This window comes from Notamacropus eugenii, chromosome 5, assembly GCF_028372415.1.
Source record: "Notamacropus eugenii isolate mMacEug1 chromosome 5, mMacEug1.pri_v2, whole genome shotgun sequence".
In the NCBI taxonomy this organism is placed as follows: Eukaryota; Metazoa; Chordata; class Mammalia; order Diprotodontia; family Macropodidae; genus Notamacropus; species Notamacropus eugenii.
Window position 1 is genome coordinate 289,443,437 of NC_092876.1, and position 72,089 is coordinate 289,515,525.

Genomic DNA, 72,089 nt, shown 5'->3' on the forward strand with positions numbered 1-72,089 from the left:
TACAGTTCCTGGCACATAGTAAACACTAAATTAATACTAGCTACTATTATCATTAATAGTTGTGTGACTTTAGTCAAGTTACTTGGCTTCCTTGTGCCTCATTTTTTTCATTTGAGTAATAACTAGTATTTCTGTAACACTTTGGGGTTTTTCAAAGCACTAAACATATTATTTCATCTGATTCTCATGCCAGTCATGTAAGGTAGATATTTTCAGCACAAATGATTAACTATATTGCACCTAAGAGAAGTTTCCTGGGTCACACAGCTAATAAGTTTGTAAGCATGGACTTTAATGCAGGTCTTCTCGACTATAAACCCAGCTCTTTATTCACACCAAGCTGGAAAAAGAGGGAGATGGATTATATGAGCCTTGAGGTCCATTTCAGTACAAATCAATGATTCTATGAGTCTGGTTTAAGAAAAAAATCTTGGTGGGGGAGGAGCCAAGATGGTGGAGTAGACATATGCTAGCTCCCAACCCACAGCCCATAAATACCTGTAAAAAAGAACTCCCAACAAAATCTGGAGCAACAGAAGCCACAGAACAACAGAGCAGAGGAGATTTCTGTTCCAGAGAGACCTGAAAAACTGATGCTGAAGGTCTGTCACGCACTGGACCCGGACCAGAGCCCAGCCCTCCCTTGGCCATGTGGCCCTGAGAGGAGCAGATCCAAGCAGTCTTCAGGGACAGACTCTCCAGCCACAGCACAGGTCCCTCCACCCACAGGCACCAAAGGTCAGTAAGAGGGTCTTTTTGGCTCACTGAGAGAGGAGCAGGGTATCCCCATGATTCAGGCCCCCTCAGGAGGCAGCAGCGGAGGTGGCAACAGACAAGGGCTCCCAAAGCAGGCAGGAGCTCAGATCAATTGTTGAAGGTCTCCACATAAACCCCCTGAGGGAACTGAGCCCATGTGGCAGCCCTGCCCCAACCTGAGCACCTGAACTTAATCTCACACTGAATAGCAGCCCTGCCCCCACCCAAAGCCCTAAGGCTGGGAAGCAGCATTTGAATCTCAGCCCACAAGCACTAGCTGGGTGGATCTGGAAGCCAGGTGGGTGTGGAGAGGAAACTCAGAAGTCAAGTAACTGGCTGGGAAAATGCCCAGAAAAGGGAAAAAAAATAGGACTATAGAAGCTTACTTTCTTGGTGAACAGGCATCTCCTCCCATCCTTTTGGATGAGGAAGAACAATGCTTACCAACAGGGAAAGATATAGAATTGAAGGCTTCTGTATCCCAAACATTCAAAATAAATATTCAATGGGCTCAGGCCATGGAAGAGCTCAAAAAGGATTTTGAAAATCAAGTTAGAGAGGTGGAGGAAAAACTGGGAAGAGCAATGAGAAATATGCAAGCAAAGCATGAAAAACAAGTAAACACCCTGCTAAAGGCGACCCAAAAAAATGTTGAAGAAAAGAACACCTTGAAAAATAGGTTAACTCAATTGGCAAAAGAGGTTCAAAAAGCCAATGAGGAGAAGAATGCTTTCAAAAGCAGAATTAGCCAAATGGAAAAGGAGGTTCAAAAGCTCACTGAAGAAAGTAGTTCTTTAAAAATTAGAATGGAACAGGTGGAGGCTAATGACTTTATGAGAAACCAAGAAATCACAAAACAAAACCAAAAGAATGAAAAAAATGGAAGGTAATGTGAAATATCTCATTGGAAAAACAACTGACCTGGAAAATAGATCCAGGAGAGACAATTTAAAAATTATGGGACTACCTGAAAGCCATGATCAAAAAAAGAGCCTAGAAATCATCTTTCATGAAATTATCAAGGAAAACTGCCCTGATATTCTAGAACCAGAGGGCAAAATAAGTATTCAAGGAATCTACCAATCACCTCCTGAAAGAGATCCAAAACGAGAAACTCCTAGGAACATTGTGGCCAAATTCCAGAGTTCCCTGGTTAAAGAGAAAATATTGCAAGCAGCTAGAAAGAAACAATTCAAGTACTGTGGAAATACAATGAGGATAACACAAGATCTAGCAGCTTCTACCTTAAGGGATCGAAGGGCATGGAATATGATATTCCAGAAGTCAAAGGAACTAGGACTAAAACCAAGAATCACCTGCCCAGCAAAACTGAGTATAATACTTCAGGGGGAAAATGGTCATTTAATGAAATTGAGGAATTTCAAGCGTTCTTGATGAAAAGACCAGAGCTGAAAAGAAAATTTGACTTTCAAACACAAGAATGAAGAGAAGCATGAAAAGGTAAACAGGAAAGAGAAGTCATAAGGGACTTACTAAAGTTGAACTGTTTACATTCCTACATGGAAAGACAATATTTGTTACTCTTGAAACTTTTCAGTATGTTGGTGGGATTACATACACACACACACATGCACACACATGCACACACACAGACAGAGAGCAAAGAGTGAATTGAATAGGATGGGATCATATCTTAAAAAATGAAATTAAGCAGTGAGAGAGAAATACATTGGGAGGAGAAAGGGAGAAATGGAATGGGGCAAATTATATCTCTTAAAAGAGGCAAGCAAAAGACTTTTTAGTGGAGGGAAAAGAGGGGAGGTGAGAGAAAAATATGAAGTTTAATCATCACATTTGACTAAAGGAAGGAATAAAATGCACACTCATTTTGGTATGAAAACCTATCTTACAATACAGGAAAGTGGGGGAGAAGGGGATAAGCAGGGTGGGGGGGGATGATGGAAGGGAGGGCAATGGGAGGAGGTAGCAATTTGAAGTCAACACTCTTGGGGAGGGACAGCATCAAAAGAGAGAATAGAAGCAATGGGGGGCAGGATAGGATGGAGGGAAATATAGTTAGTCTTACACAACATGACTATTATGGAAGTGATTTGCAGAACTACACAGATATGGCCTATATTGAATTGCTTACCTTCCCAAAGGGAATGGGTGGTGAGGGAGGGATGAAGAGAAGTTGGAACTCAAAGTTTTAAGAACAACTGTTGAATGCTGTTCTTGCTACTAGGAAATAAGAAATACAGGTAAGGGAGTGTAGAAAGTTATCTGGCCCTACAGGACAAAAGAGAAGATGGGGACAAGGGAAGGGAGGGATGATAGAAGAGAGGGGAGATTGGTGATAGGGGTAATTAGATGCTCATTGTTTTGGGGTGAGGGGAGGGAACAAATGGGGAGAAAATTTGGAACCCAAAATTTTGTGAAAATGAATGTTAAAAGTTAAGTAAATAAATTTAGAAAGAAAAAAATCTTTACATATATGGTGGCATATGTTCTTTACAAATATGTAAGTCCTATCTTCCCAGATGGATTGTAAATAGCACCTGGAAGGTAGTCATCATATATCTTTCTCTAATACTGTGTACAATATAATTTACAGAGAGAGAGAGAGAGAGAGAGAGAGATACAGAAATTTATTTTCATCAGTCAATGTTTGTTTGTATTTCTTTTTATGTGTTAATCAACATTTGTTAAACTGCATGAAGCAATGTTGTAGTATGTTGGAAAGAGAACTGTGTTTTCTGAGGATCTGAGTTAGAATCAGAGAATCTGAGTTAGAAACCCTACTCTATTGACTGTGTGTGTGTGTATGTATTATATATGAAATACATATATGCCTACATATATATGTTTTATCCCTCTCTTAAACCCATTACAGATGAAAATAGGTTTTCAGAGCTAATAGTCCCCCTCCTCCATTTAATTTCTCTGTATTGGTTCTTCCTCTTGCACCTCATTTGAATAGGATATTTACTCTTTCAGCTGTTCTTGATTGGTTTTGCTTTTTATAGTCATATCATACTCAAGTCTACCCCAATTTTTCTTATAAAGCTACCTAAGTACTAGTAACAACCTTAGACATGGGCTTTCAATTCTTATTGAGTCTCTTGTAGCTGGTCATTTGTATGTACCTTATATTTCTCTTGACTCTTGTATGTCAAATCTTCTATTGAGTTCAGCTTTTTTTTTTTTTTTAAGCAGAGTCCTGAAAATGTGACAGTTGATCAAATGTCCATTTTCTTCCCTTTCATAATTATACTTAGCTTTGCTGGGTATGATATTTTCGACTGAAGGCCCCAGTTCTTTTGCTCTTCAATATATAGTGTTCCAAGAGTTGCAATCTTTTAGTATCACCATTGCTAGATCTTGGGTGATTCTAGTTGTGCTACCATCATATGTAAATTGTTTCTTTTTTTCTTGATGTTCACAATATTTTGTTCTTGATTTTGGGGTTTTGGAATTTAGCTATAATATTCCTGTGAGGTTTGCTTGTAGGCTCTCTTTTAGGTGGTGATTGGTGGAGTTTTTACTATTCCTACTTTCCTTTCTTGTTCTAATGCTTCAGAACAGTTTTGTTTAATTATTTCTTGTATTATGGTTTTCAGATTCTTTTCTTTTATCAGAACTTTCAGGTTGTCCAATTACTCTTATGTTTTCTCCTCTTGATCTGTTCTCTAGATATGTTGTTTTCTTATGAGATGTTTCATGTTCTCTTCTATCTTTTCATTATATACATATATTTTTATTTTTTCATTTCTTATAACTTTGCTGACTTCCCCTTGCACAGTTTTGATTTTCAACGAGTCATTTTCTTCCTTAAGATTCTGTATCTCCTTTTCTAATTGGTTGACTTTCTTGTCATAGTCTTCTTGTTTTTCTTGTATTATTCTTATTTTTCTTTTAAATTTTCCTTCATTGTCTCTCATTTGGTTTTAAAAGTATTTTTAAAGTTCTTTCATGAATTTTTTTGGGGCAAGTAACCATTTGATGTCATTCTTTGGAGTAGAAGAGGATTTCTTTGTTTTAGTATCCTCCATTAAAGATGAACCCATCTTCTCTATTCCCATAGTAACTCTCTGTGGTTGGATTCTTTCTCCTTTACAAGTGCATTTTTTATTGTAATAACTATATTATAATAATAATTTTATTGTAGGTAATAATGATTACAATTGTAATAATATTGTAATAAAATAACTACTATTACAACATTGTAATAATTAATAATAATTTTTTATTATAATAATTTTTATAATCACCTCTAGTCCTGGGGTATGGGGATGGTGCCTCTGGTCCTGATTCTCTTCAGTTCTTCCCTCTGACCAAGACCTCCAGCCTCCTGTAAGTGACCACAGCCAGCTGAGTCCCTGACCCCCTGCATCTGCACTCACTGGGGATGGGGTGCTGGATCCTTCTTGTCCCTGCTACTCTCCACAGCACAGCTGGATCTGGCATTCCTTGTCAGCAGAGATTCCCCAAATCTTCAACAAGTCAGATTCTCAACTCCCCTCACTCTCTCTGGGGAAAAAGTTCTTATGGCAGGGCAAGACAACCTTGAAACCCAACTAACCCCAAGGTTTAACAGGGAGGAAATATAGTCCTGGGATTTTTCTTCAGGTGTTCTCTAAGTGTCCCAAGAGATCCCTGTTCTGTCCCTACTCTTATTTGTTTTCATGGCTTTATGTTTTCCCAAAGGTGCTATTTTATCTCTTTTGTGAAGGAAAATATGGAGAGCTTGAAATTTTTCACCTATTCTATCATCTTCCCAGAATCCTCTCCGTTTTGCTTTATTTTTGTATGATATAGAGATGATTGAAATTACTTATGTTCTCTTATCTAAGCCTTATTTAAATTGCTTATTCAAACATTCTAAATGAATACATATGTATTCTATAAGTATATAAAATATGTATATATACGTACATGAACATCAACACACACATGCATACATATATAAGTACAAACATACACATGTATGCACATATGTGTGTGTGTATTTTTTTCTCCCTCTTCATGTTTCTTTGGCAAAAATCTTTGGGGCTGGGGGTGGTGATGGGCATGAGGGAGGGGTGTTCCTGACAATGCTGATTACCTACATAACTCATTCTAAGTCCTGGTTCTGATTCTCTGACATTGATTCCTGTGAATACATTTTTACTTTAGGTTGATGCCAGTTCCACTTTAATCAGTACAAGTTACTGTCTAACAAGCAGTTTAAAAGGGTAAGTTTTTCTAAGGAAAATTTTTATTCCAATATTTAAGTGAAAAAGAGATTGGGCAAACATTTCTGTCATCAGTTGTCTTGATGAAATTACAAAGTATAGATCCATCTCACGTGGAAGTGGTCGCACATGGCACTTTCTTGGGTAGACACAAGGAATTTGTCTAATGAATTTCTAGTGATTGAAATTGGTCCCAAAATGATTGACAACTGAGACTTGAAGCTGAAATTTTAGACAATACATCTTCTTGAAGGAGAAGATCTCTTGGGAAACATATTATTTGAAGAGAAAAGTCAGAGAATTAATCCATACAGCACAGGGCTAATGATAAAGGTTTACCTCTTCAATAAGAATATCTAGTATAAAGACACACAATGATACTATCACTGTTGTGGGAACTCTATAGGACTCTCTGAGGAGCGGTTATCAACTCTGAGCTCAGTTCCTAGTGGAGAGTCACATTTTACTGTGGGCTTAGGGGGAGGAAACTGGAAATAAGCATATTCATTTCAATGTGATCCTCACAGTCTTCATTAAAGTGCTACATTGATTATTCCTGGCGTTATGAAGGCTCTCACCAAAGCTGGAAAGGCCTTGAGTGAAGGCCCAGGAAGGGACTTTGCTGTATGTTATCTCTTAGAATCCTTACTTTTCTTCAAAGTTTAGCATAAGTTCCATGCCATTCACTTGATGATTCCTTTTCTCATAGTGTCTAGTGAGACACCATGATCCAGGCCTTTAGGCTTACTTCCCTCTGAGGCCATGTGGCTCTGAGAAATGGGCCTTGGTCCTTGGCCTTTGAATTTGGTTTTCTCTGTTTTAGGCCTAGGGAGTGTAGCCTTTAAACTTCAAAATTTAAAATGTCCAAAGGACACTAAAATGACTTGACGTTCTGGTGTCAGAAACAAATACTCCAACCCAATATCTTACATTCTTATTATGTATACTTCCATATATGTGTATATATATATTACTTCTGTTGTAGAGTAGAAGCTTTTGAAGGTCAAGAACTATTGAGTTTCTGTCTTTATATTGCCCGGTGCCTCATACAGTGTCTGGCAGCAGTTAATAAGTCATGTAGATTATTACTCCATGTTTGTTATATCTATATCCTACATATGTACCCCATACTTTTTCACCTTAATGCTTTTGTCTGTGCTACTTTCTCTTCTTGGTATGTCATTACTCATTTCCACCTAATGAATTTATTCATTAAAGACCATCTTCAATGCTACTTTACCTTTTTTATACATATATTGTGAATACGTTTATAAGAAGTTTGTATTATAGTTATCTGTAAAGCAGTTGTATCTCCCCACTAGACTGACAGGTCTATGAGGTCCATAAATCCCACTGTAAGTGATGTTTGTATTCTTAGAGGGGTCTGTGCAGAAGCTACAATATAGGCTTGTTGAGTTCAGAAATGTGGATGGGAGTGCTAGCTAGGACAAAATTATGGATCCGAAATCAGCCTCTTTCATCTTGTAATAAGCTCATCCTCTTTTTTTGACCTCTTTATTCATAGATCAGGAAAGAAAATGATGAAATTTGAAATCTGTCCATGAATGCAATATTGTTTTGTGCCAAAAGGCTAATATCTTGCAAATGGAGAGGGGAAGAAAGAATTGTATCTGAGAGTTAGTACACAAAGATAGCTGAAATGACATCTTAAGAACAGATGATTTATGTGCTTTGAAGTGAATTTGAAAACACTCAACTTAAAGAACACTAGTAAAATTAAGAAGAAAAATCCTCCAATAATTAAAATATGCAATTCATCAAAGTGAAGGAAGACTTAAGATTTTCTTTCTTTCTTTTTCTGAGTATTCTGAATGATAAAATCTTCTTCAGTTTGACTAGAGGTGGGATTATTTGGATGGAAATTATTATAGAGTAGTCACTGCTTAAGATTTTCTCTCTTGCTATCAGGCTGTCACATTTCACTTCTTGATGCTGTCAAGGTCTAGAGCAGCCTTCTTCTTCTGGGTGGACTTGGTGAAATCTATTTTGTCAGTTCAGGGGTCTCATTTTTATTATTTTGCTTTTTACTTATTCCTGAGTTGTCAGCTGTGTTTGAGATTAGACTTACAACTTTATAAAGTACTGATAAAATATCAGAAATAAATGTTGATGTATTTTGACAAATAGAGTTGAAGTGCAAGTATAATTCCTCACTAATACAATCACTGACACATACACTATTCCATATTTGTGAAATGTGCTTTTGTAATGTAAAATGTCCCTATTCTCCTGTACATTTCTGCTAATAAATTACTGACATCTTTAGTAGTTTTTGGTTTGTATATTAGTAAAGCGGGAGTTAGCAAAAGATTGCTACATTATTTAGGTAACAATTTAGGTTACTGATAGCTATTTTAGGAAATAATAGCTTTCTAAGTTCTCTGAGTAATATTTTGACGTGATTCATTACATCTCATTTTTCTATTGAATTTAGAGATACAGAATAACTGATATCTATCAGCAAATATATTATTGAAACAGTAAAAGCATTCAAAATACAAAATAATGTTGAGGTGAGTAGAGATTATTTCTATTTTTCTATTCTATTTCTATTATCAAAATCATTATTCTATAATTATTTTGCCTGACTTGAAAGCCAGTGTTTCACAGTGGATAGAGGATCTTGGAGTCAAAAAGACCTTGATTTAAATTACACTTATAGAATTTACTATTTATGTGACCCTGACCAAGTCATTTCGACTTAAACAGATCTGTTGAGTAGAGGCAACATTTCTACATCTGAAGTTCCATACTTTGATAAAAATAATTGGTATTTTGAATATACTATCAGAAAAAACTGAAAAAAGGTTAAATCAAAATGAGGATATTTTTCCTTACATTCTCTAATACATATATATGTTAAATAGTTTTCAAATTAGTGAATGAATACTTACAGCAAGCAAATAAATATACATGCACATAATTACAGCGAGTAAATATCCCTCTCTTAAAAGTATTTATCTCCTTCATGGTGGTATGGAAATAGACCTGCACTCATTCTCTAAGACTATGATTGTGGGATGTAAACTGGAATAAAAGGCTTTAGATATAGTCCATCTATCCTTTAGATAGATCATGACTCCTGTCAAAGATCAATATACAGAAATATAGAGATTGAGCAGCAGCAGGCTGGTCACATAGCAAGGAATTCTGTGCCCATGAGGACCCAGTAAGAATTCTAAATATCTTTCTAAGGTCTTGTGCATCTGTCCCCCAGATTTAAAGTGATAGAATGACTGAGGGTGCTATGAATCATATAATCTTATGGCTAACTACAGAAATTAATTTAAAATTGAGTATAATAATTGTGAGAATCTCATTCAGTAACAAAAAGTTGATATGCTTGAAGGATTGAATCATATTCATAATGACACATAAAGGAACCAGGATGCATAAAGGGAAAGACGGCTTCTGTGTTTTCCTCAAAGACATTAATAAGGGGATTAGTTTCCTTATGTACCCAGAGATAACAAGAAGTATTTAATAAGATCCTTAGTCAGGTTGTATTTCAATTTTCATGATAAGCATATGTAAAGGGACAAGAAAGACCAGAGTCACAGTTGATACACCATCTGTCTTAGATGATCAGGAAAAATTCTAAGACTTTTACAAAATCTCCAAACCAAGTCAGCATATACCTTGATACTGAGTGACCTCAAGTGAACTTGCACATGGAGGAATACACTGAAAAACATACAGGAAAATGTGACTCTGGGTTTAGAAATGAAAGAAGTTAAAAGATAATTGTTTGTCATTCAGAAGCTTCTTATCTACAGAGATGCATAAAATGTTGGGGACAACAAGCACATAATGAAAAACATAAAAAATGAACTTGACGTAATAGATTTGCTGTTTCATGTACAATTATCTTTTTTATTATACTCTATCATGGAAAATCTTATTTTATTCCATAAACTAAAAATAAAATAAATTTTCAAATGAACATGACTATATATTGTTATATAGGAAACAATTGTTTATAGTTGGAATTATCTTAGAATCAGTTTTTGTGTATAGTGAACTTACCTGGTAAAGACAAATATAAAAATGAATACCAAATTAAAAGAAAGAATTAAGATGAGAAAAAGACATGGCTTGTACATGCAATATGTCCTCTCTGACCTATTAAACAAATTATTGACTCTGAAAAATTGTAATTGAATAAAAAGTAAAGATGTTGGCTGATTATCACCATGTCATAATGCAATTTAACAAGTATAAAACAATTGCTTCAACAAAGAACATCAAAAGAGCCCATGAAACTGCATCAAAACACATGCAGTTAATTGAAATATAAGCTTCAACTTCAAGATCATCCACAAAATATTCTGCAGCAGGATAAAGGAACATTGCCATGGCAGCTTCTCATAGAATAGTAAAAAAGCAGTAGAGAGGAAAACATAATTACAGAATGTCTGCCATGAGACCCAGCTAAGCCAGATCATCTTGAAGATGAAGTGGAAGGAGAACAAGCAGAAGTGAAATGAGATAGATTTTTCAATTTTACACCAACCCATGATGACAGTGAATAGAGCACCTTTGATCTCTAATGTACCAATAATATAGTATATTGCATAAGGAAATGGAAATGGCACTCAAAAACTGAGACTGGAAAGAGACTGGACCTGACTAAATGCATAGAGAAGTAGTCTATGTCAGAGCCAAGATAATATCAGAGGCACTTAAGGGTCAATTTTCCATATGTTAAAAAAATAGAAAAATTCTAAAAAGTGAAGGGTAAAAATTACAGAGTAGTATTAGCAGAAAAAAGGGGACTGAAAAGCCATCTGACCTGTATATTTATAGACCCCATCTCTATAGCATCTGCATGAGAGTGAATTCCTCAAGGGTTATGCTTGGTAAGAACTTATAAAATGTGAAGAGGCAGACTATCTCTCCCACTTCCAACTGAAGAAAAAAACTTTGATATTATTGATAGAAAAACTATTCATTTCAAATCAGGTTGTATTTACTTGCTCTGAAAAAAAAACTATTCTTATTAATTCCACAATAACATTTGCAATATTATTTCTTTTTTTCTTTTTTTTTCAGTCTCAGGTAGTCAGCTGTGGATGCATTAGCTCTATACCTTTAACTTCTGTATTTCTTGAAGGCTTCTTTCTCTTCATTCTCTTTTTCCTCATTTGAAGTTTGTATGTTTTCTTGACTTTTGAAACTAGTTCACCTTAAACTTTGAATTTCTAAGTAGCAGATAACAGTGTCTGTTGAGACAGACTTTCCATCTCAATTTTCCTACATCTTTCCAAAAACAATTATGCACTTTTCTGTTTTGTCAAATAGAATTTAAATGAAATTTAACTTTTCTTGATGACTCTGGGTAATCATTAGGAAAATGCATTATTGGATTGTCCTCTGATGTAGGGATGTCTTTAGGGAGTAAGGAAATGTGTAAGGCTATTTGTTCCTTTACCAAATGGCTCCATCTAATTCTCTCTAGATTTCTTACATTTGCTCTGTTACTATCAGGATGCAGCATGTTGCTTCTTCATTTCAGGGTCTCTAGCCACTTTCTGCAGTGAATAGAATGAATCAGAGATCTATAATGAAATGCACCTCAGAGACCTTTTAGTCCAACCCCTTCATTTTGCAGATGAGGACAGTGAGCATCAGGAGATAAGTGCCTTGCCCAAGGCTACATGTAAACACCAGGGTCAGGATTTGAACCCTGGTCCTGTGACTCCAGAGTCAATGGTCTTTTCCTTGTATAAGGCTACATCCTATGAAGGAGAGGGACTGTCTTTGTTTTGCTCAGCACTTGTCACAGTGACTGGCATGCAGTACTACTGACTTATCCTGTGTTATTGAATTGAATGACATCTGCTATAGCTACTGGGGATTTTCCTCTCTACTTCTTTATTTTCTACAGCGTTGTACATAATAGGGCTTGCTTCTCAAGGACTTTTACAGTAAAGCAGACATTTGGGTAGCCTATATTATTTTATGTAGAATTTTCCCAGGTAGGTGGTGTAGTAGATGGAGCTCCAGGACTGGAATCAGGGAGACTGGAGTTCAGATTTAGTCTCAAACATTACCAGCTGTGTGATCCTGGCAAGCCGCTTCACCTGTTTGCCTTAAAATGGGGATAATAATAGCACCTACCTTGCAAGGTCGTTGTGAGGATCAAATGAGGTCACAATTATAAGATACTTAGCACAGTCTGGAACACAGTAAGTGCTATATAATTGCTAGCTATTATTATTCCACAAAACTAAGTTCTAGTTACCAGCCCGAAAGCCTTAGATACAAATGTTTCTGTTATTACCTCAGAGAAGCCATGAAGGCAGTGAATGACCAACACAAATTTTTGAGATTAAGAGTTAAGACAACATATTTGTAAAAAGACATTTTTGGAGAAAGTGATATTCCCTTTCTATGGGGAAAAATAATCTCATTCAATTTATTTATGCAAATCACGACCCTTTCATAGTTTCTTGTCTCATTCCTAGGAAAATAACATACAACATAGAAAACCTAGAATTGCCTGCGTGGGATGTAAAGGGGTACAGCAGAAAACAACACTGACTCTAGAAACGAAAGACCTGCCACTGAAGCTCCTACATTCAACTGGCACAAGTCCTTGAACTCCCTGGGGCTAGTTTTTTTCATTTGTAAAATGGGAGGAAGTGGAGGAATCTATTAGGTTTCTTATGAGACAAGTGAGCCTGTGAATGATGATAATGAGGAAACTCTCTTCCTTTCTGGAATATTGGAGAGATGGTCAGAGTCAGATGATAAAGATTCATATCTCTATTTTGCTGTTTGGGGCCTCTATCACCTCAGGAAACTTTCATTTTTCTATATGTAGAATAAATATCTCCAGGGAAAGGGGCATCCATCTTTACAGCTTTGGATGCTGAAGCAATGTCAGAGAAATGGAAACAGTCATGTGTAGAATGCCTCTGAAAGTGTGCTCCAAGATGGGAAAGGTTGGGGACCCCCTTCTAGGACAGTCATGGTGACATGTATTGGGAGAATCTTGGAGCAATATTGAAGAGTATAGCAAGGGACTACTGGAGTCAGCTAAGATTCCCTATGTGGAGAATGCTGGGGGAGCTGCTTCTGGGAGGGCCAAGGGAATGTGTAATAGAAGTAGCTTGGAGAAATATTGGAATAGGAACATGGAGCTGGTCAGCTCCATGAAGTCTGCTAACCATACTTTGAATGGCTGTCTCTTGGAAGGGCTCTGGAGCTAGAACTCAGGGCAGCTAGGTAGTGCAGTGGATAGAACACACCAAGCTTGGAGTCAGGAAAATCAAATCTGGCTTCAGATACTGTGTAACCCTGAGCACACACTTAACCTCTATTTGCCTCAGTTCCTCATCTGTAAAATGGGAACACACCGGAGAAGGAAATGACAAACCACTCAAGTGTCTTTGCCAAGAAAACCTTATGGTCTTTTAGGGTCACGGGAAGACAAACGCAATTGAAAAACAACAACCAAGAAGCTAGAATTGGAGGCACCTTCAAAATGCCTTTGTCAGCCTCAAACTCTGCCTGCTCTCTTTGGTTGAGATGCCCTGGTTAGTGGGGGCTGATGAGAGAAAATGCTGTGATAGTTCTTCTCCCCTCTGAGGAAAAGGAAAATAAGCCTTGGTCTTTGGCCTCTTTTTGGTCTTTTCCATTTTAGGTAAAGGAATTGATTGGAGGTTCTGGACTTAGGATGTTTGAAAATGCAGCAGAGTGAATGTGTGGGAAGTTAGGAGTCTGAGGCCATACCCGATTTTGCAACCATCAAGTTACTGATGCCCTGAGGCATGACCTTTGGAAATGGTATTCTCGACCTACTCCAGTGGTAGCCTGGGCAAGAATTTACCCAGTTGGAATGTCACATTTGAAAATGAAGTTTGTAGGATCAATGCTGTTTAGAAACTGTTAACTTGAGCTCACTTTACTCAGAAACAGCTGGTATAGGGGAGAGTATGCCCTTGAGATACGGGGGGGCTGGTATTTATATTTTCATTCTTGTTATATCTTTGAAGCAATAATCTCTGTAAAAGCTAATTATATTCAGTGTTTAAGTGGAACTCAGGGTTAGTCACTGGTCAGAACACAACCACTGGGAGTTCTAAATAATGGCATTAGACATAACAAGTCTCACAGTACCATCCTTAACAAGGAAAAGCTGCTTGACTTTAGGATAATGGGCCAAACCACACCACCAGAAAAAGTGGAGAGAAAGATTCAGGATGTACAGAAAGAGAATGAGTGAAGACTAGCATGGTAAAACAAGTAATGTTAGTGAAATTTGTATTACAATAACATTTTAATCGCAGCCACAGAAAATTGGTAAAAGGGGTTTATTGCTATTGTGCAGTCGTGTCTGACTCCTCCTAACCACCTTTGGTTTTCTTGGCAAATATACTAGAGTTTTTTACCTTTCTTTCTCCAGCTCATTTTACAGATGAGGAATTGAGGCAAACAGGGTAGGACAACTTTCCCTGGGTTACATAGTTAACAAGTATCTGAGGTCGTATTTCACTCAGGTCTTCCTGACTCCAGGCCTGGCACTCTATCCATTATGCCGCAGTGGCTAAGGTAAATTAGAGGCATCATGTAGTTTATTTATTCTTGTTCTTACTGTTCGGGTTATCACATCAAATCTAGAGTTCACTATTTGAAAGTTTTTGTTATTAAAAAAATACTACAAGGATCACGTTACTTTCTAACAAGGAAATCACCACAATTAACTTGCTTAAGCTAAATTTTTTGAAACAAAACTATCATGAGTTTTCTTCCTTATTGCATTCAGACTAGTTGAATCAAAGACCTAGAGGAAACTCATGTGCTTGGAGAATAGAAGGAAGTAAATTATGCAAGAAGTAAAACGAGTTAGAAGCAGCCAAAGCTATGCTGGAGAGGAAGTTGGTGATTTTTTTTTTAACAAGATTCCAATTTTAGTCTAGTTATTATTTGAAATTCACATAGGACTTTTGCAAAGAGGTTAGCCTACACAAGTCTTGGCATGGGTTTTCTGAATGGAAATCTATTGTTCCCTTCACTGCACCAAATCTTCTCATCAAGCAATAACTTGGTAGTAGAGGTAGTAGAGACCAAGCAATGAAAACCCATTTAACCCTTAATTTACCTAATCTAAGGTGCTGACAAGACCTAACTATACTGCATAACAGCATTTCTAGGGGCAAAGGAACTCAGAGTTTCTAGTTGCTGTGACAGGAACATATCTTCTCTCTACTGCAATATCTCACTCCCAGACTTCAGAAGCCAGGCAATAGGGATTTTCTCAGTTTTGAGATCCTACAGGTCTCTTTTATTGCATGGGGGCAGAGCCTCTCAAAACCTGAGAATAGAAAAGTGAGAAGGGAAGTTGGGATGTTGGATCATCCGTAGATCTGAACAGGAAAAATCAAGGCAGATTCTTAGGTGGGGTAGGGGGACAAGAGTCAAAAAATTTTGAGTAACAAAACTGGATTAAATCTGGAAGGAAGGAGGTTAACTTATATGGTCCAGGGTATGAAGGTCCCAACTACCTATTTGTATATATGTCTTTGGATGTTTTCACCTTGAAAGTCTCTTGATTTTCTAGACACTGGCTGTCTTTCCATTCTGTAACATAAGTAGGTTGACATGCTTGCCTTTTCTTTCTTTCTTTTTTTAGTAGTATTGCAATTTTTCTAATTACATGTAAAGATAATTTTTAACATTCATCAAAAAAATTAAGTTCCAAATTTTCTCCCTCTTTCCCCTCCTCTGTCTTTGAGAAGACAAGCAATTTAATATAGGTTATATATGCTACTTCCCTTTTCAATGCCACAATCTATTGTTTATAGCCACAATTTGTCTCTTGTATAGCCCTATTGGAGAACAGATACAATCTTCATGTGTTCCTCTTTTATTCTATACAAATTCCTCCCCTCTCCTCTTAAACTAAGCACATAGCTGTTCTATGCTTTTCTAGTACCCTTCTGCCCCAGCAATAATGGGGAACCAGACTGTAAATCTAAAGGATCCTTTCTGTTTGCTTCTCTAGCTTTCTCTTTCTTCCCTTAAACCCGGAGAAATGCATAAGCACTAATGAAGAGTCTGCATTTTATCTACATTTCAGCAGCAAATTCTTAATCATGCTGTTTTGGACATTTTATCCCACATACCAAAATGAAAGCTTGCATTCTAGGTAGAAAAGCAAAATAGAGGCAGGGAGATTGAATAGAAACTGTAAATATTAATTACATCAGGAAAGAAGAGTGGATGCATTGGCTTCCACTCTCATCCTTTCTCTTCAATGCCAGTGCTGTCAATAGAGACACCAACAAGCCAAAATCCTGGGACAGGGTAAAAAAAATGAACACTGGAATGGCAAATGCCACAGGAAACAATGCTACATGCACTGTATGCTTAGCACAACCTGCTGAAGCAGGAGATAAACACACACATCCCTTTCTGTGTGCCCTTTCAATTCCCAGAGACAACTAGGTCTGGAATAAGGAAGACTTGTCCTCAAATCTGGCCTCAGACACTTGCTAGCTGTGTGACTCTACATAAGTCAGTAAAGCAACTGCTACCTCAGTTTCCTCAATTGTTAAATAAGATTAATAATAAAATTAGCATAATAATAAAACTGACCTCCCAGGGTTGTAGTGAGGATCAATTAAGATATTTACACAGTGCTTAGTACCATGCCTGGTACTCAATAAATGCTTCCTTTCTTCCCCTCATCCTTCCATAGATAGCTAATGTATGTAATGGAAATTGCATTGAAGCTTAATAAGTATTATAAGGGAGAGATGAGAACTGAAGAAAGAGAAAGTGGCAAAAGGCATTTGAGTGATAGGGAATGAGGAAGAAGGGAGAAGAGGGAATTCAGTGTGAATGGCCTCAGTTTCCTCTGTAAAATAGAGCTAAGGACCTGAGCTCAGAGGATGGCCTTGGGAGATGTGAAAGGATTTGGAGGAGGCACTGTGCAGAGTGGGAAAGTGATTTGATAAAGGAAGTATTGTAGGATTACCTAGAAGCAGTGAAGTCCCAGGTAAGATAGTAGAACATAAATTTCTAGTGGATGCAGTCAGAACAGTTATGTGGTTCTTTCTACTTCATTCTGTAGCTTGTGAGTAGACCAGAAGGTGAAGGTGGGAGTTATTTAAGCTTGAGACTTGACTTGGCTAATCTGCAATATGTTAAGGGCAAGTCAAGGAAATGACCTTCTCTATCACTTAGAATGCCATTTTAACATCTAACATAGTTCTTTTAAACTTAGTATTTTGCTGCATTTACATTGCAAACCAGAGAGAACTCCCTATTTGAGATCAACTAAAGCAATGTGTCTTACTACTGATTAGCAGGTACAAAATTCAGGTCCTAGAACTAATAAATATAGAAGTAAAAAGGTAGATTCTGGAAGCATATTTGAAAACCTCACTTTTAGTAAAACAGAAAAGATTAAGAAGGAATATTTTCTCTAGACTAAAACGTTTTCCATATTTTTCTCCTTAGGAAAATACGTGGAACAAAAGCTAAGGTCTTTCTTATGGAAATGTGTTAAGGGTAATAAACAAATTTAACTCTTCTAGGTAAAACAGATTATCTCTCTACCCACCTAAAATGCTTGACCACCAAGATTCACCCATTCTTTTGCATTCAAGGTTAAGATTTTGATTTGAGAGAGAAAACCCTTTCCGATTCTTATGGGGAGTGTTCTAGGAACTGAGTAGTTACTTTTCAGGAACATTAATCCCAAATTGTATTTTACTCAAACACTTACTGTATAACTTTGGGCTAGTCACTTATCTTCTGTTTGCCTCAACTGTACAATGAGGATACTAATAGCACGTAACCTCTCAGGATTTGATGATCAGATCATATAATATTTCTAAAGTGCTTAGCACAGTTCCCAACATAGTAGGTACTATATAAATGTTAACCATCATCATCATCATCATCATCATCATCATCATCATCATCATCATCATCATCATCAAGAAAAGTTAAGTAACTTGCCCATGATCACACAGATCATAAGTTTCAAGGCAGGGTCAAGCCTAGTTTTCCTGACTCCAAGCTTAGCACGCTTTCCATTACATCATACTGCCTTTGTATGTTTATTAGTTTTGTTCTCTGAACTAGACTATAAGTTTTTGGAAGGCAAGCCCTCTGTTTTGCACAATTATAGCACCACTAATGAAAAAAAAGATGCATTCCAACAACAAGCTTCTTCAAGACTTTATTAGTTGAGACAGAATTAAAATAGGAACTTGGCAATGTGTTTTAGCTTGCCATTGGAAAAAGAGTATTATAATATATAATGTATATATATATACATATATACATATCTTGAATATATTTTTGAAATACAAAGTAAAATAATGTTTAATGTTCCAGAAACTATTAAATATGCACCTTGGAGTACAGGGTGAAGAGGAGTACTAGGATCCTATAGTAATTTTGACATTCTGTCTTTTAGTACATTTATTTGTTTATATAACATTTCTCCCACTACGGTAGACTATGAATTTCCTGATTAGTATACTTTGTCTTGTCTTGTATCAGCAAGTACCCCAAAATATACTGGAGGACCTGCTCTCACAAGTTCTTAGATTTGTATTCATAAAAGAAAAGGCAACTTTTGAGGGGTTAACAATCACAGTAATCAAGCACATGTATCAATCCTTTAACAAAGTACGTATATCATTCACTTAATAAAGGGGAGGGAACACCCTGAACCCCAAAGTAATCAACAGACATGACTTCTTCTGTCTGATCATAATTCAACAGAGACAGCTGTCTGATCCTAATGACCAGAGAGAGAAGCACTACATCTAGATTCTCAAAGCCAGGGGGCTCCTTAGTGGTTTCCCAGTGTCCTCATCTGGCCCAACAAACACTCTTACAAAAACTGAGCCCCAATGTAAACTTCTTACCCTCAGAGTCTTTATACACTTTTTAGAGCCAGAGGGCATCACATTCTTAGAGATCCAGAGTCTTATTAACTAAAGAGTATCTTTTTTTAAAGGACCTGACAATGGGTGGGAAAGATCCTCCCCAGTCACATTCAAATAATGGCATTTTACTTCTTGATTATACTAAAACAAAAACAGCAAAAGATCCTATTTTACTTGCCAGTACACTTATCTATCTCTTTTTATCCTCCATAGCCTTGACTACGTGCCAAAAATAGCCAGAGATACAAAGATGAGCCAGAGTCTCTGCCCTCAAGAAGGGCATACTCCAGCACACAATCTAAAATATCAAAATAGTGAACTGATAAAAGCAATGAATGCTAACACATATAGGTGACCACTTTGGGTAAGTTTTAAGGATTTTTTGGTAGGTAATCCATCCAGTTCTTTAAAAAGTGCTTCCTTTCCTTTATTGTATATGCTTTCTACCCCCTACATAAAGGCAGTGTGTTGTAATGACTGTAGTTCTGATCTGGGAGTCAGGAAGAGCTGGGTTCAAATTCCACCCCTTAGGTTTATGGGTTGTGTAAACCTGGGAAGGTTACTTAACCTCTATAGGTTACAGACATCTGCCTAAAATTTATCTCTTGTCAGACTGTGATATTGTAGATGTCTCAGATATATATCCCACATTTTCTAGTATAGTGCTGTATACACTGTAGGAACTTAATAAAATATTCATTAAATGGAATGAAAGCTATTCTGAGTCTTAAGCCAAAGCCAGGAGGTTGGAAGTGGGGAAAGAAGAGGAGTAGAAAAGGAAGAGGAGAAATGGATGCTGGCTGATATTGAGACCACCTACTAACTCCCTCATTTTCATCCCTCTAGGTCTCAAAATCTTTTCTTCAGTGTCATGGCCTTTTACCTTGCCAGAGGTTTCACTTCTATATATGTCTTTTATCCAGTCCCTTACCAGGGTAGCTACTACTAAACTCACTGGAGTCCCAATCTCTCGTATTTTTTCACAGAGCTACCAAAACAACATGCCAAAGGCACAGATCTGATCATGTCATATGTGTTGAAGACAGATATGGGAAAGCTGGTTCAAAATGTGAATGAATTCACTTAAACCTTCTCTGTAGCCATTGGGAGATTTATTGACCCAAAAGAAGAGGGTCTGAGATTTAGCAAGGAGCTAAGCAAAGGTAATGATATAGAGAAAGGATCAAACTTATATAGGGTGATTTTAAGGTTTCCTTTTGGGAGCTGGAGATGTAGGGTAAGTCTTGCAAGATAAAGAAGTCTTGCAAGGTAAAGGTACTGGGTGAGGACTATGAATGACACAAGATAAGGAAATCCCATTCCCCAGGATGAGGGATGGGGAGAAGGATATAGTCCAGGATAAGGGGTTTTGTGGTAAGGGGAGACTTTCAGGCACCAAGGACTTCCCAAAGTCAAACAATATTATTTTTAACTCTTATGGCACTATTTCTATCCACATCAATACACCTGCTCAAAAATCTTTAGTGACTTTCTAATAACTCTGCAAGTAAACCTCCAATATTCCAGTATTCAGATATCCCCAGTCTATCTCATATCTCTTTTCCCAACCTCATTTAACATGATTTGCATTCAGCCAAACCAGAGCAATGATCTCATCCTATGCTCTCTGGCCTCTGCCCTAGTACAGGCTATCTTCCATGCCCACAATGAACTCCCTCTTCATTTCTTTGTATTGAAATCCTTCTTTTCTTTTGTAGAATCAGCTAGGTGGTGCAATGAATAGAGCACCAGTGCATGAGTCAGGAGGACCTGAGTTCAAGTCTCACCTCAGACATTTGACACTCACTAGCTATGTGACCTTGGGCAAGTCACTTAACCCCAATTGCCTCATCCTGGGTCATCTCCAGTCATCCTGATGAACATCTGGTCATTGGATTCAGATGGCTCTGGTGGAGAAGTGAGGCTGGTGACCTGCACAGCCCTCCCTCACTCAAAACAAAGTCAGGTGCAAGTCATATCATTATTTCTCTGATGGCATGGTCTTCTTTGGCAATGAAGGACAAACACACACAAAATCAGTCTTATTTTCCTGTGCTTCTAAAGAAGTTGATCTTATTACAACAGCCTGTGAACTGACTACTTATTGCCAACCTTTCTCATAGGAAAGAATTCTGTCTCTAGGAAGGAAAATGGAAAGCCCCTGCTTAAATTGTAGGACTTTTTCCTAAAATCTTCTAATCACAACTTGGTATCTCTACCTTAACAACTGTTCCTTCATCAGTTTCCTAACTGTTTCCCCTCTCCTAAGCCCCACTTGTTTTTCAACTCTGTACTGCTCCCAATTTTGTAAAAGTATGCATTGCGCAACTAAGCTGTAGGTGCTGAAGAACATGGCTGTAAGTCTTGCTTGGATATCCAAGGTCCTGTTCTCCCTTTGTGTACACAAGTAATACAATTGTCTACACTAAGCCAGAAACATGCAGAATAATAAGTTAATTTCCCAGCATCTTCAAGAACCAGATAAGGGCCTACTTCCCTTAGAAAGCTTCCCCAATTTCCACAGCTGAGACTGTCCATTACATCTTCAAATTTTCCTACAACTCTTTATCTCCATTTCTCCTTAGTTCCCATCAAATTTTACTTGTATCATATTTATTTATGTCCATGATATACCTCTTTTAGTCAATTGTAAGATCTTTAGGTCAGTAACTGAGTTATTTTTGATCTTTGTAATCTCAGTATCTAACAGTGCTTTGCATGTATTTGGCACTTAATTTCATTTCATTCTATAAATATTAATTATGCACCTAAAAATCAATGTCTTACTGATATGGATAGAAACAGTGCCCTAAGAGTTAAAAAAATATTGACTGGCTTCGTGAAACCCTTGGTGCCCTAAAGTCTCCCCTGCCACAAAACTTCCCCTTATGCTGGACCATATAATTCCCTGTCACTACTCCTTATCCTGGGGAATGGGATTTCCTTATCTTATGACATTCCTAGTCCTCACCCTGTGCCTTTATCCTACAAGACTTCTTTATCTTGCAAGATTTACCCTAGACCTCCAACCCCATAAAGGAACCCTAAAATCATCCTATATAAACCTGGTTCTCTTCCTATATCACTGCCTTTGTTTAGATCTTTGCTAAATCTCAGACGCTCTGCTTTTGGGTCAATAAAGCTTCCAGTGGTCACAGAGAAGGTCTAAGTGAATTCATTCACATTTTGAACCAGCTCTCCCATCTCTCTCTTCAACATTACTGTTCCCTAAACTCAAGCCTGTCTCTAATCTTCTTTCATCAAATAATCTAAGCCCAAACTGGTAAGATACAAATTGCACTAGAAATAAAAATAAAGCAATCATTTGTCTTGCATTTTCCAAGAGAGTTGGGCTTTCAAGAAAAAATAAATATGTCTTTTATTGGATCAAGCCTTTTTGTTTTGAGGCCGGAAAATATATTTACTATATTTAGCACTGATTTCTGTTTGCTTTCTTCTTGGTGAAATGAAAAGGATTCTGGGAAGTGAGTCATTCATTTAACCCTGCCACTGAGATTGAAGTAATTAATTTGTATGGCCAATAGCTAATACAATTTACATTTTTGAAGGTTAAAACGAAGTGATCGTTCTAGGATCATGGTCTTTTTCCAGTTAATTGAGCTAGTTCAATGCATTTTCCTGTGATAATTACTATTTTGGCTTCTATGATAGTAAGTAAATTCAATCATCTAAATGCCTCCAAATTCTCTTCTTCTAATTTACACCAGTGAAAATGGTTTTGTTACTAAGCAAAGCAATGGAATTAAATTAGATGTGTAAAGAAGAAAATGAAGTAGAAGGTAAATGTATTATTTAAATGATATGTCAGTGTTCTCAAAGCTTTTCATCTTGGATATAATGGATTTTTATTTGTAAAAAATGTGGAATGATAGGGGAAAAGAAATTATTTTCCTTTAGTATAAAGCAAATAAAATGCAGCGTTTAAAATGCACATATAATATGTATACTGGAGAAATAAATATTAATGAGCTAAAAGATGAATCAGAATTTTAGAGCTAAACTAAAAAAGAATTGAAAATCATCATTTAACTTTTAAAAACATTTCTTCCCATACTATTCTATTTTTACAGGACTCTATGTACTGCTGATCTTATCTTGTCTATAATGAAATACATTTAGTTAAATGTCATGTTTGGTTTGGGGAGGAAATTAAAGAATGCCCTAATTTCTTATTAACTAAGGCATTAATCAGTGGTTAATTGTAATTATTTAGCCTGTAGAAAAAATGAGAGTTGAATCAGAATCTGACTACAAGTCAAATAAACTTTGCCTCTTCTATTGATTTAAACATTTTGAAGACAGATACTCGATAACGTTTGCTTAGCAAATGTTTTGGTGGTGCCTGGTCAATGTGTTGAATAACAATTGAGCTAGGCTTCCATACCAAACTCTGTATCACATTTAGGTTACCTTGTAATCATCAATATTCTTAATAATAGAAGACAGCATTTGAATTACTTTTCCAATAATTCAGTAGAGAGTCACAAGGTAAGTTTGTTTTATGCCCATGGTGAATGTTGTGCTGTTTATCCTTTCTAGTAGGCAAACCATTCAAGTGAGATTTTTGCAAGATGCACTTTGAGGCTCTGCTTAGAAGTCAGTGAAAATTTATTATGAGTTTCATTTCTTCAAGAGATTTTTCATAGCAATCTCCTGGACTCTTAGATTATTCAAATTAATGGCTCTGTTTACTTGCAAGTTGATAGACAAAGTTTAAATTTGTTAGGTTTCCTACAACAGGTGTACTATTTTTGTATTATAATAGGAAGCTTTCACCTTTTTCTTTTTCCTCTTAGACTGGAGGTATCTCCTCCTTGGTAACACTCTGCAGTATGACGCTAGGCAAACAGCATTGGGTTTATATGCAAAAGGTTTGGCTTCAAATCTAAGTTCTGGCACCTACTAGCAGTGTGCTCTTTGGACCAGTAACCTCTACTCCTCAAGCCCCAATGTCTTCACTTGACAGATGAGCTTACTGAATTTCATGAGCTCTAAGGTCCCATCAAACTCTAAAAATGTGACCAGGTGATACATGGCATTAATCTAATCCATGTTACCTATGCTGGATTTTTAAAAAAACTGATAGATTAATTCCGTATTTTATCAACTTCACAATTTTTAAATACACTTTCAGAGGTGGGAATTTTACCTCTTCTTTTTGGCATAGAACTGGGACTACTTCTTCATTAAGAGAGATGGATTTAAAGTCAGAAAACCTAAATTCAAAGCCTTATTTCCTATATGGGAATTGGGCAGACAATTTAACCTCTCAGGCTTTGCTTTCCTCATATCTAAAGTGAGGAAAAGGTCTCTAGCACCTTTCCAGTTTCAAATTAACCATCCAATATCCTCCAGGGGAGGGAACTGATTCAGACCATCAACTGCTTTGCAATTTGTAGTCTTATTTGCATGAAGTTAAGTTAACAAGAAGGTTAAATGACTTCAGGACAAACTGTGTATTTTGTCGATATAACTTGAACTCACATTTTCCAAACTCTGAAGCCAGTTCATATCTGCTGAGCCAAGCTAACTTTTTTGCACACAGAACTGAAATGAAATCTACAAATAAATAATGGAGATATAATTGATGTCTACATAGCACTTCATAATATGCAAAGTTATTTGTTATATTAACCCATTCAAGCCTCACAACAGCTCTGTGAGGTAGGTAAAGTTGACCCTCCCTGTCTCAGTCCTTTTCTCCCTTATCCTGTACTCATCTATCAAAGTGATCTTTTTAAACCCCAGGTCTGACCATGGAACCACCTCCCCCACATCCTTTCTACATTTGCAATCTTCTAATATGTATTTTACTGTCTAGGAACACTGGCCTGCTTGTCCAAATTTAAATACTGTGTGTGTGCTTGTCCTTCGTTGCCAAAGAAGACCATGCCATCAGCGAAATTAATGATATGACTTGCACTTGACTTTGTTTTGAGTGAGGGAGGGCTGTGCAGGTCACCAACCTCACTTTTTTTTCTCCAGAGCCATCTGAATCCAGTGACCAGATATTCATCAGGATGACTGGAGATGACCCAGGATGAGGCAATTGGGATTAAGTGACTTGCCCAAGGTCATGCAGCTAGTGAGTGTCAAGCATCTGAGGTGAGATTTGAACTCAGATCCTCCTGACTCCTGCACTGGTGCTTTATCCACTGCACCACCTAGCTGTCTTTACCCAAATTTAAATACTAATCATACCTCAAAAGGTAGCATCTGAACCCAGGTCCTCTGATTTTAAACTTGTTCATTCCCTTATACCATGCTACCCCTTTATAATATAATATGCCTAGCCTTTTGCACCAGGACAAATCCAAGAATCTCATGCTTCTAATCAGTAGTCATAAAGAGTCACATAACTTCACTCTAGCAGGTATTGTTTATTTTTTAAACAAATACTGCCTGGATTTGGTATTCTATCTTACTTGTCATAGTCTAAATTATCTATATGTTTTCTAGCTCTTGTGCTAATAGACATCACCAGCCAAATGCTAAATGGGATTAACCTCTTACAAATTGGATTTCTGATGAATATATGTTCTGTTTAGAAACAGTGTCAATAAGTAATCACAGTACTACTCCCAAACCTTTTCTCATTATTCTCTGATTTGACCAGTCCACATGGTCTTTGTAATTGATGGCTTCAATGTTGTCCTTTGGTGGTTTATGGAAAAAAAAATACAAAACAAAACAAAAAACTACACCCATGCAAAGGTGATATAATATATATTCCAATTAGGCACAATAAATGGGAAGAACTGGTACTAGATTCTGTGGGAGCCACAAAGGAAATGCACAAGAAAATTGACATCTGGGACAGTTGACATCTAATTTATTTGGGATTCTTGAAAAATGAGTTTTTCTATGTAAGTAACATTTCTAAGCACCTGTCTTCAAGCCCCAAACCATTTTTGTTCTAACCATTTTGATGTAGACTTCTAACATATAATAATAATGATAATAATAATCTCTCTAATAACTAGTTTAACAGATTTAGGGCATCCAGAATTCATTCTCAGTTTCCTTTTTCCATGATCTATTATAGTTCTTCTTTTCTATCCCGGTCCTCTTTTAATATATTTTTTTAAAAGTCCTTTACCTCTTTTACAAAATAAGGAGCTTTTGTATTTTGTTATTGTACCCTGGGTTTTAATCTGTCAGCAGCCTCTTGAGACACCTAGGCTGCACAGTGGATAGAGAGCCCATCCTAAAGTCAGGAGAAATGAGGGGACATCTGTCTCAGACACTTACTAGCTATGTGACTCTGGCCAGGTCATTTAACCTCTGCCCATTTCAGTTTCCTTTTCTGTAAATATGGGATAATATCAGCACCTACATCCCAAGGTGGTTACAAATCAAATGAAATATTTGTAAAGTGCTTTGTTAACCTTAAATTGCTATATAAATACTAGCTATTAATATTCATATACTACAATTTACTTCTTAGATTCCTTTGGCACAAAAGTCACTTAGAACTTTCGAAATACCCCAAGACTTAGAACGAGACAGGATCCAGTAGTTCCTTCATTAAGATCTAGAAGGGGCCCAAAGGTTTTTTTTTTCTTTTTAAAACTTTAGAAAGAGAATTGTAGATTACCACAATGTAGAATTTGCACTCGTGGTACATATGTTGTTAGAGCTAGATAAATATGAAAATGACACCTTGTATAAGTGAATTGTGAACCCTTTCAAATAACTCAGCATCCTCTTGGTCTGCCCTCCTGTCCTCCTCCTCCAGCCAAAGCTTCAGTAACCTAGGGTTCAAGCCATTGAACTAGTCTTGTAGAATGCAGAACCCCCAAATTGGAAGCTATCTTAAAGCTTTTCTTATCCAAACAAATTTATTTGAGGAAACTAAGGCCTACAAAGCTTAAATATCTTGCATGAGATTATAGGATAAAAGTTAATGATTAATGCCAGGATGTATCTTGATGCCTGGTTTCATGTTCATTCTGTAATATTATGAAACATATCTATTACAACCCCTATATTTTATAGATGGACAAAGTGAGGTTCCTAAAAATTAAGTAACTTGTCTAAAGTCACGAAGTTGGCTAATAATAGAACCAATTTGAGGCCAATTGTACACCACGATTCTTTTTAATTTCAGTTGGGATATGGAAGATAGCAGAATTATTTCAGGAGTCGGTGTGATGGGAAAATAAGAGGAGAACAGGGAAAATAAGAGGTGAGGGGGGAATATAGTATTAGTTAAGGGCAAGGGTACTTAGATGTGGGCAATGGAGGGGGCAAGATAAAAGGAAAGACCAGAACATAAGAAGCAAGATCCTGGATATTGTTTTAAACAAGTTTGGGTATCAGTGTGCATTTGTGTTATGAGAATTAAATTGTGCTAGGTGTCTTAATCAAAATTTTTAAATTTGATATTACTTGTAGATACTGGAGAACTAAGAAGGAAAAGGAAAAACCAGTATCAACTTGGTTGACTTCGTGAAAGTAATACTAACTCGATCCTAAAAGCTCCGTGAATCCTCTAACTTAGACTATTATAGATGAATCAGTCCCCAAAAAGAAGTGTATAACCTTCCTTCAGGGTTCTAGACAAACCTTTGTGGGGTTAGGGTGATAGAAAGGAGTATGTTGAAACCAGATTATACTTGTTCTTAAGAGCCAATTGTTAAATTTTCAATGTGAGCATTTATTCCTTAGAATTGGCAAAAGCTACAAATCAGCACTTGATTGTCTAAACCTAAAAAATCATGGAGAAATGTGAATAGTGTAGATTAAACTTAGAAATGTTTTGCATATGTATTGTTTGAGAGCCAGTTGTTAAACGTTTACTAACACATAGCTCCCATTTAGGCAGGTTCTCCTCAATATCAGTCACCAGTTAGAGTTATCTTCTTTATATTATCAGTGTTCTCCAGTGATTCTTACCCCCAAGATCATTTAATCAATTAATATCAGTTAGTTTTTGCAAAGCAATATTTACTAAAAAGATAAAGCAGGAACAGAAATTACATTTTCCAATACTTGGGGGGCATCCTTTTCTTTGTATCATCCTTGTCCATGGAGGAGATTGGGTACAAACTTAAAAATGGCTGTGCTATGAACATTCATCCCACCAAATTCCCTGCAGAATTCTGCATCACCATTGGATGAATCAGTCTCTTGTGGAAGGACAAGGCACAATGTTTCAAAAGGATCCAGTCATAGTGTTGGTGCTAGAAATTACTCTTTAGGTGACTTTGCTGGTGCTTTATCAGATTTGACTGTCCACAAGACCTAGCATGTTCTCCAACTCTTCAACCTCTAGAGGTTCTCTCTCCTGACCTTTCAATGCTCGCAAACTAACAGCTTTGTCTGATACTCAGAAAAGAGGAGAGACAGAAAACAGCTGCAATGTCCTCTCTGCCATGTGTCCAAAGCAGTTTTTCCCATCTGGAAGCCTACAGTAGGCTTCACTTAAAGGCAGTCAGGAAACAGAGAAGGCTGAATCATCTAGTTAGTTGCTTTTGTCCAACTTAGTAACCAATCAAAAGGTTCTTCTTCACACAATTAGCAGGACACAATTCCTGCACATACTGTGTGCAAGTCCATATGAAGATTGTATCAGCAGATCATGTTGCCCATGTTTATAAGGACTGGGCTTATTGACCACTGTGGCTTCTCTTTCTGATATACCACTAAGGGAAATTAAGTGAATAGTTTATGTTTTAACTAATTATGATCCATCATAATAGCTTCTATATATGATTCAGTATATTAAAGGGCAATGGCACATGTGCTTCAAACGTACAAGGAAAATACTTTATAAAGACACTAAAGAGGTGTTTATAGAGGTACTCAGTATAATAAATCCACAAAAGTCCTTCAGGGTGACTGTCTCAGCCCTGAGCAACCAGGTAGAATGTGTGGACAGGAAGGAGAAATACATGTGCCAGAGTATCTTTCAGTCCCTCTGCACATGTGTAGAGAGGACCTGTTTCATCTCTGAATCTCTCTAGCTTTTCCGTTTAATGCCATCTTAAAATTTTATCTCAGAGTATGATTATTTCCATCATAATTTATAAATCATATGGCTCATTTTCACCCCTGTTTTACAGGATCCTAATCTCTTTCTCAACTTTGGTGTAACTCTGAAAGAGTATACTACTTACATATTATAAACTAAAGTACATTTACTGAAAGTAGATTGGAAGTAAAAGAGATAGCATTAAAATCCAGTAAGGCCTGATGAACTCACAGTCATTTGTGTTGGGGAGTTCAGATCCCAACTTTTCCTTTCCACTTAGTCTCTTCTTCCCTGGTTGTTCCTTCACTTGGTAAAATAGCTACTTTATTTGGGGCTGTTCAGTGTAGCATCCTGGTGCTCTTCTTGTAGGCTTCTTCTGGTATTGCTTTTGGGATCCCAAGATGCTCCCAGGCAAATCCAAGAATGATTACTCTCTAAACAGATCAAGATGGGAACAGGAGAGAAAAAGACAGTGAGAGAGAGAGAGAGAGAGAGAGACACAGAGAGAGAGAGAGAGAGAGAGAGAGAGAGAGAGAGAGAGAGAGAGAGAGAGAGAAAGAGAGAGAGACAGACAGACAGAGAGACAGACAGACAGACAGACACAGACACAGACAGAGAGAGAGATGCTATCTTCTGTTGTCATTCAGCAATTTGTGATCTATCAAAACTTTGACAGCTGCACTTTATAACATCTATTCTGTCTACCTAGTTGTGACTTACTATCTATGTGACCTTGAGCAAATCACTTAAAATTTCTCCAAGCCTCATCTTCTTCTTGGTAAAAATGAGAGGTTGTTTATTTATATAATGTTATTTATTGTAGCTACATTCTGCAAGCAATTAATCAGTAAATGTCTCTCCTAAAAAGAAGAGAAATAAAAAGAAATGAGGCATGCCTACAAGGTATAGAGAGGAAGACTTCTGGTGAGGTGAGTTAGAGAGGTGTAGAGAGGAAGGCTCCTTCCCTCAAAGTAGCAATAAAGGAGTCAGATAAAGTAAAAGAATGAAAACAAGTAATGGGAAAAGACAGCAGGTTGAAGATTTCCCCAGAAGAAAATTGCCACATTAAAAACAACAGACATAGTGAAGAAATGAGTGGGCAAAAATAACTTTTAATACAATAAAGAAATTTTACAAGACAATAGAAGAGAACAGTGTTACAATAACAAGAACTTGAGAAAATGGAATAGATGGGTTTCATGAACCCTGTGGTTGTTGAAGTGTGCTACACTCGTTAAATAATAGTGTATAAAGTGAGGGATGCTACAGTCTCGGTGTATTTTGGTCTAACCAATTCTAGAATGTTGCGCTGAGTTCTAGGGACTACATTAGAGAACACTGATGCATCAAGGTAGGCTCAGAGAGGAGTGACTAGGATGGCCTGAATACCTGAAGATTTATCAGGCATATGATAGCTAGTTAAAAATATGTGTAGGGTTGTCACAAAGCTGAGCATCATAGTTATTTTACTTGGCTCCAGAAAGTAAAACATTGAGACTGATACCAGGAAAGATGTCAAAAACTGGTCTTTTCCCAAAGTAGAAAGGACTACGTTAATAGGTCATATGTTTCCCATCATTGTGGCTCTTTGAATACGAGCTGGATGGCAATTTGTCAGGAGTGCTTTTGAGAAGATCTCTGCTCAGAGATGAATAAGAATAGATGATTTTGATGTCCTTTCCGATTCTGGGATTATTCTGGGATTCTTGGCAGGGGTCTTTTTAAAATTCTTTCCCTATGAATTTGATATTACTATTATTTCTTCCATTTCATGAATATAACCTTTGTCTCAATGTATTATGGAAGAATCATCAACACAGAAGAGGTTTTTAGTCCTTGTTCCAAATTTAACATTAATTTCATGTAAATCTATTTCTTTTTTCATAAGAGAGAAAATTATCTGTAGACCTATTGAAATTTTCTAGTTTCTTACCACACTTAGCTCAAGCATCTCCTTCTGTGTGAGACCTTTTCTGATTCCTCTAGGTTACAGGAATCTTCTGCTTTCTTTCCCTCGGGGGCTAACTTCCATCTCCTTTATTTCTTATTTACATATATATGTATATATATACGTATATGTATATATACATATACGTATACATATACATATATATATGTATATATATCTATAGGTACTCAATTAAAATGTAAATTCTTTGAGGACTGGTGCTGTTTCAATTTTACTTTCTTAATCTCTTAACCTGGGGTTTGCATAGTGCTTCACCCATTCTAGGAATATAAACAGCGATTGAGTGAATCCAAATGTCCTAGAGCAAGATAGGGTTGGCATTTCCCCAGCATCCTGTGGGGATATTATGTGCCTTTTCATGCTTTTCCAGCTGGCAGAAGGGAACAGTAAGGATTTGCCAGCTCTAGAAATGACCTAGTTGCCTGGCGTCAGGAAGATTTTTCCACTGTACTACTGTAGGTTTTCAAACATTTATGTAGATCCCAATCATGCTATTAACTTTACTAGGTGGGCAATTTCTCTGTGACTTTGAGATTAGCATTCAGAAAACTGAAGCAGTTAAAGAACAAAGTGCTCATTTACCATATCTACTTTGTGGCAAAAGATAAACTATCTGAAAATATATGTGAAAATGTATCCATCTCAAGGAGAAACAGTGTTTGTTTGTGATGAATATTGGCCCAGATTGGTTATCTACATTGATCAAATGGCTAAATATTTACTTAGTGTATTATATCAATATGGGTAGTCTTTTGTAAAAGGTAAGCACAATAATATTTTATTCTTACTTTGATCTTCCAGACTTCCTTCCTTCTTGGCAGGAGAAATTCAAATCTTTAGAGTGTTTTCAGAATAGTTCTGAGACAGAATGGAAGGAAAACCATTCTACAGTTAGAAAATAAGACATTCTTCAGAATTCCATACAAAATAGCAATGTGATATAAATTACTTTTGATTTTTCACATTATTTTATTTTTTGTCTTTTACAGTCTCAAAAATCATGTGAGGTAGATGGGGTAGGTATTCCTTCTTTCTTACCCCAATTTGTGCATGAAGAAACTGGTAAGTTAATTTCTTTATATACATTGTCTCTTTGGAATCTTTCAATTTTTTTATTCTCATCTTATAGACAAGTAAACTGAGACTCAGTATGATTAAAACAAGTTGGTGTAGACTTAAAACCAAACCTTTTATTTCAGATCCAGGACTTTTTTCATTCTACTACTCTTGCTACAGAATTCTCTAAGATTACCAGGTTAATCAACTAGATTGATCTGGTCACATATGAAATGTTCTTAAATTTAACTCATGCAAAAGAGGGATGAGACCTATGATGCCATTGTTTCATTGGATCTATAGTTTTCTAAGAGTTTTAAGCATAGCTAAAACTTCCTTGATGACCATAACTGTGCAATGACCTTGGTTCATTCTTTTGGTCACCAAAAATAACTGCTATGCAACCTGTAGACTTCAAGAGGATCATAGGATTTAGATCCGCAAATTACTACCTAGATCAGGACTTTCTATAGATGAGGAACCAGAAGTCCAAGGTTAAATGTGGCCCAATATCACACATCAAGTGGTAAAGTGAGAAATATTGGCATTGCCATAATTAAAAAATTAGGAAATTATTACAGTAATGTAGCCCAAACTCCCAGTCTTCAAAACTTCTAGAACCAGCCTAAATGTAATTGAGAAATGTGTAGCAAAATAAATTAAAATACCATACAACATAAACAATGGTAATTTGTGGTTTTCTCAGTCTCTATTCAGTCCACAAGAGTCTGATTTTCAATTAATTGGACACCACTGACCTATGAATATGTAGTGAAAAAATATGCCCACAGCATTTTCTTCAGTTTTGTCCCATTTTACCAATTATAATTTTTTTCTGATCCTTAGTTCTGTTTTGATTGAAGCCCTATCTGGGTTCCATGGTTCTAGGCCTATGAAGCTGTACAATGTTAGGCATCTCATTTATGTAAGTAAAGCATTTTGGTTTGTAAAGTATTTTGAGCTTCTCAAAGAAATATGCTATCAAAATCTGTGATATTTGTAAAATCTATTATATAAAGGCTAATTATCACTTATTATTAAGATTTCTTACATCAGTTGTGCATAAAGGCAGGCACTCCTCACAGCAGGCATCACTTTCATTAACCTTTTCATATAGGCAGGATCTAATTCAGTGACCTTCTAGCTGAATTATGTGCTCATACCACACACTGATTCCTTTCTACCTGAAGGAAAAATAGGGCCATCTGCATCTGGAGATGATTGTTTATTTTGGAGAGAAAGGAGGTAAAGGGAAGAATTTAGGAAAAGGGAAAATTTTCACTTTTATGCCATTTGCTGTTTTCTTCCTCTTTTTGGAAATCATTTTGCTCAACTTTTAAAAATTTTTCTTTCTTTTCCAAACAGGAATCAGCTACGAGCATTCATAAAAATCTTACTATATGCCAGGTACTATGCTAAATGCTGGAGATATGTAGAAAGGGGGAAAAACAAACAGCAAAAAACATAGCCTCTGCCTTCAAGGAGCTTCCATTTTAATAGGAAATGCTGATATACATGATACATAGAGTAGAAATATGAGGTAATGAGAGAGAGAGAGACAGAGAGAGAGAGAGACAGAGAGAGAGAGAGAGAGAGACAGAGAGAGACAGAGAGAGAAACAGAGAGAGAGAGAGAGAGAGGGAGAGAGGGTAAGCCAGGAGCATATAAAGGCCTCTCATAGAAGGTAGGAGTTGAGCTGAGTCTTGACTCAGCCAGGGAAAGGAGGCACAGGGAACAAAGGATAGGATTCCAGGAACATGGGGAATAGCTGTGACAAATGTACAGTTGTTGTTCAGTCATTTAATCATGTGACCCCATTTGGGGTTTTCTTGGCAAAGACAGTGGAGTAATTTGCCATTTTCTTTCAGAATTTTACAGATGAGGAAACTGAGGCAAACAGGGCTAATTAAATGACTTGCCCAGGATCACACAACTAGTGAGGCCAGATTTGAACTCAGGTCTTTCTGACTCTGGACCCAATGCTCTAATTACTGCTTTCCCAGCTGCCCTGCAACGATACAGACTACAGAAAAAAGCGTGCTGTGTGAGAAACAACATGTAGGGCAATTTCTATTATAGAAGGTTGTTGTTGTTGGTGTTGTGTTTGTCCTTCATTCTCAAAGAGGACCATAACATCCAAATTATGACATGACTTGCAGTTGACTTTGATTTGAGTGAGGGAGGGTTGTGCAAGGCCACCAACCTCACTTGTTTCTCCTGAGCCATCTGGGTTCCAGTGGCCTGATATTCACCAGGACAGCTGGAGATGGCCCAAGATGCAATGGACTCTTAAGGGAATGAAAGGGAGAATGGAATGGTAGAAAAGTTTTAGATTATGGTGCTCAGTGGTGCAGGGGATAAAGCACAAGCCTGGAGTCAGGAAAATTCATCTTCCTGAGTTCAAATGAGGAATTATAATTGCCAAAGACACAAATTTGTTTGGTTCTGGATGCAATAGGGAGGCGCTAGAGAATTTTTTCAGGGAGACAGAGGGCAAGGGAATTAGATGAGGAGGGTGACATAGTCAGACCTGTCCTTTTGGAAAATTGCTTTGGCAGCTGAGTAGATGATAGACTGATATAGGGAGAGATCTGAAAAAAGAAAGAGTGATTGTTTAAATTAAATATGTGACAGAGAACTAAGGAAGCCGTGACACATGCATCTTTCTAATATAACTTCCCCCTCTATTCCTCCTGTGACATTCCAGATTCTCCTCTTACCACTCTGATTATTCATTTTTTGTCTTTTCTTCCTCTTTTCCCACAATTGTGGGCATGCTCCAAGGTGGTGTTTTCAACCTCTCCCTTTTCTTATGTTCTTCCTAAGAGCTGTGACATTTTGGTACAGGTCCCTATAAGCCACTTAGTGGCTCCTAATTTCTCTCTCCTATGTCTTAAGCACCCTCATAGATCTGTAATATAAACAGGTCCTCTATGTATGGGACAGATACTTAAGACAGGAATGTAAAGGAATGAAAAGTATAAAATGATCTGCTTGGCTTTTATGTCTCGTATCCCTTTAATCTTTACCTTAGCTCATAAGCTTTGTCATGCCCCACTGTCTAGAACCAGCTCTGTTTCTGTATGGTAGTGGTTTCTTATCAGGTGAGCACAGCACAGTTTGTGGTCCTGCGTCTGGCATTCATTCCTCTCCAGGTTACACTGCTGACTCATCTCCACAGATTTTCTCTACGATATTATGGAAACCTCCTCTCACATTGAAGGTCTCCTCCAATCTTGTGGCCTTTTTTTGATTGGTTGAGTCCTCCTAGAACCTTCCCCCATCACAAACACACACACACACACACACACACACACACACACACACACACACACACACACACACCACCCTTAAACTACCTTTTATATATTGTCTTCTCCCCTTAGAATGTAAGCAATTTGAGGTCAGGGACTATCTTTAGGCTTAATGTTTCCCTCATGCTACTAGGCACAAAGTATGTGCTTAATAATTCCTTTTTACCCTAATTTGACTTGCCTTGATGCTGTATCCTGGTTCTCGTAACTGGACCCTAGTTCTATTAACTAGGTCCTTTGCTTGGCATTCCAACTGATGTGCTATTTACTTTGGCACTATGATCTTACCTGAATCCTTTCCCCTGAAGTTTTACCCCTGAACCTCAACCTTTATGGCTTGGTCTTCCCACCACCTAGCCCCAGAGCCTCTGATTTTTCCTGATCACCTACCTTATCCTACTTTTTTTTATCTTTCAGATATCTTGCATCTTGTCATCCTAGACTGGACCTGACTAACTAAGGAATAAGCCTCAGTTACGATAATGGGCAAAATCAAGGTTCTGTACCTGTGTCATTGTCTACAACCTCTTGGAATCCCAGCTTATGAGTTCTTAAGCTTTTTGAAAACAAGATACAGCTCTTTGGTAAATAGAGATACAGATTTTGGATAACATAGCCATCAATGAGTAATGTACATTTTAATATTCTTACATATAGCTGGCTATTTCAAAACAATTTTTCAAAAAGTATACATTCTTGGAAAAATCTGAATTCTGTCCCTTAAGCACACAAGTGCCCTTGCTTAATAAATCATGGAGGGAATCAATGAGGCTTGCAATGAATGCCCAAAGGAAAGCTGTAATCATTCATGGGGAGTAACTTCACACGATTACTAAGTTCTCCAAAGTAGTTGATGCTGCAGAAAACCATAAATGCTTTGTCCAACAATTATCCCTACCCTATGGACCAATGGAGCCATTTTGGGGGTATTTCCAATAAATCCTCAAATGCCTTAAATGGAACTGATGGTGGCTCTTTTTTGCAGAGCTCCATTGTAACTCTGAGTTAAAAAGGTTGCTATCTGAATAAAATTGTAATACTCTCTTGTCAAGATGATAAATATGTTTGTAATTCTATCTCTTGTTAAAAGGGTTGTCATTCAAGAGAAAAATCCCCACAAAAACCAATTTGGATTACTGGTAAAATGCCACTACATAGGTGGAAATGTAACATACATAGTGACAAGATAGAGACATTTCAAGTTTGGGACAAATACCATAAATTGATATTCTAATGACATAGTCTGTGGGTATTTATGTTGTGCCTTTTTCAATTCATATTTGGATTGCTTTCTGTTTTTTTAACATCTGGAGTTATGTGAACAATATGTCTTCTTGGATATGTAGAGAGAAGGAGTCATTTCCTACCACCATCCCTGATTGACAAGTTAGTGATGACTGTGCATAATGTACTCCTTCAGCATTGATATCATTTCTGAGTTACCATGCCAAATAGTTCTAGAAAAGTGTTTATTGAAGGGATATCTGGGTGTTTCATGAGGCTCAATGTATTCTGTAACACTTTACCTGCCAAGGATTGTACAAAAGTATCACTGTAAATCATCAGAGATACACATACTGAAGAAAGAAAAGATCACAGAGATATGGCCCATATTATCTATGGGTTCTGGTGTCAGAGAGCTAGAATTAGAGTTCCAGAAAATTGGGTGGGATCTTGTCTGATGAGGAGGAGGAGGATATTGACAAGAGTCACACAGGATGAGAAAAGATGGTTGCATTGTTTATCTGAATAAATCTCAGCTGAATGTCTCCAGCGCCTATGGAAGTTAATCCACTCATTTAAAAAATCTTCCCAGAGACTTAGACGTCTTGAATGGTGACTGTACTAACTTAACTAACTCACTATGTTTAGCTACTTTAACTGCAGAGTACAACAAATCCCAGTGGTACATTTAAATATATTTTTTTAAAAATTAGTAATATATTTTTTATGTGATCTAAATTTCCCCTTGTGTGCCATCCTCCTAGAGGGCCATATCATGTAACAATTTTTTTTTAAAGAAAAAGAGAGAAGAAAAAAAAGCAGCAAAATGAATGAAAACACATTAAAAAAAACTGACGGTACCTGCAATATTCCACATTTGTCACCCTCAAACTCCATACCTTTGCAAAGGAGTGGGTGGAAGTGTCTTTATTTTGCAGCATTGATTTTCTCTTGTTTTGTGATGGTTGTTCTTTCTACTTCCATTATTGTCTGTATAATGTTCTTAACTCTACTTACTGCACTTTGCATCAGCTCACAATTCTTTCTTTGCTTCTTGGTATTCTTATTCTTTTTATCTTACAGTACATTAATATTCCATTACTTTTATGTATGACACTTTTAAAAGTCATTCTCCAATTAATGACCATCTACTTTTCCCCCCCAGTTCTGTTACCAGCACTTAAATTCTTTCTAGCTTAGAAGGACCTCTAAGATTTTTTTTGGTATAGCCTTCAAGAATCCAAGGTCATCCCTACACAATGATGAAGCAACAGAGAAGACCTTAATAGCTATAAATTTTGTTCATGGAGAACGTAATATTGTCAAAGGTCAAATGAAAAGTGTGTCTTATATTTAAAATATATATATATATATATACATATATAAATAACGTAAACACACACATATATATCACAGCATATCATTGAGAGCCAGAGTTAAACAGTATTTGTAAGTGTGCTTAGTGACTCTCTATATGATGTGGGAAAGTTAAACATTATTTCTTTACAATCCGTTTGGATTATAAAGAGAGAGACAAGTCTCAAATTTGAAAGCACCCTTCTACAAAGTTTATAGGAGTTATTTTCACATTCTTCTTATACCCCTTAGGAAATGGATCCAAATGCTTAGTCCTCTCTGAAGTAAATGGAACTATGTCATTGCATTAGCTCCATAGGGGTGTTGAACAACACTCAAATTTGCCTCCTTATGACTAAGAACCAAGGAAGACAGATGGTAGGGTGAGGAATGCGGAGGTTGTAATCATTCTTGCCAACAAGATGCCACAGACATGGTGTTAACATAATATATTAGATCAATGGAAGCATCTTGATGACACCAAATTTAGAAAAGGAAGAGGCTTATGTCTGCCTTGGCAAGTTATGTGTTGCTTGAAAGAAGATTGACTGAACTTGGGTTAGTTATATTTGCTTACTGAGCAAATAAGGTCCCATCTTTAAATACTGTTATTTTTTATTTAGAACTTTCTCTAAACATGTTTTTATAATTAATATTTAACTAACTTTTTTAAAGCCCCAAACTTTTTTAAAAATTTTAAGCTGCATGAATTCCACTATAAAATTAATTTTTTTTTTCATCTGGCCTTTATAAAGGACAGAGCTACCTTGAGGCTCAGACAGGAACAGATTAAGGCCTGATTCCCTTGAGCCAGCAAGGACATAGAGTAAGGTCATTACTCATCACCTTCGCTGGTGGATTCTCTATGTATAGAATATCAGCTGTATTTATTGACCTTCACTTGCATATCTTTTTCATATCTACCTATCCATTCATAGAACTACCACCAGCTTCCAGTTCTTTCCTTTGGACTTTGTGTTTTAGATTGTCTAGTTTAATAACTTTTTTTATTTTTAGACCATTCAGTGGATCTCACTTACTTAGCACTAAGTGATAATAGGCTTTGACATAGTACTACACTTTGGTACAAATTCTAAATAATGACTAATTGCTTAACAGTTCAGAAAACAAAACAAAAAAAGATCCACTGCAACTTAGTGGCAATCAAACAATAAAGAGATTATTGAATTATTTTAACGATTGGGTTATTTGACATAACACCACTTTCTTGAAAATTATCTAGATACTCTGATGACTTTTTTTTCTCTTAAATATGGTCACCTCAAAGACTTCCTCTTAGGAGAAATAGATTAAGTAGTAACAGAGACAGGATAGCTTTATACACATAGATATTCATCTATTTAGAAATGTGTGAATCAATAGGAATCATGCTGGTTAAAGAGAATATGGATGAGTGGAATGAGAGTATATGAGGCCCAGTCATGGTGATAGTATACACTTTAGGCTGTCAGGCTTGCTTGAGAACCTGAAAGTTTCTGATAATGATCATAAAGTTGGAAACAAGGCAAAATGTGGTTCTGATTTTTCATATCATGCACCTAAGCATCATCTTCTCCTAATGGAGAGCAACCAGTAAATCTTAGACTTCTCTTAATAATCATTATATTATTCAGGAAATGGAGGGACCATCAATGGTTGTTTCTAGTCAAGACCTAATTATGACCAGAGAAGGAAAACTTGTTGGAGAAGTAGAAATAACAGGAACAGACATCTATCCAAGACAGCTGCCTGGATATAAGTAGACCACAGATTCCATGCCAGCACAAATATAAAATTCACCTCAGATCAAATAATATTCAAGAAGCCCAATGATAAACTACTAAGCTAGTTCTTCCAACCCAGAACTGCACAGAAAATCAACCAGAAGCTATGGATGATAGGAAAGGGTGCCACCACTAAAACAAGAGCTAAAGTAGGCAAAGGAACTCAGCTTCCCATGGCCAGCAATGGGTCATACTGTAAATCTCTGTAAATCTCTGTGACAGGGAAGGAAGGGACACAATTTCAATGAATAACTCCATAAAATTCTCTAAATAACATTAGTATATACACTGATGCCTGATTTTGATATAGCTAGAGAGAAGAACATCTCCCATGGAGAAAGAGCTTTCTATTCCTGCCAAACCCAACATCAACCCAACTGCCACCTATAAGCAGGCAAATTAGCCTCGCTGAAGTAGCAAGACACTATCAGGAAGCCATAGCAAGCATATGCTAAGGGAGCTAAGCTCCCACCTCCATTTAGACTTTCACTTTTGTTCCTATATGTGTGGAAACATCTCAGAACCTTATGGCCAAGAGCCCCAAGAACAGTAAAAATTTTATCTTCAACCAACAGATCCTGCTTCCATAACTAGATCCACTTAGCCATGATCCAGACAAGGATCCCCATGGAGTAGATGGTGACTATCTCTGCCATTCCTCCTACCAACCACTGCCCAACTGTTCCCCAAAGGCAGACAATGCTTAAGAACCCTGGGAATATTAGCAAACTTTAGGCCATCAGTCCTACTCCCTGGAGAACTCTCAGTCATTGTTCAGGTATGAAAACCTTGTAGAAACATAACCAGATAACTTCCTCTACAGGTGCCTCCTTAGCAACTACAACTACTGGGAACCCTATATTAGGATGGTTTTTATGATGCTTAATAGAATCTTCTGCAACTTCAATCTTTAATTGCATTCTTTGGCTATAAGAAATACAAATGCAGTTTAATCTGTTTTAAAACATTCTCATGGCATTTTTTTTCATGTGTGGACAATTATGAGAATCACTGTAATTGTGGATAAGAATGAACAAGAGAAGACAGAAACAGAGCTGTGAGAGTCCCAGGAAAGATAGGGGGAAAAAAAGTTGTGCAGTACAGAACGGTTATCATATCATATCAAGAATCTTCTCAAGGAGAGGCTTCAGTGATTATCCACTGGTAATAAGGTATCAAATGCTCTATCCAGCTTCACTGATTCTAGAGGAAAAGGTCCTTCTAGATAAATTCAGACATTAAGTTTCACCACCAGTACCATGAGTTTGTCCTGAGAATGTCCTTCTATTAATGTGTGTGTGTGTATGTGTGTGTGTTTGTGTGTGTGTGTGTGTGTGAGAGAGAGAGAGAGAAAGTGAGAGGGAGAGAGAGAGAGAGAGAGAGAGAGAGAGAGAGAGAGAGAGAGAGAGAGAGAGAGAGAGAGAGAGAAAGCTAGAAAGACAGAGACAAAGAGACCAAGATAAGAAGAGGGACAGGGAGGAGAAAGAGAAGAATTAGAATTAAAAGTTTCCTGCCATGATGCCATAGGAAACAGCAGTCATTTTGTATATGGAAAAAGAACTTCCTGATTCAATTCCATGTTATTTGTCCTGCTCTTCTGCTTCAATTAAATGCATTTTGCTTTGGATTCCATGTATCTTATGTGTGGTCTAGCATAGTGGTGAGAGCTTAAATCATGATTTTAAATAGATAATGACCCCAAATAACACACTAATCCTGGAAATAGCAAAGGACACCATAGTGTGATGCATGGGGGCCTCAATGCTATAGGTGTAAAATAAGATTTATTTGCCTTATTAGCAAATTCAGCAGAGTGCTAAATCAACAAACCACGTTCTTGTACATCCCTTGATACACTAATGTAGTAAAACATACTGACTGAGAAATATTGCTAGATACAACACTTTTTGGGAGTCAAGATTTTCTTTTTGAGAATAAAATATTATTGTTTTTAATATGCAAAAGAAAACAAACGTTTTTGTTAGCCCATTAAAAAATCTTTCTAAGTCCTTATAGGCATTATTATGCTGCTTCTGGAGATTAGCAATATTATTAGCTCTGTGAGACTTTTTCCGATTTAAGAATTTTGTGAGCAGGAATTAATTGTTTTAATGTTTTTATATCCCCAGTATTTAGCACCGAGTCTATCAAATAGTAAGCACTTGATAGACTTGTGGACTTGATTTGACCTCCAAGTATGAGGAATGAGCAAAAAGATATGGGGTCAGGAGTTGCCACGGTCTGTGCATACATGAGGGACAGTAAGAAGAGAAATGGTGCTGGATCATAAGGCGAGTGGGAATAAAGTGTAAGAAGATTAGAAAGGAAAGAAGGGGTAAGGTTTTGAAAGGATCCTTACATCTTGCCTTCCTAGAAGCTAGAAAGGTTATTTAAGAATTTATTAGTTAAGAATTGTTTAAGAATTCTCCATTGTTTTCATTAAGTTCCTAACATTTTCTAGGTCGCACAGTGGATGGAGAGCATTGCTGGGCTTGGAGTGAGGAAGATTCATCTTCAGATATTCAAAGCTGGCCTTGGACACTTACTAGCTATGCACCGCGGGGCAAGTCACTTAACCCTGTTTATCTCAGTTTCTCATCTGTAAAATGAGTGAGAGAAGGAAATGGCAAACCATTCCAATATCTTTGCCAAGAAAACCCCAAATGGGGTCATGAAGAGGTGGACATGACTGAAACTACTGAACACCAAAGAGGTAATTGAGGAAGTCACTGTTGCTATTTCTTTATCTAATTAAAAAAATCACTCTTATCACAACTCCAAAGCAGGGTACTCTGGCCTGCTGCTTTGCTGTTTCCTTTTTATTATCATTTTTTATCCCTGTTCCATTCATAGAACTGAGTTAGAGATGAAAGTAGACTTTTGGTACACTTTAAGAAATGTTTTAACATTTAAGAAGAGTTTTCTGAATTGGTTGATTTCAACCATAATTTAGCTGGGGTCAATGTATGGTTATTTGAAAACGTAGTCCCATCCCAAATCATGGGACCTTTCTAGCCTCTAGGAAGGCAAGATGTAAGGATCCTTTCAAAACCTTACCCCTTCTTTCCTTCCTAATCTTCTTACACTTTCACTCCTTACACATAGGGTATTCTTCATTACATTTGTACATGATTGTCTGTATATTTTTTTAGCATTAGATGTTGAGTTATTTGAGAGCAGGAATGAATTGTTTTAATGTTCTTATATCCCCAGTACTTAGCACAAAGTCTATTAAATAACAAGCATTTAATAGACTTGTGGACTTGATTTGACCTCCAAGTATGAGGAATAAGCAAAAAGATATGGGGTCAGGAGTTGCAATGGTCTGTGCATACATGAGGGATAGTGGGAAGAGAAATGTTGCTGGATCATAAGGCAAGTGGGAATAAAGTGTAAGAAGATTAGAAAAGAAAGAAGGGGTAAGGTTTTGAAAGGATCCTTACATCTTGCCTTCCTAGAGGCTAGAAAGGTCCCATGATTTGGGATGGGACTACGTTTTCAAATAACCATACATTGACCCCAGCTAAATTATGGTTGAAATCAACCAATTCAGAAAACTCTTCTTAAATGTTAAAACATTTCTTAACATGTACCAAAAGTCTACTTTCATCTCTAACTCAGTTCTATGAATGGAACAGGGATAAAAAATGATAATATAAAGGAAACAGCAAAGCAGCAGGCCAGAATAGCCTGCTTTAGAGTTGTGATAAGTGATTTTTTTAATTAGATAAAGAAATAGCAACAGTGACTTCCTCAATTACCTCTTTGGTGTTCAGTAGTTTCAGTCATGTCCAACTCTTCATGACCCCATTTGGGGTTTTCTTGGCAAAGATATTGGAATGGTTTGCCATTTCCTTCTCTCACTCATTTTACAGATGAGAAACTGAGATAAACAGGGTTAAGTGACTTGCCCAGCGGTGCATAGCCAGCCTCAGGTCACCTACTCATAAATGAATATGACATTTATAATACTTGTTATTTACAAAATCCTCAGTGACTTCAAAAAACTAAAACTAATCCTATAAAAGCAAGAGAATGCTGGAAATGCTATGCTTTTTCTATTTGCCCTGGGGCAAATCAGGTGCTTTCTTTGTGATAAAATTTTGGGCTTGTATATGTGAATCAAATGTAATATCTTTTGTATAATTAATATATCCTTAATAGATGTGAATTTTTCCCTTACTTTTCTTACTGTTCTCTACATTGTACCTTTTCAACATAATATAGTCCATTTTTAAGCCTCCATTCAGGCCCTATAAGGGACCTTCTTACAGCATGTAAAAATCAATATCCAGAAACTCTACTATCTACTCTATGAAGATTGCTCTATTTTAGCTTATATTAATGTCTCATTTTTTCTGAATTCTATGGACTTTGTGGTATGTACATTACCTTGATTTGATTTTGTCCTTTTGTTGTTTCTCTAGTTTCTTATATATGTTTTGATACATTCCTCAAGTAAAACAAGATAGCTCCTTCAAGGAAGCAACCGCATTGTCTACTTTTGTAGTATAAAGAGTACATAATTTGGAGTCAAAAGACCTGGACAAACCATTTAACTACTTCTCTATACATTAGTTTCTTCATATATGAAATGTAGGGACTCAGACTAGCTCATCTCCCAGGGCCTATTCATCTTTAAATGAATAATTTCATTGTCCTATATTTTCCATTCGTCAATCAAAATGTAGAAAACTCAATAAATGTTAAATAAATGGGGATTTTTTTGCCTTAACTTTTTGAATATATGTTTGGCAGAATTGGTATCCATGTGTCCTTACGAAACCAGTGAACTATCCACACTCAAGAGAAGTGAAGTCTGTCTATTGGTATATGCGTCTTTTTTTAGGACCTGTTTCTATCAGTCATTTTTCATTGTTCCAACCACTGATTCACCTACATTTAGGTGTTTCACACAAGCTAAGTATTTGCAAATATTTGCTGTTCCCTTGTCTCCTCTGTCAATCCTAGTAGAGAGGACTGAATGAGACAGGGATAAAGATAAGACAGTAATTCAATAGGAAATAAAACAGAATACTTGTCCATGGGCCTGACTGGGAGTGATTAATCAAGAAAGTGTCACATATAAGCAAAGATGTGCAGGAAGATTCTTATTCTTTCAAAACAATCTTTTGAGTGTTAAGATATTGCTATTACACTAACTCACTGCTAGTATATTGTACTGCTTTTCTGACTGGTATTGCTTTACATGAAAGAACAGATAAAGCCTTGAGTCAAAAGATCAAGTCCTGTTTCTGACACATACTGGTTTTGTGACCTGGGACAATCATTTAACCGATCAGTTCCCTAGGCAACTCTCTCAGACTTTAATCAGAAGACTAGTAATTCATCAACATTTGTAGAAGGAGTTTCCATACTGAAGAAATCACAGGACAGGAGAAACAACCACAGCGACAAATATTCTTGCTTTTTGTTAATATACATCTATGGCGTGCTACCTGTTGTCAGTGAGTCAACAAGCTTTTATTATTGTCATTATTAATTTACTTTAAAATAATTATTAATAATAATAACTAACATTTATATAGTTCTTACAATGTGCCAGGCACTGTGTTAAACACTAGGGAAACAAAGAAAAACAATAGTCCCTTGTCTTCATGGAACTTAAAGTCTAATAGGGAACACAACACATAAACCATTATGTACAAACAAGATACGTACAGAATGAACTGGAGATAACCAACAGAGAGAAGACTTAGAAGTGGCCCAGGTCTCTCTGAATCTCTGACAAGTTCTTCTTTTGTCTTTTCTTTACCTTCTTTTGAACAGACACATACGAATATTTAGTTCACAATATTGAAACTGACTAACTAGCCAACTGTCATGCATCTTCCACAAGTGTGCTACCCAGCATGAGATAGCCTAAAAAGCCTAAAAATTTTGCTAGCCTAAAAAGCACTGAACTTTCACTCAAAGAATCTGGGTTTTCATACTGGGTCTTCTTATAATACCTGTATGATCTTGGATGAGCTAATTTAGTTCCCTGGTCCTCAGTTTCTATATCTGTAAAGGAAATCAGTCTATATAATTCTTTTCAAGATCTAGATTCGATGAACTTATGACTGTCTTTTTTTTTTTTAAATTCCTCAGTTTGGGAGACTCTGAATGAGATTTAACATGAGACCTGACCACACAAATCTGTTTGGCAATGTTAACAGTGAAATCTTCTCTTCCATCTGCCTCAATAAAAATGAGATGTATATAGCGAGTGAGGGAAAAATACTCATTTTGTTGGGGGAATTAGTTAGCTTCCATGAAAAAGCAGACATAGATTTAGGTGGAGTCTTATGGGACCTGGACAGAGAGTCAAAGACAGAAGGGAGTACATTGGTCATTTTAGGGTAGAGGAGCTCAAGATGTGTTGACATGATTTTCTACAGAAAACAGAAGTACAATAAGAATAATAGATTTGGAGTTAGGGTACAAATCTCAGCTTATTACTTGTGCAATCTTGGACAAATTATTTAACTTTTAAGAATTGTTTCCTCATCTTTTTTTTCTTTTTTTGCTTTGTTTTTTCTTTCTCATGGTTTTTCCCTTTGGTTCCAATTTTTCTTGTGGAAGACTAATATGGAAATGTTTGTTAAAAACAAACAAACAAATTCTTCCTTAAATTAGTGCTTTAGTGATTTAAGATATTTCATATTTTGACCTCAATGGGTATTGTGTACCAACACAAAATCAAAATAGACATCAATGATTATATAGAGCAGTTAGGTGGCTCAGTGAGTAGAGTACTAGGGCTTGAGCCAGGAAGAGAAGAGTTCAAATCTGATCTCAGATATAAAGAGTTGGACATGACTGAACAACAATTAGTACTAAAGCAGATTATCTATCTGATTTGTTATCAATCAGTCATTATCCACTGACTTTAAAAAAATCAGTCCTTTGGACCTTACATTGAAGCAAGAAGATATCTTTGATGGGACTTACACAACCAAGCAAATGCTGTACAGATTTTCTTTAAAGAATGAGGCTATTTCTTAAGTTGTCTAGGGAGGAGAGCAGGGGAAGCTTTTCCTGAGTTTGACTGAGTATACCCGCTCAGCTATGTAAGGTGGGCAAAAGGGATCTTTAAGCTTTTATTGTGTCATGGATCTTCTTGTGGTGAAATTTATGACCTTTCTCAGAATCATGCAGCTTTTTATTTCATAATTTGTGGAATTATTAAATTTTAGTTAGGGTTAATGAAAATAAAGCTATATTTCTGTTTTTCCATCTAAGATCATGGAATCCCTGAAATTTATCTGTACTCTTGGGCGTGGGGGTGGGGAGAAGGGAGGAAGATTTCTGTGGACCTTGGCTTAAGAGCACAATGGGAGGGAATATAAAGAAGTTAAATATAGATTATGTTCATTAAAACAGGAGAATATCTTTCATAATCCAAATTAATCACTCAGAGAACAATAGTTTAGAAAAAATCAATACAGCATCAAACAAGTATGAGTGCTATCCATTTAAGGCAGCAGATATTCCAATCTTTTAATGATCTGCGATTTCTACTCCCTACAAGAATGCAGCTCGTAAGCTCTCTGAAATTTAGTAGATGGATTTGAATTGTTATGCTGAAAATTCATCACCCTGCAACCTACAGGTTGAGTCTTTCTGACTATAGCTCTCCTGATCCTCTGAAAACAGACATGTGATCCATCACCCAAGTTTATGGTTTTGAGAAAGCTTCAGTTCCACTCACAGAATTTTTGAGAATACAAGGTTACCATGGCACAGCTATTAAGCAGTTTTAACCATAGCTAAGCAGCAAAAATTACAACATAAAAACTACACTCATTAATTTTTAGAATTTCATATTTATTTCCATGTAATTTTGTTCTAATCAATAAAGAGGATTTGTTAGAGAAATGATATCAGTTTTGTCACTTACTAGACATGTGATCTTGGGTAAGTCATTTTTTGTTGCTAGTTTTCATTTCCTAGCTGTAAAGTTAAGTTATTGAACTAGCTAGCTTAAATTTAGCTCTAAATCTATTGTTTCATGAATCAATTTTTATTTTTATTTTCATGATTTCCTGAACCTTTATGTGAATAAATTGATAATAAGAAAAAAAAAAAACCTTTCCTCTTTCCAGACTACGTGTTTCCATTTTTGGTTCATGAAAACATGGGAAAATTATTTTTTTTCTAAAAGTCACATTTTTTATATAAACCGATGGTGTTCAAGTCTGAGAACAATAATAATAGCTCATATTTATATAGTACTACAAAGTGTTCTTATAACAGTTCCATGAGATAGATAATGCAAGAATTATAAGTTCCATTTTACAGATAAGAAAACTAACACTCAGAGAGCTTAAATGATTTACCTATGGAGACATAATCAGTTAGAGATAAAGCCAGAACCACCTCCAACTGTAATATTCTTTCTACTTATATTTTGCTGTTTCTTAAAGGAAAGTTAAAACTCTTCAATTTACTTCCTTACCCTGCCATATTTCGGAATAAGATATATAGTTACTATAAGAAAATTTAAAAAAAATAAACACCAATTGTCAGAAAAGGCAATTATCACCACCAAGACTGGATAAGTCTATACCTGTGCATATAGAGTATGTTTATACGTGCAGAAGACCAGCCCATTTTCATATAATAAGAGGGGAAAAATGCCCCTCCTAGTTCAATCACACCATCTGAGAAGCAAATGACCTTAAATAGATGTAATGCAGTTTTTTCTGGATAATTATAGTCTCTAAGTAGGGAGAGTAGAATTAAGTGAGGGAACAACCTAAATGACTCACTCTTCCTTTAGTTGAGGGAACCTCAGGAGGAAAATTAGGCAAAGGGACAGAATGGTTAGTGGTATCATTAGAATAATGTATTGGCTGCTCAGATTGTCCAGATGGAGCAAGATTTACAGAAATGTTGCTAGAGAAGGTTCTAAGTGAGATAAAATTAATGTTAAATTCCAAGATCTGAATGCTGATCAACTGGTTTGAAATGCCTCAGTCCCCTCCTCTGACAGCATCTTATTACTTTTGTTAACAGTAATAATAAACTGGCATTTATTTAGATTTACACAAGACACAAACTATTGTAAAATAATTCTAATAGTTGCACTTGTCACTTATATTCTCAACAGCAAACATTAAAGAAAGATCCAGGTACATCTAATTATTTTCTACAACTGTTCCTGTGGAGGGATTGATTCTATTAGAATACCATCCTTTTGTATGACTTCCTACAAAATTCCTGTTCTGCTCATAATATGAGCTAATAGTACAGTTTAGGTAGTGTCTGAAAAATATGTAGGCTAGAGACTGATTTTTAATTAAGTTTATCATTGTATAAAGAAGGGGTTATAGATATGAGGAAACAATGTCCTGTTGGGGTGGGGAACCTGTGGTCTCAAGGCCACATGTGGCCTTCTAGGTTTTCGGACATGGTCTTTTGACTAAGTCCAAGTTTTACAGAACAAATTCTTTTATTAGGGGGAGCTTTGGATTCAGTCAAAGAGCTACACTTTGAAGAACCTGAGGGCCACATGTAGCCTTGAGGCCGCATATTCCCCACCCAGGCGTATTATCTATCCATCGAGGAAAAGGAGGGACTACAAACTTTAGGGAAGTCTTTTCTGGGTAATTTAACTTTATTCATCATTTGTTTTAAAAGAATGAAATTTTTTTCTACATGATCTTTTCTCTAGACCAGTATCTCTATTGCTGGCCTTTTTTGTTTTTTTTTTAGGTAAGAAAATTTCTGGATATATTTTTTTCTGTTCTGTTCATTCAATAAAAAATCTTTGGCTTCTTGTAATTAATTGAATATTATTCTTCAAGTGTTTGGTAGAATTTACTTGTGAACCCACCTAGCCCCGAAGATTTTTCTCAGGGAGTTCATTGATGGCTTGTTAAATTTATTTTTCTAAAATGAGTTTTTTCAGTATTTTATTTTCTCTTCTGTTAATCTGGAAAATTTATATATTTTTGCAAATATTCATCTATTTCACTTAAATTATCAGGTTTATCAGCATGTACTTGATCAAAATATTTCCTAATGATTGCTTTAATTTCCTCTTCATTGGTGGTAGTTTCGCCCGTTTCATTTTTTATACTGGATATTTGGTTTTCTTCTTTCTTTTTTAAAATCAAATTAACCAATGGTTTATCTATCTTACTGAGTTTTTCCTTTTCATGAACTCAGCTCCTAGTTATACTTTTTTAGCTCAATAGTTTTCTTATTTTCAATTTTATTACTCTCACCTTTGTTTTTCAGAATTTATAATTTGGTGCTCAAATGATGACTTTAATTTTTTTTCCAATTTTTTTTTTTTAGTTTCATGCCCAATTCATTGATCTGCTCTTTATTTTATTAAGGTAAGAATTTAGAGAAATAATATTTCCCTTAAGTAATTCGTAGGCTGCATTCCATAAATTTTGTAATGTTGCCCTATTGTTGTCATTCTCTTTAATGAAATTATTTATTTCTATGATCTGTTCTTTGACTCACTTATTCCTTAGGATTAGATTATTTTGCTTCTATTTAATTTTTAATATACCTATCCACGATCTTTAATTGAATGCAGTTTTTATTGTATTATGATGTTAAAATTTAATATATTTGCTTTTCTACATTTGATTTTGAGATTTTTATGCCATGGTCAATTGTTGTGTAGGTGCTTTGTGCCACTGGGAAAAAGATATATTCTTTTCTATTCCCATTCGATTTTTCTCAGTGGTTTGTCATATCTAATTTTTCTAAAAGTTTTTCATTTTCTTATCTTCTTTCTTATTTATTTTGTGGTTAGATTTATTTGGTTCTGAGATGGGAAAGTTGAGCTCCCCGAATGTGTAGTTTTGTTTTCTATTTCCACTTGTAAGTCCTTTAACTTCTCCTTTAAGATTTAGGATGCCATATCATTTAGTACATATATATGTCACATTGATATTGTTTCATTGTCTGTGGTACCTTTCAGCAAGACATAGTTTCCTTCCTTCTCAGCTTTAATTAGATTTATTTTTGCTTTTGCTTTGTCTGAGATCATGATTGCTACCCCTGCTTTTTCTGCTTCATCTAGAGCATAATAGATTCTGCTCCAGCTCCTTACCTTTGCTCTGTGTGTCTCATTGCTTCAAGTGTGTTTCTTGTAAATAACATACTGTAGGTTTCTGTTTTTTTAATTCACTCTGCTATCCATTTCTGTTTTACTGAAGAGATCCTTCCACTCACATTTGCTATTAGGATTAAAAAGTGTGTGTTTACCTCTATCCTATTTTTCTTTGTGTTATCCTTCTTTCTCTCCTTTCATTCTTTCCCTCCTTACTAGTGTTTTGCTTCTGACCATTACCTCTCTCAGTCTTCCCTTCCTTTTGCCAGTCCCCTTCTCCCCTTTACTCAGCACCATCCTCTCCTACTTTCCTGTAGGGTAAGACAGATTTCTATACCCAACTGATCATGTATGTTATTCCCTCTTTGAGCCAATTCTGATGAGAATAAGGTTCAAGTGATGCCCACCACCCATCTTCCCCTCTTCCCCTCCTCTGTAGTAAGGATTTTTGTACCTCTTTATGTGACATAATTTACCCCCTTCATTTTTTATATCATAACTTCAAATCACCTATTGTTTCTATCTATGTATACTTCTTCGAACTGCATCAATAGTGATACACTTCTTAAGAATTACAAGTAGCATCTTCCCATGTGGGGATACAAACAGTTTAGTTTAGCTGCATCCCTTGTTTTCTCTTTCACTTTTTTAGATGCTTCTCTTGAGTCTTAAACTTGAAAATCAAAATTTTTGTTCACCTCTGGTCTTTTCATGGAATGACTACTTTTCTCCCCTCTAGGATCATGCTCAGTTTTGCTGGGTAGGTGATTCTTGGTTCTGGTCTTAACTCTTTTGCCTTATGGAATATCATATTCCATGTTCTCTGATCTTTTAATGTTGAGGCTGCTAAGTCCTGCATAATCCTGACTGTTTTCCAAATATTTGAATATTATTTTTCTGACTGCTTGCATTATTTTTCCCTTGACTTAGGCGTTTTGGAGCTCGGCTATAATGTTGCTGGTAGTTTTCATTATGAGATGTCTTTTGAGAAGAGATCAGTGGATTCTTTCAATGTTTATTCTACCCTCTGGTTCTAGGATACCAGGATAGTTTTCTTTGATAATTTCTTGAAGGATTTCCAGCTTTATGTTGGTTTTGTCATTCCAGAATTTATTTTGCGTGCTATTCTATAACTGTTTGGAGGTGAATATGGGAAAGTTCAAGCAATTTTCTGCTACTGTGCCATCTTGGATCCAGGAACTGTTATCCCCATTTTACAAATAAGGAAACTGAGGAGGGCAGAGGTTAAGTGTCACATAGCCAGTAAGTATCTGAGGCCTGATTTGAAATCAGATGGTCTTTACTCTGGGTCCACTGTTCTATCCACTGTACCACTTAGCTGCTTCTAGATACTTGTTGTAGAAATCACAACTATAATATCAATTACACTGAAATTGTTGCATTTTGTAGATTTTTTTCCAGTATTTGGCAATACTGAATAATCCCATCAAACATGTCAAGCCATTCAGTTACTTGGGATAGGGTAGAAATTTCAGCTTTTTCTTTGGACAGGTACATTAAGTTGAAATTCTGTACAAAATTAAACTTTGTGTAGAAAATATACTTATTAAATAGGCTCTTTATATTTTACATGATCACTAAGAATATTTTAGCCATAAAACAATTAAGGCTAAAATGATCTGTGACATATGGTGCAGACCTGGTCTTCAAGAAATGAACCAAATCTTGTTGGCCTTCATGTTGGCCTTTTCTGTGCACACTTGTGATCTTAACTGATCATATGACATAGCTAGCCTGGGCATCTTTCTTGGAAAGGACATTCCATGGGGGAATAAGTGTAATGGCAATTTAAATGGGAAGATTTTTCCCATTCATTAACAGGCCGATGTGACCTGCTTAAGTCACATGGAATAGGAAGGGGTGGAGCAGGAAGAGGCAGTGCTACAGCAGAACTAAGAGAAAATTTGGTCTGAGCAGTCAGAACTGAGGGAGAGAAGAAAATAGGAAGCTGGCTAGTATGAGTGAGAGAGCTTGTTTGTGATTTTGTTTAAGGGAGTTGGTTTCTGGAATATCTAACAGAGGGAAGGCTTGGGGATGATGTTGCCCCTGATGTTGTTACTATGTATAGATTTCTTTGTTAATATGATGGATTGGATTTTATGGTGTTGGAATTTGACTTTCTGGTGTCTGAATAAAGGTTTTTCTTCTGCCTTTTATATGGAGAGTCTATTATACTTTGTGATTCAGAATTATGCTGGCATATTCATAGTTGCCCTCTGTACTGTGAATATTGCTTGGGTGATACAATAAGCCAATTGGAGGGAAAAATATTAGGGGGAGAGTCAGTGATAGAATGAATTTTCAGGGTGAAGAGTTTTCTGTGGCATGGTGGAGAAAGTAAGGGATTCAACCTTGGTTACTATTGAGTCTGGAATGCAACCTGGAGAGGACCACATTCATTCTTTACTGGCTCACTGCTCCAAACCACTTCCCTACTCAAATGTCTTATATTTTTATTTGTATATATTTCCATGCACTAATATTAAATGATCCATAAACAGCCAAGAAATTTTTATTAAGCACCTATAATGTTCCAAGCACTATACTAAGCATTAAGATAAAAAGTAAAAAACAAAATGTCTGCCCTCAAGCAGTTTATATTCTATGAAGGGAGATAATTTATATCCACCAATGATTATTTAAATACATGATATACTTATATACAAGGTAGCTTGGGAGGAGATTTGATGACCACTATTGGATTATGAAAGGTCTCATGTAGAAGAGATCTTAATGTTTTAGCTTGTATTTGGAAAGAACTAGGTCTTATACAAATCAGAGGTAAGGTGAGAATGCATTCCTAGAATAAAAGGATGTCTACAAACACACAGAAGTGTGAGATCGTGTGTGGTGCATGAGGAAGAGCAAGAAGACTTTGTCTGCTGCATCATAGTGTGTATGAAAGAAAAGAATTGAACTCTTGAAGAGGTAGATTGGAGTCAATGTGAGAAAGGCTTTAAATTCAGAAAAATTTATATTTGATCCTAGAGATGACAATCATTGAGATTTCTTGATCATGGAAGCAATATGATTTAGGTATTAGAATGATTATTTTATCAAATTGGTGGAGAATGAACTGGACAGGGAGATGATTCAGGCAGAAAGACTACTTAAAAGGCTATTACAGGAGTCAAGGCCAAAAGGAAAAAAGTCCTGAATTAATGTAGCTGTGTAAATAAAGAGATGGGATGAAATCAATTATAGATGTACATGTTGTCCCCTGTCACAGAATGTAAGCTCCTTAAGGAAAACAAAGAAAGAACAAACTGTCTCTCTAAATCCTCATTGCCTGGTATTTTTACCTGCAGTTTTCTAAGTTGAAGATTGATTTTAACCAAAATAAATTAATTATTCTATATTAAGAGCTAGATTTGGATCAGCCATTATACGCTGTTGGTCTCTCAGTAATTTTCTAAAGATGTTATATTTTTCTATAAAACTGGATAATGCTCTCACAACACATTTATTTACTCAATTCCTTCCTTCTCTCTGATCTCCACAAAACCAATAAATTTGCATTAAAATGACAGAAGGCGAAGGGGAGGAAATATGGCTTCTGAATTCTGTTGGAAATGAGCTCAAATATTATAGCTGCTATGCTCAGGAGTGCAATTCCTCTCCATGGTAAACCTCAGAATGGTGGTCATTGTGCAAATTGCTCTAACACTCTTAATTTTACTGTGTGTAAATAGGATAATTTATTTCACTTTATCTGATTTAACTAAGCCTTCCAAGGTGCACTTGATTCAACTCTCCAAAGAAACATAAAATGAAAAAAAAAAAGTGGATGAGTGAAAACATCCATATTTCTTCTTCTAAGTTGAGCATCAGTATAGGAATATATGTGGGAGAGCAATATGTAGGCAAATATGGTACATGTAATAGACATTTCCAAGATTACCTACCATCTTTTGATATATCCTACAATATGTAGAAAATGTAAAGTGGGAAGTGAAATGTTTCATGCAATGTTACCTGTCAGTGACAAGAGACTATAATAAATATTTGCGAATTTGCAAGTTATTAATATCTTTCAGTCTAGCTAATTTCAGTGCATATTCATACCCCATGAATTGATAATGAATCATCTGCTTGCAAACGTCTCACTTTTTTTTTTGTTTGAAAATGGGCAGCAGGATGGTAAAGAGTGTCTAAATATTTCAGCAGAATTACAATCAGCCTCAAGTGAGCATTAATGTTTGTATTCATGAAAATCATTATTGTTTTAGCATAAAAAGAAAAAAAAACTTTTTATGTAACTAGTAACACATATTGGCTGACATATCATAATGCATATTTTATAAAGTGTCTGATTATTCTATCTGATGTCGTGAAAACTTTGAAGTTAATTAACTTTTCTTCTCTTTAACTTAAACTCTTGAAAAACAAACTAAGATGTTGTTGTCACTATATGGAAAATATTAGTGAAGCAGGGAACCTATGTCCAAGCAACTGTTTCTCAAAGGGTAACAATGACTTGGAAGTCCCTCTAAGGATTGCCTAAGAGAAATTGATACTCCTGAAAAGAGATATAGTTTGGGAAGATACTCCTTGTTTGTTATACATAAATGTGCTGAAAAGTAAAGTACTGCTTCTTCTTTTCTTAAATAAATTTTTATTTTTTTGCAAACATTTATTTTCTCTCCTTGTTTTTTCCCTCTCCTTCCCCCTACTATAATATCAAAAGATATATATTGTTCAGTCATTCGGTCATGCCTGACTCTTTGTGACCCCATGGACATTTTTCTATGGGGTTTTTCTGGCAGAGATAGAATGGTTTGTCATTTCCTTCTCCAGTGTGTCCTTATTTTACTGAAGAGGAACTGAGGCAAATAAGGGTTAAGTGACTTGCCCACAGTCATAGCTAGTGTCTGAGACTGGATTTGAACTCAGATCCTTCTGACTCCAAGATTGGTACTTTATGCACCGTAGCACCTAGCTGCTCCCTGTTCTAAGGATATACAGCCCAGCAAAAACAAATGACCAAATATACGTAGCAGTTTGCAATTTAAATCCAATACCTGACTGCAGGTGGGTACCATGCTTCATCTTTGGTTCTCCATTACTATCCCTTTAGGACATCTATGTGTATCATAAAAAAGTGTTATCATCCTTAAAAAAGAGACATATCCACCTGTTCCCTGAGAGACTCATACCTGACCAGCTTCTACTTCTGAAGTCCATTCTTCTTTCATACTAATCAAGATGGTAAGATGAACCAAAATGAAAGGCCAAAGCAATGCTATTACTGTCTACTATGAGTCTAGAAGTACACAGTAGGCAAAAAAAGTTGTTTAGTATAATCGAATGATTCAAAAAATAAAATACTTCTGCCCGAACTCTCTAGGTCACATGGAAGCTTACAATAGCCAATCCGATCTAACAATCACTTACTAAGTCCTTACTATGTACAAGGCGATGTGCCGGACAGTCAAGACACAAATGAAACCCCTCTCTGTATCTCCAGAAAGAGAGTATTAATATTGATTCAAGGTTAATGTTGGAATTTTTTGTCCAGAAGTTCCCACTCATCCTTCCATCATAATGTGGTCCATACATTTATAGCAAATACTCGCTCAGAATGCAATGAAAAATCAGCTTATATTTATCTGGAGACAAAATCCATTATAAAATGGTGCAAAGAAAGATTTTAGTGAAATTCTGTCTGTTTCACAGCAACAGTAAGGCCTATGGGAAAAGTAGTAGGACGTGTAGAGGAAGTAAGTTCATTTGGTCAAATACAGTAGCAAATTCTGGCCAAGCAGGCTATTCTTTGAACTCCAAATTAAGGCTCCAATTATTCCTGATAATACTCAGTTCAGGTAGCAGGATCCTTCCCTTGCAATAGACCACTGCCCTCTTATGTAGTTTTCTGGGTTCAGAAAACATACACACACATATACATATATTGTATACATATATGCATATATGTATAAAACATGTTTATTTATATATGTACATACATACATACATAATATGTGTGTGTGTATGTTTATCACTGTTTTATATATCTAATTTATATCTCTGTCTCCAGTTATGTACCAGGTACTGAGCTAAGACCTTTAAAAATATTATCTTCTTCAATCCTCACAACTCTGTAAGGAAGGTGTTATTATGATATCTATTTTACAGTTGAAGAAACTGACGCAGAAAGTTAAGTGACTTGCCTAGAGTCACACAGCTAGGAAGTGTCTCAGATTAAATTTGAACCCAGGTTTTCCTAACTGTAGACCTAGAATATTATCCACTGGAGGATAGAGCATGAAAAAAGATAAGAATATGTGTGATTTTTTTGAGGAAGATTAAATCACTAATAACTAGGGAATTTCTTTAGGAATTGAAGAGATTAAGGGACAGAGTTGAGGGGAGCATTATGGATATGTGGGACAACCTGTGCAAACACATAGAGGCAAAAGATGGAATATCAAGTTCTGAGACCAACAATACACCAGAGAGCCAAGGTGACTTTCATGATTTTCTGACCCCAAATCCAAGTTTTATCCAAATCAAGAAATACATTTAGTATTTAGTACTATCAGTTCTTTTCTCTATCAATTACTTTTACTGTAAGGAATTAAACTCTGAATGTCTCAGGAGAGAGATCAGTGCATTTTATTGGATCCATCAGAAGTATGTTGACTTCTTGTAGAACGGAGGAAAAAAGATATTTCATAAAGCAAATTTCTCAGTAAGCTAAGATGTGCCCCTTGGCAAATGATTCATGCCTCTTGACCAGAGGGTATAAAGTATAAGATAAGAAGAAAAGGAAGATGCTCATTAATTAGTTCCAAAGTCATTAATTAAAAATAATTGAACATGTAATAATGCATTTCAAATTTTTTTCCCTAGATTAGTCATTAAATGATTATAAAATGCTGTGTAATTTATTTAAATTGCATTTGATTTAGTTTTGATTTCTGGCAACATGTAACAGATGTGCTGTTTGTGTTACTGCCAGCAATCCAGGTGGGGCTAGGAGAATAACAGCCCCATGTAAATCAGTCTCACAGTCTCATTTTTGCCTGAAATCTGTTTATTTTGGGGAGGCAGGAGCTCAGAAATGAGAAACAATCATACATTTGAATGCCAAATTAATGACTATGTTCATTACTTGAAAAATGATTCAGATGTACTTGTCACTTGGATTTTGCACATGAGTGCAAGATGTTTTCAGATTCTCCCCAAGCTGAATCCTAGCCCCCTTCAGCAATGGTATTATTGGATCTGGGGAATCTAGCAATGGATATAAAGATAAAAAGGAAATGAGGTATTCAGCTCAGCTACTTACAGCATGGACCGAAGAGGTCAACAGTCTCAGATCCTAAGGCCACATCCTGCGTCAAACTCTTTGCTCCATGGCCATAAATTACATCCTCAAGTATGAACAGTCATATTGTAAATGTGTGCTACTGGTCACAACAAGGGTGGACTTGAGTACGGGAACCATCAGCATATTTCATGCATGCTGAATTAAAAAAAAATAAAACAGTCCTCAAAACTTATGCACTGCTTCTAGCCTGAAGTAATATGTCCCGTAGGGAAGGTAGAACATCGGAACCAGGTGTAAAGACTTGAACTTAGTGATGGTGGGAAACATGGACAAGCAAACAGAGGCTCCTAAGAAAGAATTTTAGCAGGAGACGGAAAGACCTCCTGGGTGATGCTATAAATTTTGAGCTTTGTGCCTAAAGCAAAGTCCTCCAGGGCATCTCTTTTACTTTAATTAGGATATTGGCAAAGGATATATAAATCAAAAGCATCTCAAATTGACATACCTTCCCTACAATCCTACACTTATTGTAGTTAAAACAAATCCAATTCTTTAACACTCCTGATCTGAAAGAACTGTCATTTTTTAATCATTAAATACTGTTTAACTGCTCCTGACTGTGATATTGAGAGATTTACATTCTCCATCAATATCTTAGCAGATATTATGGCAGAATGTGAGTTTCTTGAGATCAAGTGCTGTTTTGTGGCTACTATATGTATACCCTAAGGCCTAGCACAGTATCATGAAGGTAAGAGTGGATAAATAAAGGCTTGATCTGAATAGCACCTATAAGGCTGAGTACATGGCTTAATGTTTGCCACATGTTATGGACCATTATGCTCTGACCGTAACAGAAAGACAACCAAGTAGTCAAATTTCTGTAGATCCTATAATAGCTAGAAAACCTGGGTTCTAGCCTCAGAATCATCTCTTTGGACAGGTCATTCAGTTTAGTTGGGTGTCACTCTAGAGGTTTGACTAAATAGCACTTAATGTGATTTATTGCTTTAATGGTATCTTCTAAATGTAAATATATATACACACACACATATATATCCAAATGTGTTCTTTTGAGTGATAAAATATCAATTCAGTTAAATACTTATTTTTAATTAAGTCCTCAGCTTGACTACATCCCAGAATTACTTCTTGGAAAGAGCCCTGAATTGAGATTTAAAGGTTTTGAAGTCTACCCATGTCATCTCCTTGCTACCAATGTGACCTTGGACAAGTCACACTTTCCCTCCTTGCATGCAGTTTCCTTATGTGTAAAATGATGGAAGTGGTATAGATGCCCTCAGATGGGCCTTCTAGTTCTAAATCTACTTTCCTATCTCTTTGACAAGTCTTTTTTTGTTCATTAGGTGATTGCATTGTCCCTGCAATGACCTCTTTGATGACATTGCTTGGGGAACACTCACAATTTCATTGGAACAGCAACTTTAAGTGTGAGACCTTTAAACATCGATACATTTCTCTCAGTGACCTACTTTCCTTGTGGCAATGTGACACATGGGAAACATACATTGATAAATGAGGATCTTTGTTGAGCATTAGAACAAAAAGAACTAAATTGGGTCTCCAGATATTAATTATTCTCAAAGAAACAGTCCATCTTAGCAATCTTCTATTTGAGAGACAACTTTATGCCTTTAAAATGATCGAGAGTACAAATGCTTTAGACTTAAGAGTGGAGCAAGCAATAGCACAAATGGGTAGAAAAAAAACCTTTTGAGCATCTTCATAAATTACACAGAGATGGCTAAGATACACAGCCCTGAGACACTGTGGCTAAGCAAACCTATCTAATTTAAAATCAGAGAAGACACAAGTCTTACCTGTTTCTTCTATTAGTTTCTTTTATTAACTCCCTAGAGACAAGTTGTTTTGCAAAACAGATTGAAGCAATTTTTATCTTTACAAAGCAGATATACCTTGATCAAAGCCATGTTACATGATTTAGATTAATGATTCAAATACATGAAATATCAGGTAGGAAACACATCCTTTCCTATTGTTAACAGCTTGGGTTTATTTTGATCTTTTATTTAATATGTGAACATACTCAACTCATTCAATTAAATGGGCATTAATCACTTTTAATTATCTTAGGCTTATTGCCAAATCAAATTAAATAATGTGGAAATTATGTACTGTAAAATTAATACTATTATTATGATTATAATAAATGTAGAAATGAGAACTATTATAAACATTTAAAAATAATTCTTCCATTATAGATTTTCAGTAATACTTTCATGCCCACAAATGTGACTCAGTATATATCAAGCTATATGGAAAGTTAAAACAGACTAAAACAAAATAAATTTACAGAATTTAGACTTTCAAGGGATATGAGAGATCACTTAGCTGAATTATAGATTAGGAAATGGAATCCCAGAAAAGTTAACCAGAGTTGTTGATATCATTCAATCATTTTTCTGTTGTAACTGATTCTTCACGACCTCATTTGGGGTTTTCTTTGAAGAAGTACTAGAGTGGTTTGCCATTTCCTTCACCAGATCATTTTACAGATGAGGAAACTGAGGCAAACAGGGTTAAATGACTTGGCCAAGGTCATACAATAAGTATCTGAAGCCAGATTGGAACTCAAAATGTCTTCCTAACTTCTAGGCAGGCACTCTGTCCAGTGTGCCACCTAGCTGTCCCTAACCAGGGTTAGTTATACAGATAGTAAGGTACACAGTCAAGATAGAACTCAGATCCTTGGATCTAAATCTATGTTTTGTTTATATTTTCCCTGTGATCTCATTTTGTCTTCCACCAAAGAACTTTGAAGAGAGGAGAGATTTTATTTAGTCTCTACATAATAAGTCCTACAGTAGTACAAATAATGAGTTAAAAAGAAGAAAAGGGAAAAGTGTGAAGACTCATTAGGGAGCTACTGAGGACTTCTGGTCACATTATCAATAAGATGCTTGATTTTCACAGCTTTTCAAGCTTCTTCAAAGTAAGAACTGTGCACAAAAGGTGAAACAATTACAGCTCTTCATAGTTTAAGCCCACTAGAACCTTAAGATGATGAGTCAAGAGTGTACATTAATTCTTAACTCTAAATCACTTATCCAACACTACCTCTCTCTCCCATCACTACGATTTGGCAGGACGCACAGCCTTTTCCTTCTCTAGGACCCACACAACAATTTTCTTGATAGTATTTTAGTCTCTGTTGGCTACTCCTCCCCTTGACTCTGAAATGCTTTTGCCATTCTTCATCAATTATATGGCAACAAACAGCAAAACTTAATTCTTCTCCTCCCTACCCCTACTCATTTCAAAGGATATGGAGGTATAGGAAAGCAAGATTCTTACTCTTATGGAGGCCATAAAATTGTTGCTTTTATGTAAGAGTGATCAGCCAGGGAATTACTGAACAGGACAGTGGCAGGGCATCAGGGAGGGTGTATGTGGAAATTCACTACAGCCTTTGTATGCAGCTTTGGCTAGTTTTGTTCACCAGAAGTCACTGAGGATGATGAAAAGTGAGTTTCTCAGCATGAGAGGAGACTGAGATGACTTAGAGATGTAGCCCTTCAGGGAAAGGCCATCAAAGGAGAATGAGTCAGAAAGTGAACAATAGGGGAATATAAAGGAAAAAAATATATAAATTATGAAGATCTCAAGAAGAAGAAAACTCAGTTGAAAACTTTAAGTAAAAGTAGTTAAATCATCAGAGAAGTTATTAATAACAGAAGGGAAGATGACCTTCAGATCATTGGGTCCAGACTTCTCTGAATAAATATTGCAAGAAAAATTAATCAAACCCCTATTAAGAAAGAGTGCCCTTTAGACACTCAGGTAATTGTGGGACCACAGCAGGATCTTTACAAATGATTCAAGTGAGTAATAAGAATCATGAAAGTAAATTTTGTGGTTTAAATAGTGGAAATAATTGACAGACTAGCAAAACTCAAATCTTAATGGCAAATAAACAAAAGTGAGCATAAGTCATTGTTAATGCGAAAAAAAAAAAAACCAAAAAACCAGAAGTGAAGGAAACTACTAGATAATAGTCAGTGAGGAGGTAATAATAAGGACCTACAATTAAGGTCTCTATCACCAGCTTTTTGTTATTTTTCTGAACCCATAAAGTGGATATTCTCAGAAATTCATTCCTTGACCTTTTTTCCCTCCATTTGGTATTTTTGATAATCTTAGTTATTCCTATACCTTTACCTCCACAAGATGACTCCCCTAAGTATATAACAGTGTTCCTGACCTATGAAATTCAGCTTGATGTTTCTCTGTTCAAGTCTCACTACCTTTGAGGAGAGGACAAAGACAACATGGTATGCCCTGAGTTCCTAAGTTCCCTCAAGTGGCTGGAAAGTGAACATCTGGAAAATATTTAATATGAATGGATAGATCATATGATGGGTACTTGCTAGCTCTCTGTGGAAACAACAGAGAACAAAGGATTGCACCCCATCGTTATTGATACTCTCAGACAGAGAAAGGGATGGGTGGGCTGTATGGTCTTGGGAAAGAATCACATTTTCTAAGTTTCCTCTGGTTTCCTGAATATTTTTATTCAGTCTTTTTCTTTTTGTGAATATTAAAGAAATGCTCTTAAAGTTTCAATGACTTTACTGGAATTATAGCTGAGATAGAATATGGAGTGAAATTTCCTTGAATGAGTTGGAGGGAATCAAACTAAGATAGTAACAGGATAAAATCAGTCAATGAGGATACAAGAATTTTGATAAACAAAGGGACTGAGAGGCAAAGGAGACAGAGAAAGTCAGTTCTCTGAGAGCCAGGACAACTTAATTTAAACCCCATGGCACCCTCTGGTGCTGAGTGGACCACATAGCCATTGAGAATAACTAATGAGTTGATTACTTTTGCCCTTATTACTGAACTGGATCCATTAACCAGGAAGCAGAGTTTCAAGGTGATTAAAATATACAGGGTATCCCAAAGTATTACTAGTCAGCAGTGTCTTAAGACATTAATATACTGTTGTCCCCAAAGTTATAGTGTTATTCTGAAATTTAATAAACTAAAATGGCATTAAGACTTTTGAAACACCCTAAATCTTCATTTTCACATTCTTTCCCAACTTCAGACCTACACCTTCAGTAATATACAAGAGAACCACACAGAATCATAGGATTTGAGGGTTGGAAGGAACTTTAGTGGGGTGCAGGAGGTGTTCAGGGAAGACGAGTAGCTTTGGTGTGATGGATGCCAAGCCCTTTTCAGGGCTCTTTCAAACTTTGGTGTCCACCTGTTGCACCTAACCATCACCTGTGGCTCTAAGAAGCTGCGCCATGCGCAGCAGCCACATCCTGGTAAACTATTTCAGCAGATGTGCCAAACCAAGTTGAGAGTAACCAAGGGTTCTCAAACACATTGGTGAATTAGGGGGGTGTCTACCTCAAGTATGTGAAGACTTCATCTGGTGCAATAGGCAGATGAGAACAGTTTGTTCCAAAGGCCTTGAAGGCAGATGAAGCAGGTGCTTAGAGCTTGGTTAGACACTGAAGACACCAAGGTCTTCCACTGCATCCTGAGCCATTGCCAACTGTCTTGACTCTGTCCTGCCATTGGACTATGATGACTCTGGAGGAGAGAGTGAGAAGAGAGTCCTGCAACTGCCTCACTTAAATCCAATTACACATGAATCAAAAGACATCACCCATACCTTTCCCTATTATGCTTTATAGTCCTCTGGCGACAGGCAAGTGATGAAGTAGCAGGTGTAGATACACTGGGAGCTGTGGTCAAAACCATGCACACAGATGGCCCAGGCCATAGGGTTATTTCTCATTGGAAACAGCATTGGGACTTGGCAGCCACCTCGGTATCTGAGCAGCCTTTTAAGGATCGCACTGCTCACCTCCTGGTGTGAGGAAGGGGGCTAGAAAAGGTGCCCTAAACATTGTCTGCTTACTGAACCCTGGGCTGATTACCATGGCAGGCAGGGAATCCCACTATGAGGCTGAAACACAAAAAAATGTACAAAATGTACACAAACATCTGCAAAGATAATTTCACTCACCATTGACACATGGAATGTGCGCACACTAATAGAAAACACAAAATCCACTTGACCTGAAAGAAGAGCTGCTCCTGTTGCAAGAGAACTCAACAGGTATCGCATTCAAATAGAAGCCCTGAGTGAAACAAGGCTGACAAATGAAGGCCAGCTTACTGAATTTGGAGCTGGGTACACTTTTTTCAGGAGTGGGTGCAGTGAAGGGGAGTGCTGTGAAGTTGGCATGGGTTTTGCAATCAAAACTAATCTAATCAGCAAGCTGGTATGCCTGCCAAAAGGAGTGAATAATATGCTCATGACAATGCTATTGCCACTCACAGGAAAATACCATGCCACCATCATCAGTGCCTATGCTCCCACCATGACGAACCCTGATGAAGTCAAAGAAAAACTTTATGAAGATCTAGAGACCCTTATCGTCAATGTGCCAAAAGAGGGCAAGCTTATAATTTGGGGTGACTTTAATGCTAGACTAGGCTCAGACTACCAGACTTGACAGGGAATCCTAGAGAGGAGTGGAGTTGGAAACAGCAACAGCAATGGTCATTTCTGCTGAAGACTTGTGCATCGTATGACCTTTTAATCACCAACGCTGTTTTTTGTTTACCTAAACACAATAAAACTTCATGGATGCACCCTCACATCAAACATTGGCATCTAACAGACTATGTGATTGTAAGGGGAAGAGACAGACAAGATGTGAGAGTGACAAAGGCAATGTGTGGTGCAGAGTGCTGGACTGATCATAGACTTATCCTTTCCAAGCTAAATATTCGCATTCATCAAAAGCACTGTCCTCAAGGCAAAATGACTATCAGAAGAATATATGTCAACAAATTAGATCTCTTCTTTGAGCAAGAATAGTTTGTTGCTGACTTGGAGGGAAAGTTGAGCTAACACACAGTTGTCAACAATGGATCAGAAAAGGAGTGGGCAACATTCAGAGATTTGGTGTACATCACTGCATTTGCTCATCTAGGTCAGAACACTCGCAAATACCAAGACTGCTTTGATGAAAATGATCGGGAAATTCAGAAGCTGCTAAATGAAAAGTGACAACTTCGTAGGATTTGCCAGCAAGATAGTTAATCCACCTCAAAGAAGGCAGCATTTAATTCCATCAAATGCAAAGTACAAGCAAAGCTTAGAGAGATGCAGAATTCCTGGATCAGTAAGCAGGCAGATGAAGTTCAGTTTTATGCTGATAGTAACAATCCAAAGTGGTTTTATGATTCCCTGAAAGCTATTTGTGGACCAAAAACCTATGGTGCATCACTACTCAGTGCTGATAGAGTCACATTGACTAGTGATAAGGACATGATCCTAGAGAGATGGGCTAAACACTTCCATAGTGTTCTCAACAGACAATCATCAATCAATGCTGAGGCCATTGACCATTTGCCTCAGGTTGAAGTCAATCCCTCTTTAGCTGAACTTCTAACTGAAGAAGAGGTCTTGAGGGCCATTAGGCTCTTTTCATGTGGCAAAGCACCTGGTGCTGATTATATTCTAGCTGAGATTCACAAGGTAGGGGGACCATTGCTCATACAAAAACTGACTGAAATTTTCCAGTTTAAATGGCAAGAGGAGGTTATTTCCCAGGAGCTCAAGGATGCCTCCATTGTCCATGTATATCAAGGTAAAGGGAATAGATTGTCCTGTGAGAATCATAGGGGGTCTCTCTCTTAGTCATTGCTGGCAAAATTATTGCTGGAGTCCTCCTTAATAGGCTGATCTTTCACCTGGAAGATGGTCACATACCTGAGAGTCAGTGTGGCTTCAGAAAGGGCCAAGGAACAGTGGATATGGTGTTTGCTGCCCAAGAACTCCAGGAGAAATGCCAAGAGCAGAACAGAGGTCAGTACACAACATTTGTAGATCTGACCAAGGCCTTTGGCAGTTTTAGTCATGAGGGTTTATGGAAAATTATATCAAAATTTGGTTACCTGGAGAAGTTCATCAATATTGTATGTCAATTTCATGATGGCATGTTTGTCCATGTTCTGGATAGTGGACAATGCTCTCATGCTTTTCCATTCACTAATGGAGTGAAACAGGGCTGTGTGCTTGCTCTCATGCTTTTTGCACAATATTTTCAGCTATGTTGACAAATGCTTCAATGAGGATGAACATGGCATCAAAGTCAACTACCATACTGATGGCAAGCTCTTCAATTTAAAAAGGCTACAAGCCAAGACCAAACTGGAGGGAGTGTTGGTGTATGATTTTCTGTTTACAGATGAATATGTACTCATTGCAGCCTCTGAAGCTGAGATGTAACAGAGTATGAATTAATTCTCTGCTGCCTGTACTAATTTTGGCCTAATAATTAACACCAAGAAAACACATGTGCTCCATCAGCCACCCCCACACCATTCATAAGTGGAATCATCAGTTACAACAAATGGAGAAGTTTTAAATGCTGTGGATAAGTTCACTTACCTTGGTAGTGTACTTTCCAGAGATGTACACATTGACAGTGAGGTTGATGTATGAATTGGCAGAACTAGCTAGCTCAGTGTTTGAGAGGCTCTAAAGAAATATTTTGGAGAGAAGAGGTATTAGATTGACTACCAAACTGAAGATCTACAGAACCATTGTGCTGACATCACTGTTACATGCTTGTGAAACATGGACAATCTACCAGTGCCATGTAGGAAACTGAATAGCTTCCATTTGAACTGTCTTAGGAAGATTCTGAGGATCACTTGACAGGTACCAGACACTGAAATCCTTGCTCGAGCTGAACTGCCAAGTATTCAAACTATGCTTCACAGAGCTCAACCCCAATGGACTGACCACAATATTTGAATGCAGAATGTATGCTTCCCAAAAAGACAATTTTATGGAGAATTCACAGGGGCAGGCAATCATACGGTGGTCAGAAGAGGCAATACAAGGACACTCTCAAGGTCTCTCTCAAGAACTTTGGATTTGACTGTGCAACATGGGAGACATTGGCACAGGATCTTTCTGCATGGCATGCCCACATCAGAAAGGGTGCTGAGGTCTTTGAGCAAAGCAGAATTGAGACATCATAATGTAAATTAAGGATGTGCACATTTGGGATATCCACCCTAAATATTGACACGGACTCTCTGTGCCCAACCTGTGGTAGAGCATTCCGAGCTCATATTGTTCTGATCAGTCACATTTGGACACACTGAAATTTGGCTTTATCATGGTGATGTTATTTTGGTCCTCTTTGAAAACGAAGGACAACAACTTACCCTAGTGACAACCTAGTCTAACCCACAAATGAAAATAACCCACACTTTAATAAACCTGATAAGTTGAATTTTAGTGTCTGCTTGTAGAAAGTCCTAATTGTTTAGAAGATTTCCCATAAGTCAAGACACAATTTACTTCTTTGCAAATTCACCTATCACTCTTGGTTCTGTCACATGGAGCCCAGAAGATAGCTCCTTTTCCATATGAAAATCTTATAATATTTGAAAGCAACTGAACAGAGGGTATAATGTGCCCATGGATTTTTCTCTAGGGGAAACATCTTAAGTTGTCTCAGCTGGTATCATGTGACACGGATTCAAGACACTTTATTAGCTAACACTTAAAGTTAAAAAGCAGTGACGTATTATCTGACTTGATCTTCACATCTCTGTAAAGTAGGTGCTACCATTATTATACTCATTTTAAAGATGATGAAATTGAGGGAGAAGGTTAAGTGACTTGACCAGAGTCATGCAGCCAGTAAACATCTTGAGCCAGTATTTGAACTCATATTGTCCTGACTTCAGATCCAGAATTCATTTAACTATAGTACCGTTCTCTGGACACTCTTCACAAATTAAAGTGAACTCAATTTTCCAAATGAAATCTTATGAGAGCAAATTGAAGTGTCACTGTTGCCTCCTTGTTCCTGAAAGCTATGCTTGTCTTAATGAAGATCAAGACCCTGTTAGTTTTAGGAGTTGCTACCTAACAATGCTTTTCTTTCATTTCTCTTCTGCCTCCTCTCCCCAACATGATTCTTCTCTATTTAACAATATTAACTAATAGCTAACATGTATATGATGCTTTGAGGTTTGCAAAGCACTTCATATATATCGCAATACTTCTATAATATATATCCCCATTACCTTCATTTTACAGATGAAGAAACAGGTGAAGAGGTTAAATGATTTGCCCAAGGTCACATAACTACTGTTTGTAAGGAGATTTGAACTAACATATTCTTGAATCCACATTCAGCATTTTATGCACTACAGCATCTAGCTGCCATCATTTTTGTACTCTTGCAACAAATTGTTAGCTATTCTTATCAAGACTGAATTTCATTAGATTCAGCATAATGCTCTAGACTCTCACAATCATTTTGGATCCCAACTATATTACCAATAATAGTAATTCACTGAATTTATAGCAATTCCTCCCACTGTTATATCAATTGCAAATGTGATGTTCACGATAGCTATGCCTTTATCCAAGCCACTGATAAAAAAAAAAATGTCAAATTGCACAATTCCCAAGGTACCCCACTGGTAACTTTCAGTTGAAATTGAAAATACCATCCATTCTTTGATTCTGGGTTCTTTGACTCATGGTTGATAAACCATGTCCATAGTAGGCCTCACGTCTGTAAGTTTAATTATGTTGATAACAAAAAAGAAAATACAATTAGCTTGGAATGACTTGTTCTTGATAAATCTTTGATTTTCTTTTTTTTACTTCTCTTCTTCTTTTGTAGATGTACAGACAAAAATTGTCTGTATTAGAAATTTTCCAGCAATCAAAGTCGAGCTCTCTTCTCTATAGTTGGCAGTCTGTGTAGAGCAGTGAACCAAACTTTGATTCCTGGGAAAAGTCTAGAATAGATCCCTGAAGAGATAGTCTGTAAATATCTGTAAAGGAAGACCTGGGTCAATGAAGATCCAGGGAGATGGGAGAACTACCACAGGATGAAGGAAGTACAAAATCAGGACAATATTTGCACTTCTCTGATCATGAGATGCTTTTCTTATTTCCTTTGAGCTTTCATAGATTCTCCTGATCTTTTCCACATAGGAATTTCCCTTTATCATTCAGTGTTACCCAGGAGTGTCTTTCTCCCAGGACTCTGTATTTGTCTGTACTAGGACAGTTGAGTTAGTAAACTCAATGGGGGCTAAACAAAATGGGAGACTATTTTGCACAGCATAAAGGCAGGGACTACTTGTTGATTCTTTTGTTTCTGTGTATCTGTCTTGGTATCTCCAATTTTTGGAAAATGATAGGTCCCTATTGAATGGAATGGAATTAAATTGTATTAAAAGGATAATCTATGATGAGGCTGATCCTATAGCCTGAGCCATGGCTGCTGATTGACTGCCCAACACAGGAACTGGGGCTTGCTTCATTAGCGCCAGTGCAATCCACTGTGACTTGCAGAAATAATACACTTCCACAGACACACAAAAACTAAGTTTTTCTCTCTAGCCTGGGGTGGCTGAAAGCTGGTGGGATTTATCATTAAAGATGAATTACTTTCCTATGTCCAGCATTGCAAAGTTAATCATATCCACATAGGAAATGAACACATTAGTTTTTCATTTTCCTGAAGGCAGAAGTGTCAGTGTAGGTAACACAAGCTCTCTGAAATGGTAATTAAATGTTCGAGAGCCTAACAATAATGATTGGTCAATGGTAAAGTGTTCTACAATAGTAGACAAAGGAATTATGGCATGATGAGTAAACTTTGATATTATGGTTTTATGCCAAGCTATTCTAGGAGCATGTGTGATTTTGCATTTTCTGATTTATTTTAACCAGTCCCTCCTAAGGACTTATAAAAAACTTTAAAAAATTCATTTTCCCTAGTTCTTTTGTACCTCCTGTGAATTTGGGGGGCTTCCAAGTTGTTTTATACCACAAAGTTAAAATTAGTCATGACTAGACCAGATGAGCTTTTGTGATTTTATTTTTTCTTGAATTAAAAAAAAAGTCTAATACTGAAAGTAACCTTTTAGGAATATTTTTATTAAAACAAAGATGAATCTTAGTGGTAAAAAGTGTTCTTATCCAGAAATAATTTACTTTAAATTCAAATGATAATTCGTAGATGCTTAAATATATTCCAATTAAAATCCTTAGCAATTTTCAAATATGAATTGTTTCCCTCAGAAATATACTGTTGTTTCACTTGTAGATTATTTTTTTCCCTAGAGGTCTATGAGGAAGAGGTTGGCAAAGAGTAAAGCTGCTGATAGGGAAAATTGTAAAGAATTTCTTGAGCTTCTTTTCTCCTATTCTATCCTTCCTCTTCCCTTATCCCCATCATCCTCATTTCACCTTCTTCTAGAAATTCATTATTTTCATTGATGCCCCAGGTTCTCCACTTTGATTCACTTTTTTAATGCAACTAGGTAGGATGGAGGATTAAACAATAGACCTAGACTTGAAAAGAAAAAAATTCAAATATGGTCTCAGATACGTACTAGCTGTGTGACTTTGGACAAGTCACTTAACCTCCATTTATCTCAGTTTTATCCACTGTAAAATGAGGATAATAGTAATGGTGTTTATTTCCCAGTGTTGTGTGCACCAAACAAGATAATACAGGAGATTTGTGGATTAGCTCAGCATGAAGTAGAAGTATATACAGTAGTTGAAAAAAGTAGTGTAGTCTCAGATTGCATGAAGAGAGGAAGACGATCCATGAAAAGAGATTTCAGTTTTGTGAATGTCATGTCTTTCTCGGAATAAGCAGACTCATTCATCTCTGATACTCTATACCTCCTTGGCATCCTTGGTTGCCTTTTCCTACCTCATTCCTCCCAGAACTTCTCTTTATAAGAGTCTTAAATTTCCCAACTAGCTTCATTTCCCATCAGCTGCCTGTTTTGGACTCCATGAACATCATAGCTCTGCACCAAACTCTGGCAATCCTCTCCCCCCACATTTTCAGCTTCCTTTTGTGTATTGTCTTCTTCCAGTAAATTGTAAGCTCTTTAAGGGCAAGAACTCTCTTTCTTTTTCTTACTTGTATCCTCATTGTTGAATCACCATAGTTTCTAAAACATAGTAGGCTCTTAATAAATGTTTACTGACTGGATAACTGATTTTACTATCTCTGTGCTCTGCTTAACTCTGATCATACCTGAAGTAGTGTATTCAATCCTGGTTGCTATATTTGGGAGGACCATTGATAAATTTTAGGGTGTCTAGAGGAGGATAGCCAAGAAGGCAAAGAGCCCCAAATCATTCCTTGCGAGTATAGTTGGAAGAAAAGGAGGGAGATTTAATCTGGGGAGGATACTTGGGGGGAAGAATGGAGGAGAGATGTTATTCTCTTTAATCAATTGTCTTGAAGACGAGGTATTAGACTTTCTGCTTGGCCTCAGAGGGCCAAGCAATGGATGGAGGTTACAAAAAGTTGTATTTAGTATTGACATAAGGAAGCTCAACCTGCCAATTGTCCAAAAGTGCCATAGAATTCCTTGGATGCTGGTGGGTTCCTCCTTGATGGAGGCTTTTAAGTATAAAAGACCTAGTAAGTGGGCCCCTTTAAGGATGTGTATAGATTATCTCTGTAACTCCCTGAATGTACTCCTTAAAGTGTTAACTGGCAGCTAGATAATGCAGAAGAGCTAGTGATAGATCTGGAATCAGGGAGAGCTGTGCTCATATATGGGCTCAGATGCTTAGTAGCTGTGTGACCCTGGTCAATTCACTTAATCTCAGTCTGCCTCAGATTCATTACCTATTCAGCACCTAACTCTTAGTCTTGTTGTGACAGCAAAATGAGATATTTATAAAGTGCTGTGCAAGTCTTAAAGTCCTATAGAAAGGCTATCATTATTGTTATAATTATATATTATTATTTACAAAGCTCCTATACTGTCCCTGGTAATGCTTTTTTTCTTTTACTTCTCAGGAGAAAATAGCGTATAAAAGGCTTTTCTTTGGCAATTGACTGTGATAACTTGATCTCACCTTCCTTTCCCTTTCTTCTTATTCTTGGGGCAAGGATTAATGGTGGAAAGAAAGACTATAAAAAAATGAAGTCAGGAAAATTGTGACTGAAGTTTTCAGTATTTGGTTGGCTAGTCTGAACAACTAGAGAAGACACCATGGGAAATGTTTGCTCATTAGTGTTAAACGATTTAAA

The 72,089-nt window shown here is 36.7% G+C and overlaps 1 long non-coding RNA gene across 1 annotated transcript; it reads left to right on the plus strand.

Moving 5' to 3' along the window:
- The first annotated feature begins 24,897 nt into the window (after positions 1 to 24,897).
- On the plus strand, positions 24,898 to 35,839 carry LOC140506230 (uncharacterized). The gene is made up of 3 exons (XR_011967822.1): positions 24,898 to 25,012; positions 31,842 to 32,833; positions 35,640 to 35,839. It is a non-coding gene; the product is annotated as an uncharacterized lncRNA (long non-coding RNA).
- The last annotated feature ends 36,250 nt before the right edge of the window (positions 35,840 to 72,089 follow it).